Source organism: Anoplopoma fimbria, chromosome 6, assembly GCF_027596085.1.
Source record: "Anoplopoma fimbria isolate UVic2021 breed Golden Eagle Sablefish chromosome 6, Afim_UVic_2022, whole genome shotgun sequence".
In the NCBI taxonomy this organism is placed as follows: domain Eukaryota; kingdom Metazoa; phylum Chordata; class Actinopteri; order Perciformes; family Anoplopomatidae; genus Anoplopoma; species Anoplopoma fimbria.
Window position 1 is genome coordinate 21,641,743 of NC_072454.1, and position 69,175 is coordinate 21,710,917.

General features: G+C 40.4%; 2 protein-coding genes across 3 annotated transcripts in view; both read left to right on the forward strand.

Moving 5' to 3' along the window:
* The window catches only part of fgf8a (fibroblast growth factor 8a), a 5,540-nt gene extending 4,303 nt beyond the window's left edge, over positions 1 to 1,237 (forward strand). For both annotated transcript variants that reach the window (XM_054600375.1, XM_054600376.1), the window contains exon 5: positions 953 to 1,237. In XM_054600375.1, coding sequence (XP_054456350.1) covers positions 953 to 1,237 — 285 coding nt within the window. The remainder of the gene's footprint in view (positions 1 to 952) is intronic.
* A 17,050-nt stretch (positions 1,238 to 18,287) lies between these two features.
* fbxw4 (F-box and WD repeat domain containing 4) lies at positions 18,288 to 60,499 on the forward strand. The gene is made up of 9 exons (XM_054600269.1): positions 18,288 to 18,643; positions 19,516 to 19,611; positions 20,332 to 20,517; positions 20,701 to 20,833; positions 21,465 to 21,550; positions 44,166 to 44,231; positions 55,257 to 55,397; positions 59,543 to 59,684; positions 60,230 to 60,499. Exons 1-9 carry the CDS (start codon positions 18,459 to 18,461, stop codon positions 60,362 to 60,364), a joined length of 1,170 nt encoding a protein of 389 aa, XP_054456244.1. The 5' UTR covers positions 18,288 to 18,458; the 3' UTR covers positions 60,365 to 60,499.
* Positions 60,500 to 69,175: the final 8,676 nt, after the last annotated feature.

Here is a 69,175-nt window from a genome sequence, read left to right on the forward strand (position 1 = left end):
CAGAGCTGCCAGCCCCCACCCCGCTCACAAACACACACAACACACACACACACATACACTAACCCCTCCACCCACCCAGCACCCTGCCTCGAACACCATCTGCCCCGAGCTACCGGCCCAGTCACAGCCTGCCCCATCCACGGTGTTTGTGTGTGTGTGTGTGTGTGTGTGTGTGTGTGTGTGTGTGTGTGTGTGTGTGTGTGTGTGTGTGTGTGTGTGTGTGTGTGTGAGTGAGTCGAAGAGAGAGAATGAACATAGAGTGTCTTTTTTCGGGCGACTATTTTTAACACGAGGCTTGTTACAGTAGGCCGGAACCCCGCGTCCAAGTCCACGCTGTTTCAGCTGACCCTTACTGTACAATTTCCACTCACCCACCAGAGCTCAACCTCAGCCACTCCCCCAGCTGTTTTATTCATGCATCTCGTCCGTCCCGTCCTCCCACCCCCCCCCCACGAGCTGCACATGGGGGTCTCGTGAGGCCCTTCACTAAACGTATGCAGTGGGCCGGGGAAAGGTGTGTGTTGGGATCCATCGATTGTCATTGAGTTCAACCTTGGTTAAATTTAAACCACAAATGCAACAGGAGATCAAACGGGGGGGGGTGAAAGTGACACTTTGGGGTGGGGTGGCCGACTGAGGCTTTACGGCTGGAGGATCCAGCTACTGACCCGCAAAGGGCCGCTGGATGTTTGCTGTAGGGGGGAAGAAGAGTCATCGCTTACTGTCATCCCCTCTCTCTGATCTGTAATGACTGTAGCATATGCCACATGCACAAGGGGGAGGGCTGTGTAAGAGTGTGTGTGTGTGTGTGTGTGTGTGTGTGTGTGTGTGTGTGTGTGTGTGTGAGAGAGAGTGTGTGCTGCACATTGAAGCCTTTTCTACATGCCATATTTTTCCCCATCTGTAAATCTCCCCACTAACTGGGCCTTTCATGTGTGTTTTTCCCGCTCAGAATAACGGACACGGCCGCGACTGCATCTTCACGGAGATCGTGCTGGAGAACAACTACACGGCGCTGCGCAACGCCCGCTACGAGAACTGGTACATGGCGTTCACGCGGCGCGGGCGGCCGCGCAAGGGCTCGCGGACGCGCCAGCACCAGCGAGAGGTCCACTTCATGAAGCGGCTGCCAAAGGGGCAGCAGCCCGCACAGACCAGCCACCAACGCCCGTTCGACTTCGTCCACTACCCCTTCAGTCAAAGGACTAAGCGTACGCGCTACTCGGCGGAGCGCTAAGGACGCCGGGAGATGGAGGAGAGAGAGAGAGAGAGAGAGAGGGAGAGAGAGACTGACGGGACAGACCGAATTACCCAGCAGCCGGCACACTCCTCTGCTCTCACCCCCCACACCCTAAAAAAAACAACTCTAAAGACATTTTTATACTGAGCATTACTATATCTTAATATGTAGGTTGTTTTTCTATTTTTCTCAAAGTAAAAAAAAAAAAAAAAAAACTGTACATAGATGAAAACATGAGGAATCTATTTTTGTACTCCAGACTTAGTACTGACCTGTAAAAAAAAAAAAAAAAAAAAAAAAAATAGTTTGAGGCAACACTTTCCATGACCATGTCTATAACGCAATATAAACATGTTATTACCTGCTTATATATGAGATTATAGTTATAAGCACCTATTATCACTGTTGTAATCTATTATAATATGATTATCAAAGTGGCCATTGTTTGCTTTATGTAAAGTGAGAATTAATTTTACATTTTGAGTGTTTAATGATATTTTTTTCCTTTACTTAAATCAAACCACTTAGACCACTTAGAGTAACTATAAAATACAAAAAAAATACAAAATATTATTATGTATTGTAAAAAAATATTATAATGTATTATAAGAAATGTTATAATGTATTACAACATTGGGCATTACAATACATTAGAAATTAGAAAAAAGTAATAATGACATATTATAATACTTCACCTTATAAGTCATTATACATGCTTTATAATGATTCTGATTATTGTTATGAAGCATTATGAATACTTATTAGGGCTTACGACTATAAATGTTCTGTGCTTTAAGCAGATTATAACACATTATTGTAACAGGTCTTTTTTTCTAATGCATTATAGATATATTTGTCATAGAACGTGTTGCCAGGTTTGTTTTCAGACGCACGTGACTAATTGTCTGACTTATCGGGACATCTTAGTTCAGTGTGCGTTGTGTTTTTTTGTATTTTTATTTCATTATGACCAGTGGAGTCTATTTTTTTTTTTTTGTTGGACTCTCGCCTGCTGCTCAAGGAGACTTGAAGGGCCCTGATTCACCGCACTGCCAGGAACACAACGCTGCAGTGTTCGGAGCATCCCGACTGTACCTTTTCTCACACGGCGGAACGTTGTGGCAGCTATCCGTTTGATAATCGCAGATTTCCCGCCGTGACCGTGCTTCTGACGTGTACAAAATGCAGTGTGTGAGGAACCCCCCCTTACACACACCCCCAAAAAAAACCTCTCGTGTTCTCGTTGCCCCCTGAATGTCTGTTTTTTTTTTATACATATATAAATATATTTTTATTTGAGGATGTGTAAAATAATTTTAAGGATGGAATATTTATTTAAAATGTGTAATAAATGTACATTAAAATACTGATATTAAACTCTTGTTTGGTACACGCTTGCTTTGGACCCATTTATGAAAAAAAAAAACGAAAAGTCACAGCATTAATAGATGTTTAAGGTATATAAAAGTTACACAACGTTCGTACCAGCAACATCTGAAACCGACAGCGACTTAGTGATTTAATACAACATGTTTAATGATGTTGTCCTGTCCATTTTTGTGCACAAATCAATCATTCAAAGGCACAAAAACAGTTTATTTGTTCATTGTGTGTGTTTTCAGTTGGGCTCTACAAAATCGTGTTTTCGGTGTTTCCCTTTTTTATAATGTCTCAATGTGCTTTTCCTGACAAAGAGGCTAAAAAACTGTTTGCAAGAAGTACATATTTATAGTATGTACTTTCCAATTTCAATTCCAGTTCTTGACTATTTCTTGATAAATACCATCCATCCACACAGAACACACAGGTCGGCGGATGCAGAGTGCTGCAAAAAATAAGCCTGAAACCCAGAATTGAGTCAGCATTTTTGTACTTTGGTTTCCCTCATCTCTAAATTATTATTATTTTTTTTTTTTATTGGGTTAATTGTTCAATTAATCAAATAAGGTATATACATATAAAATAATAAATCAATAAAAAACCCTCTTAGAATTTTGAGGCCTTTACGTGTCTTAAAAAAAGCATCACACAGACTTGTCTGCCTTCACAGCCTATTTGTGTATATTTGCACTCAAGCGGTGTAGTTGATATATAGCCTAACAACAGTTTTTTTTTTTTTTTTAAATCTGCTGATTGCATTCTCGCTTCATAAATCCCATTGGCTTTTTTCAAGTGGACTAGTGCAATGCTAACCCCTGCAGAACTCTATGTCTGTTGAGCGCGGGGTTTTGGTCTCTGTACAGTCAGGTGAAATGGTGCAAAACTTGGCAATGTAACTGTAATGACAAAAGCCTACGTCAGGCAGCAGCACACAGTCACTGCTCCAATTGTTGTTGGACAAGAAATAGTTCCAACATCTAACTTATTTATTTTACATTTCTGTTTGTGGAGGAATTGAACAAATAAGCAGCCCATTCGCCGGGGAGACATCTTGGTACTACGCCTTTCTGCAAACCACAGATGTTGAGAAATGTCATCGTTCAAAGTATCCCGTGGTTTTCAAAAATGTACAATGCCATCATTTTTTTATGCCGACTAGGTTGAAAAGACATTCTCTATTCAGAGAGCTGCTGGTGGGTGTATTTCTGAACACAGAGCCAGGCTAGCTGATTCCCCCTGCTTCAAGTCTTATGCTAAGCTAGGCTAACCATGCTTTCACCTTGACTCCAGCTCTGTTTCTTAACAAAAAGACTATGAGAAAATGACTCTACTAACTTTATTTATTCCCTCAGTAAACATTGTTAACATGAGTTTGTGGTCTCAATTGCCAGTTTCAGGTCTCTTCAGTACAGCATGATCCATTTAGAGGTCAAATAGACCATAAAGCAGGGTATTCTTTATGGCGTTGCTACCTTGTGATTGACAGGTTCGCTACCACGGCGATGTCTAAGAACTTTAACCACTTCACAATGTGTTTTCAGTTTAGGAAAGTAATTGTTACATAAAAAAGACATACAAATGTCTTATTCAGCCTTTGGTTGTGCGCTACCCTCTCGTGTTTAGTTGCAAAATCCAAGATGGCAACAGCCAAAATGCAACCGCTTAGGCTTCAAAACAGCAGTCCAAACAGCAGTCCACAAACCAATGGATGACTTAATCTACTTCTGATTTACGGCCTACGATGCAAGCCAATAGCGGGTGAGCTATTAGTAATGCTAACTATGCTAACCTCGGTTGCTAAATACTTCTGTGTACATGCGACCCCTGCCAATCTGACAGCGCTCCGGTTGTAGTCTTTTTGCCAAATCCACACCGCTGATGATTCATTAAGTGTTTACATAATGTCAGCTTGTTTGTTAGTCAGCTGTATGTGGTCAGCTATCCATCACTGTCTTCTTGGTGGCGCCACAGAAGCACTAGTAATATATGTTAGTGATGAGGTGTTAACAGGTCTTCACATTTGTGGATACTGTACCGGAAGTAACCATTATATAATATATATATGTATATAAATACAAATACAACAATAAGTGGTTAGCTAGATATTTGTCAAAACATTAGAGGTTAATGGAACTTAATTTGTATCCTGGTGCTCACAGTACAGAAGTAGGGCCTTCACGTTATCAGATGCTCACTATAAAGTTATCGGGGCCTAAAGTAAATTCATGATAACAATATTATCGCGATATCTATAGAAAATGAAAAAAAATAAGAATGCCATCAATCAAATGTATCTTTTGTTTACTGTGTGTTTTTCTTCTTTTTTTGGCAAAATGAATTAAACTCAAAATAGAGAGCAGGGAGTTGGAGAAAGAGGGTCTGTAGCCATAACTGTTTATATAAAATGATTTAAGAGGTGCTGGGTTATTAACATACTACATTATGTGTATTTTAAACCTGATATTAATATTTCATTATTAAATATCATAGTTATTGTGAATACCAGTATTTTGTGTCATCACTTTATTGAAGTATGACATTAATCAAATTTTATTTTCATTAGGGAACTCATAAATTAAGCATTCATTACCACAGCTGGAGTAGGCCACAATATCATGGGGGCCCCTGTTTGATCTACTGCAGACGGTCTTACATTAATTAAAAAGGTGTAGTATACTGATTTAGATGAAGGCCTAATTCTAGTGCTGAGCTTTGGGGGTTTTGGAGCTGAAATAGGTTTGCAGAATTTGGTAGGGAGACAGTTTTAAAATGGTCTCTTGTGGATTTTTAAAGGATAAAAAAAAAGTTTTTTCAATGCACTGGTCATTTTTGATATTTTGGGATATTTCCTTCCATTTCATCCAAAATACACATTCAATAGGTTTTTGAATTCATCAAAAGTTAGCATTAGATCACGCCTAAATTGCATATTTGAAAATACCATTTTCAGATAAATATTAATTGTCTTAGTGTAACTATTCTAATGGGGAAGTTTAATGTTGATATCTATTAATACTTTTTTTTGTTACCCTATTCACATTCGTTGTGTCTTCAAAATGTATCTTAAATGGCTTTATTCAAATTCTGAAAAGTTTTTACAGAGGGGTTTGTTCATATATAAATCATATGCTGATTTATAAAACATTTTATTCCCAAAAACATGGCGAAAATAACTTTTTTTAATGGCAGTTGACAGGATTTTCCAACTTTCGGACTGATAAAAAGCGACATCCAAAATGTCCTCTGTAGAAGACATTTGACTCTAAAATGTCAACAAAATGAAACATGAATTTTGAACCTGGCTTTATCCAAAGATTCAGATTTCTGAATCTTGAATTTAAAAAAAAAATAGCACATATTTAATGAAAGAATTCCTCATTTTCACATTTAAACATCCTTTCTAAGGAAGCATGTAATGCAAAAAATAATTGTCTTATCAAAGTAATCATCTTGGGAAGTTTTCATGGAACTTCAAACTGAACAGGAGGGAAACACTGTGGCCTTTTGGTTTTTCCTTCCCATATGAAACCTGACCAGGGAAAGCTAACAGGCAGGGTATTCTTGGTCTGATCCCAACAGGGATAACAAGGTCACCACGTCACCCCCACAACCCCCCCACCCCTCCTTCCTTTTTAGCAGATAGCAGCATGTCAGTGTCAGAGCGCTTTGCTGTTGTGGGGATGATACCGCCTGTGTTTGTTTTTAGGCTTTAGCTTCCATCGGGTTCTGTAACTCTCGCTATCTCCTCTGTTATTCTTTCATCTCCCGCCTTTTAACACCCCAGCGTATAATCTGATTGGACAACCAGGCACTAATGTGTGTGTTTGTGTGTGTGTGTATGCAGGTTATGTTGCTGTGTGACACAGAGATAGATCACTATATGAATTTGCTGGTCTATGAGTGTGATATTGGCCTTGTATTGGACCAGGTAAGCACCATCTACCTCTGATATGACAATGAGATGCACTTTAATTGCTAATACATTTATTTGTTATTGATAAAACTCTGTTTAATCTGAACGATATAAAACCTCTACTGCATCCCTGTGTGTGTGTGTGTGTGTGTGTGTGTGTGTGTGTGTGTGTGTGTGTGTGTGTGTGTGTGTGTGTGTGTGTGTGTGTGTGTGTGTGTGTTTGTAAGAGAGGGTCTGTTTCTCTGTGTTTGTCTGTGTGTTTGTTTGCCAGCAGGAGGGCAAATACTTCAGCACTGCTTGACTTGAAAGTTGGCCCTTTACATTTGTTGCAGATCGTTCTTTCTCCTCTCTCACACTGTCACACTGGTGTTGTGAGGATCCAGGGACTAGCAACGTGTGCTATCAATTTTTATGAACATGTTCCCACAATAATAATAAATATGCAAACTAAAAAAAAAAGGTTTTGGAACTATCTTACTCGGATCAGTTTAGGTGAATGTAGCAGTTTTTAAAATAAAAAGCAGTGTGCACTGTAGTTAATCGGTTTCAGTGTAACTGTAATGATAACCGCGATACAATGACTAAGCTCTTTTGATAGTATGCAATTGTTTGTGTGGATGCTGTGACTGATTCCAAAGCGTATTATTTTTCTATTCTAAGATAAATACGACTTCAACGTGGTTTCAATCGCATTTGCACACCCAATCTGAAAGTTTCGGCCGTCGTTAAAGTTTTCAAAACAAGTTTTTAATTTTCAGCATTTCTTTGGCTTCTGTCACAGTTTTGTGACCACTCAGAGCCACTGTCCATGCAAACATCTTCTTTCAGTTTTGTCTCATATTGCCAAATTTCGCAAAGAATAGAAAAATAATACGCTTTGGAATCAGTCACAGTATCCACACATACAATTGCATACTATCAAAAGAGCTTAGTCATTGTATCACGGTTATCATTACAGTTACACTGAATGTAAAGCATGTAAAGGTGATAATGGCTGCAACTAACGGTTATTGGTTATTTTCATTAAGTAGTTGGTTGATTATTTCTAGATTTATTGATGAATTGTTTGTCTATAAAATGGAAGAAAATGGTAAAAAGAGAGAAAAAAAGGCCATGATTATTTCCCCAAGCCCAAGGTGATGTCTTCATAAATCCTGTTTTGTCTGACAAACACATCTAAAACCCAAAGAGATTTAGTTTGCCATCACAAAAGACTAAAAAAAACATTATAACTCATTTGTTGTCATGGAAATCCAATTTCATCCCATTTCTAAAAAGTGATCTTTGTCATGATACAATCCCTTTTGTGACCTAGCACTTCTGGACGAGTTCCTTCACTAGTTAATCCAGACCTATCAAAGGCAGTCCGACCCAAAGCACTGAATTAAATGGTCTTGACAATACATGACATTAATCTGCTTAACTCCTTCCACATTGGATTACCAGAGGGATTTGTCCCTCAGGACTTCCCATAGAAGCTCACCGACACCAAATCAATCAATTAAAGCCAGTGCTTAGTGATAACTCAATGATGCAGCCTGATAATGAGGGGAAAATACTGGTAAACAGCAGTTTTCATTTAAAAAAAACAAAAAACAACAGTATGCAGATGACTCCACTATTTTCTTCTCAAATCCAGGATTTAAGGAGCCTCTGGAAGGCCAGTAGACTTTGTGTATATTGATTCAATTAGAGTTCCAGTCTGCCCCCTCTCTATTACAGCCCCCACCACGGCCTCCAGTGTCTGTAAAGTCAGAGTGAACCTCGGCGAACCTTAGTGATCTAGCTTGTGGGAAAAATCACACCTTCTGTGTCGCCAATGCTGCCATGCAAATGTGGAGCAATTCCAGTGCCAAAAACGGGGGGGTTATGTCGCTTTCATCCATTTTATTGAGCCGCAACCATCATCCTTAACCCCGGATAAACAAACAGAGCTACCTTCTTCATTTGCTTAGGGAGCAATTTAACCCCTGCCTCGACCCCCCCTGTGGAGGCCGTAGAATAGCAGGGGTGACCGGAGAACGCGACCCTGCCTCCCTAAGCAGCCTCGGAAAAGCCACAAGCCGACACAGAAGCTGCCCCCATCAAAAAGCACTTACAACCTCCAGCCACCTCGTATACGCTCGGAAACATTCAGGAAGATCAGGATTTTTCCCAGGGAGCAAACCGCTCTTGTTGACCCTCTGGGCAGACTTCCATGAGCTGTAGATGGTCATAAAACAATAGTTTTTTAGGACATTTGGAACCACATTTGCCCCTTAAAAACAAAATTATTATTATTTTCATCTTCGTCAGAATTTCATCCATCTGATCTTACTTTCCTTAGATCTGAAAATATGACCAACTGAATCAGCGTAACTGAAAACTTTTTTTAAATATTGGACAATGTGCGAACCATACTTTTTTTTTTTCAATATACAGGGGAGAACTCAAAACCACATAAATACAGATAGATTGTTTTAAAATAAAAATATCTAAATTTTATAAATGACTTGCTTTAAACATTTGGTGCCGAACCTTTCTCTCCCTATTTTTGATTCAGTGATTGTTTTCCTTCTCTTTTTGTTGTCCTGTATTTTTTAGTTTCATTGCTGTACAATTACCATCAAAAACATTCACAAAGTGTAATGACTTTTATAAAGATGTATGTATGCATTGTTTGGTAATGCTTGATTTACAAATTCTTTGCTCAATTGTAAAAAAAATAAAATCTGTATATACTCTGCGATCTGTTAAAAGGTTTTCTTGTGCAATCTTTTTAATATGCTATCTGAGTTTCATTACAGTACATTTTTAATAGCTCAGTTTGGACACCTTAAAAAAATAAACGACACATAATGTCGTTATTTAAACGTTATTGTTTTTTTCTTTTGTTTTCAACCAGAAATGTTATGCTGGAAGAGTGGAAAAGGCCTTGAAACAACAATAGTTTAGTGGATAGTCACACTTTTTTTTTGTATTTCTAATATTCCTGATTACACCCCTTAGTACGTCATACGCATTACAGCCTGCACTCAATACATATCAACGTATCATACCAGGCTCTGGTGTTTTGACAGTTGGAGAGACAGACATGTCATACAGAGACATAAAGCTCACTAGGGATGGTCTTTTATGGTTCCTCTGTATTTATTTCCACTCACACATTTAAATATATGGAACTACATGATATTACCATAAATGACACAACAATTTGGAAACTGGAAAACAAAAAGAACAAATTTAATGTGCAAATAATTTGATATTCGATGGAATTGTCTTTTTAATTAGAGAGCAACTTAACACTCTTTTACTTTTTTTTTAAATGTGATAAAAAAACACCTTGTATCTGACTAGCGACAAGAGATTTCATACTGTACCAAGCCTGCTAACCGACACTCATCTGAAGATGTGCGGGAGCGCCGAGGGCAGAAGCAGTAAGGTGGATGGATTCTCTATCAAAAATGACAGGCGGCCCATTAAATCCAGGCCCCCCATTCAGCCGCGCTAACAAAAGCCACCAGTCCGACCAGGCTGGATAATTGAAACGCAAACAACTGATCAAAGTGAAGCTCCAGCTCGACAGTTTCATTGTTTGTGTACGGGCCTTATGCGGGACCTGTTGACTTTTCCAATTGGAGCTGTAAACTTTTGTTTGTCCATGCATTTCCAAGACTGATTGTCAGTCTGATCTGAACAATTACCAGCTAAATGTGTTTGCCAGCTCAGGCAGAGCCCCCCCACACCCCTCCCTCTTTGCTGCCCTAAAAAGATCAAAAGGGAAGACCCCCCCCCAACCCTCCCTCCCTTCCATAGCCCCCTTCAAACACCCCCCACCGCAACCCCCCAAACGTCCCCTCTACTCCCCGTAACCCTCCTCCCAACCTCTTCATTTCCTTTTAGCCATGACAGTTCAGCTGGAAAGCCAACCATAAATGATTTTTTTCGACGGCCCGGTGTTTGGGACATGGCCTTTTTAGAGAGAGCACGGCTTTCAACAAGGGGACATGTCTTTTAAGAAAGGAAAAAAAAAGTAAAAAGGAAGAAAGAAAGAAAGAGAAACGATCTGCATATTTCAATTATGTGCGGTTGTGCTCAGCTGATCAAAGAGCTGCGGGGATGCCACTCCTAACTGCAGGCTTGAGGACCCTCATGATGTGAATGAGCACAAATTGATGCTACTGATGCTAAACGGTTAAGCGCCTCACAAAATGTCATAAGGTCAATCAACTTTTGGTAGTCATTTGACCGTGACACAACCTTGGCGGTTTTAGTGGCTAAACAGCCCCCAGGGCCGCGCTGGGCTGGATTCCACTTTCATTCTGTTGCTCAGTGTCCGTATAAATCACCATATGAGGTGAGGAGGGGAGGCCTGTGCACATGTGGGCTGGGAGAGACATTTTGAGCAAACAAAAACTAGCTGAAATGATTCACTGAATGATCATACGCGGAAAAACACCACACAATAGAATTTGGTGAAATCAATGAGCCTGACTAATTATTGTTGTTAGTGAGCAAGAGGAAGACAGTGAGTGCAGTTGAAAGCTTTGGAAAAAGACAAGATCCAAAAAAATGTTTTTCTTGTTTAGGGTCTTTTCTAATATTTTGTTTTCCCCGCTCACTTAAAAATAATACAAAATAAACAACCTTTTAATTTGGCTGAACTGACCCTTTAATACTTATTTATTTTACAGACCCCTGTTAGAATTTGAAATTATGAGTTCAATGATTGTTGTTGCTGGGCTACTAGGGAGCTCATTCAATTATTTGTATGTGGGTTTTAAACTCTCCTGAAAGCCGTTTCTTTTCAACTTTGAAGAAAAGTTTGAAGTTAGTTATTTTTTTTTAATAAATAAAGCTAGCCATGTCAGAATGCCCACCTCTGTTTAGTCATTTTTACTATATTTTCCTGTTATTCCAGTCATCAACAACTTCTGTTGAGACACCTGCTATCAATGGCGGGCAAATTCATATACCGTATTTTCCGCACTATAGGGCGCACTGGATTATAAGGCGCACTGTCAATGAATGGTCTATTTTCGATCTTTTTTCATATATAAGGCGCACCGGACTATAAGGCGCATTAAGCGAAACAAAACAGTCAGTCAGTCAAACTTTATTAAACGTGTTCACAATAACTCTCAACATTGTTCAAACGTTAATGAGTGTATTCACAATAACTCCCAACCTTGTTCAGTTGTAACACCTAAAAAAAACAGTCTGAAACCGCTAAATCAAACGTTAGCGTATTCACAATAACTCTCAAAATTGTTCAGTTATAACACGTAAAATACAACACAATACACTCACTTTTTCAGTTCATTCCTCGTTCACAAATCCCTCAAATTCTTCATCTTCAGTGTCCGAGTTTAACAGTTGGGCGATTACGGCATCCAGCATGCCCGGATCCCTCTCGTCATTATCCGAGTCAGAGTCAGTGTCGTTGCTGTTACCTGGCAGTTCAGTGATGATTCCGGCCTTCGTGAAAGCTCGGACCACAGTTGAGACTGATACCTTAGCCCAGGCATCCACGATCCATTGGCAGATAGTAGCGTAAGTCGCCCGGCGCTGTCTCCCTGTCTTGGTGAATGTGTGTTCGCCGTCTGTCATCCACTGCTCCCACGCAGCTCGCAGTTTAACTTTGAACGCCCTGTTGACACCAATATCTAGCGGCTGGAGTTCTTTAGTTAATCCACCCGGAATGATGGCAAGCTCCGAATTAGTTTGCGTCACTTTGTTTTTGACAGCATCGGTGAGATGGGCGCGCATGGAGTCGCAGATCAATAGGGACGGAGATTTGTGGAAAAAGCCATCCGGTCTCTTGACGTAAATTTCTCTCAGCCACTCACTCATCTTTTCCTCGTCCATCCAGCCCTTCGGGTTAGCTTTGATGATGACGCCGGCTGGAAACTTTTCTTTTGGCAAAGTCTTCCTCTTGAAAATGACCATGGGTGAAAGTTTCTGGCCATTAGCCTGGCAACCGAGAACTACAGTGAAGGATGACTTCTCGTTCCCTGTGGTGCGTATAGACACCGTTCTGGTCCCTGTTTTCTCCACGGTGCGGTTCACGGGGATATCAAAGGTGAGGGGAACCTCGTCCATGTTGGTGATGTGCTCTGGCCGTATCTTCTTTTCAGTGATCTTCTTTTTGCAGAATGCGCGGAAAGTGGCCAGCTTTTCTTGGTAATCTTTTGGCAGTTGCTGCGAGACGGTAGTTCGTGTGCGGATGGAGAGATTACGTCTTTTCATAAAACGAAAGCACCAAGAAGGAACGCCTCGAAAGTCATTGATGTCCATGTCCCGTGCTAACGCTGTTGCCTTCAGCCGAATAGAGACTGTAGAGACGCTTCTACCTGCTGCTCTCTGTTCAATAACCCACTGTTCAATTTTGTCCTCTAACTGTGGCCATCTCGCTTTGTTCCCTCGGAAACTCTGTGTGGTCTTCTTTACTTGGCGCAGGTCATCTTCTTGCTTCCTCCACTTCCGTACCATTGATTCATTAACGTTGAACTCTCTCGCAGCTGCTCTATTCCCATGTTCTACTGCGTGACTGATAGCCTTGAGTTTGAAGTCCGCGTCGTAAGCGTGTCTCTTGACAGGAGCCATGTTGGGTCCTTATACACACACACTGTAATATGATGGTGAAGCACAGTATGTATTACTCCGCGACGCTCCTGACTACGGTAGCCGTAATGCTGCTGCGGTGCGGCTTTGTACTTTACCAAAGTCGTACTAAAACATGTTGACAGAGCGCCGTGTACCACACAAAATCGCTTCGAGGTCAGTAAGCACAACCAGAATTAATCCATATATAAGGCGCTCCGGATTATAAGGCGCACTGTCGTTTTTTGAGAAAATTAAAGGCTTTTAAGTGCGCCTTATAGTGCGGAAAATACGGTATATTTAAAAAAAGAAATTCAACATTATTTTTTCGTCCATTTTTTTGACGAGGGGACAATATGTACACAATTTGTTTGTTCTTTCATCGGACATAGCTTGGCATTACTTAGCCTTAAATGTGGCCCAACCATATTATAATTGATTTAAAAGACATACCTAATACTTAGCCTGAAATGGGGCCATAGCATATCATTAAATTACATGTGTTGATTTTAACATGTATTATTTTAAATGAATCTAAATGAATGAGTTACATTTAAACTCTGGCCTTCTAAGCTTTGAATGAACTGTCCCTGCATTGTGAAGTTCCTTTAAAAGACTGCACTGAACTAAAATTTTGACATGTAAGCCTGCAGATGAACAGTTTCAAATATGTTGGTAGTTGCAGGCAATCAGGAGACACTCATAAACACCAGTGATTATTTGGTTTTAGCCAGGTTTAATCCGTCCCTCAGATTAAATCAACCCGCCAATATCCACCTGTGGACGTTCTATATTTTCTACTAATGAAAGTTGGCGACCCTACACAATTATTTGGCAGGAAATAAAAACCACAAGCAGTGATTGTGTGCAACCCGAAAGAGGCTGCAGAGAAAGCTTCCCGGGCCAGGAGAAAACGAAGCTGCCGCCAGCTGGTGCCGCTGTTGAGGGAAATTGGTCTGTAACAAAAGTTTTTCACCAAACTTGGGAGTCTATTATGTGAATCACATTTCATTTATATTAAATGATGTTATCAAAAACTGGTGGTGGCAGCTTGGGTGGCAAGGTGTGTACCCCTTGGAATCACCCCAGCCTGCTATTCCCCACCTGCCCTGCGGTTGCCCTCAATGTGTTCCCAACATTCCCAGTCACCCGATCCCCTCAGTCACCAGCACACCTGTTGCCCCATTCCCTCATTATCTCCCCCTGCATATACAGTATATCAGACCTCTTTGCCCCAGCCACTTCATCTCGGCCTGTCCAGTAAAAGGAGGGGCTCAACAATTGGCAAGAGGTTGCTGGTGAGCCTTACTTGTAACTCTGAATTTCCCCACTCTGCCTCTACTCCGAGACGAGTTGATTCAGCCTGGTCAACATCTGGCTGCCTCCTTGTTCACGACTTTGGAAGGGACGGAAATGGGCCGAGCAGTCGGGTTAAGGTATGGAGCACCGACAAGGAGGCCAGCGTTGTGGATGATCACCAGTGGGACCATGGTGGTCGAGTAACCATCTTAAACATTGAAGTTTTTCATCTGATAAACTCCTCACAGTTACTTATCATTCTTGGTCAACATCAACAACACTCACATAGTCCACTGGTAGTATTCTGGGTTGGAGTAGGTTCTGTCATTCTACCTGCCTCACATTTGACATCACCATTAAGAGCATGGGGGTAAGTGAAAGGCAGCCTTTATCACTCTCTAGGGGACAAGTATTCTGTCATGCCATTTGGCTTAATTTATGGGTCGGCTGTTTTCAAGGGCTTTGGTCAAATGACGTCTTGCAGAACATGTTGAACTGTCAACAACTACTCGGACCACATTTTCACCTTCATCCAGAACATAGGTGGTGCCAGGAAGGGTTTTGGAGGTGCAGTAGACACCCCGAGGGTAGCCATAGCACCCCTATAGCACCGGCAAAAAATGATTCGGTTTTATTTATCATTTTCAATTATTAATGCCTTAGAACACCTATTTTTCACTAACTGCGATTTGAGTGTGTGTGTGTGGGGTAATGTAATAGAAATTAAACGGTGGCAACTTGTACATTATTGGGAAACTGTAAATTTCAGAGCACCCTCACTGAAAAGTGCAGCAACGTCATAGCACCAGCACAAGAAAAATCTCTGGCGCGTACAGGGGTAGTTACACATCCGAACAGTCTCCTTTCAGGACTTCATTGTTTCTGCTGGGATCATCCTAATGGATTCTGCCAAGGTCAGCACCGTCAACATGGTCTACACCCAACAACCGCAAGCAGCAGCTTTCTAACTTCTATTAACAATCCATCCTTAACTACAGTTGTGTTGCCACCCCTTTACTTTCCAATAACTCTTGTGGCTTCTCTTCTCAGTGGTCTCCCCTGGCCTAGAAAGCTTTCCAGACTCAGCGTTCATCCTGATCCTCCCAGATCCCAAATGAACCAGGCTGATGGTTCTGATGTGGGGATAGGAGCTGTGTTGTCCCAGGGATTGAAAAACCAACCAACTTCTCACACATTTTCCCCGGCAGAGCAGAATTAAAACATTGGCAATGGAGGGGCTCCTGGTGCTTAAATTGGCATTGGAGTCGAGACATTTGATGGAGATGGATGAGCAACTCTTTCTGGTGTAGACTGACCACAAGTACTGTCCCGCCGACCCGTTTACCCAAAGTATCTACTTGGAGTTTGCCGCTGGTGGGTGAGGACTAATAAAATAAAGGTATGTCCCTGAGGCAGATGGATAGAGAAGATCAAAAGGTGTAGATATTTTTAGGCAGGAGAGATTACTGCTAAAATGAAAGAGCCTGTATGGTTATTATGGATATGGAAATTACATAAAAATGATAATGAAATTATTATGTGAATGGGTTTTTGTTGGGTCTTATTTAGCTAAACATTAATTGTTGTTTAACATTGTAAAACATTTTGTTTCATTTTTATTTTCAGGGCATATACTCATTTTTCTGTGAATATGAATAGAAAAACAGATGGAAGAAATCTTCAATGCAGTCTGTATTGTGAGTATGAGTCTGGAGGTGGTATCAAGACTGAATGGTGACATCCGAAAATGTTGTAATTGTCAGCAAATCCCATTTAAGGACCAATACCACCAATGTTTTATTCCATCTTCAACTGTGAAGTTTTTAACTTCAGTTACTCAACCAAGAGGAAATAGTCCATCTGTAGGGGACTATTTCTGTGGATTAATCCACATTTGGTGCTCTAGTGAGTATTTGTGGCAGTGGGACATTGAATGTGAGATTGAGTCCAAATGAACTACTGTTTGTGGTAATGAAGGAACTTGTCCCCCTGTTCAGCAGTGTGGCTCATTTATGAACAAATGAGATCTTTGGCACAATGAATCAGAATCAGAATCAGCTTTATTGGCCATGTATGCGTACGCCAGGTTACTTACGCTCACTAATAAACAGAAACAGACAAATAAACAAAGAAAAACAAGGAGGTCCAAGAAGAAAAAGGATAAACATTAACTATTTTGAACACAGAAATATAAAAATGCAAAAGTTTATATATGAACATAAAAACACAAAAAACAGCGACAATGAAGTGTAGATAAAAGTGCAAATATGCAGAGTGAAGATGATATATCGGGCTTTGATACACACACAATACTAGTACTAGTAGATCCGTTCATGGGTTACATTCATTTGGCTCTGCACAAGAATGACAAAAGTAAAATATAGAATATCACCATACATATCAATTCAAGAATGTGGAACCTGCCTTATGATGAGCTGCAAACAGGACAGTGATTGTGTGCAATGGGAGTTGGTCACACAGCTACTCTGGCCTAAAAAAAAAAGGAAGCACCACCTAGGAGCTGCATTTATGCCAGGTGTTGTTATGGATTATGGGCAAGGGGAAACCTCCGGTTCCTCCGAGTGAAGCTAAGGCAGAAGTGTCTTAAAACTTGCATTCTCTCTACTGACCAGCAGGGGGTGACTCCCCTCGTTAAAAAAAATTGTATAGAATTCTATGAGAAAATAACCCTACTTCTCTCTTGATTTCTTACCTCAGTAAACATTGTAAACATGAGTTTATGGTCTCAATCTCTAGTTTCAAGTCTTCTTCAATACAGCATGATGTTCATTTAGTAAATTATGGTCCATTTAGAGTCAAATAGATCATAAAGCAGAGTATGCTTTAGAGTGAGCTTACTGTGCCGTATTCTCCGTCACAACATCACTCCTCCGCATTCCAAATATGGTAACTTCTGTTAATTTGTTGCAAAAAAAAACAACAACATGGCAAATCCAAGATGACAACTGCAAAATCGCTGAACTGGAGGCTTCAAAACGGCAGTCCATAAAAACAGCTTTGGAACTCCCTCCCTGAGCATCTCAATTTGTTTAAATCACTTCTGGACATAACTTTTAATGAACAGCCGTTTCCCTGCTTTTAAGGAGGTATCATTCAACAAATTAGTGCAGATTTGTCCACTTTGCCAATTGCAAATTTTGGCTTTGTTTCAATGTGTTTTTTGTAACTTTTGAAGTTTTGACAATATCTTAATTTCTCGTCTCCGGCCTCATTTTTCTTGCATGTTTCATTGTTTCATTTTATTGGTTTGTTGTCAGTGCTGAACATGAAAAGTAAAGTTCTATATAGTTTTATATAATGTATTATTTCCACATACAATACTGAAGTGAGATAAATATCAAATAGTTCATATAAATAAACGAAATTATTTCAAGAAATAAACCCACTATGAATTCACACAACATCACACGGTACAGAACTCAGATATTGTGGTATTTGAAACCTGTGCAATACATTGCACATTGCACTGTGCAATAATGGTTAAAAAAGTTAAAAGTAGTTGAAATAGTTGTTGTTTTTTTCTCTGTCTGTAAATATAGTATTTCAGTTATTGTTGTTTTTTCTACTGTTTTTTTTATTGCTTATTTATAATACTTGTTTTATTTTATTTTTATTTTTCATTTTTTATTTTATTTATTTTTTATCTTATTTTTATTTTTATTTTTAGCTTGTCTTCTTCTACTATGTCTCTTGTGTGCACTTTACCGCTGCGGGACTAATAAAGGATTATCTTATCTTATCTTATCTTATCTTATCTTATCTTATTTGGACAGACAAAAGTTGGACACTTCTCCAGTGACGCTGCACCGCACGTCATCACGTCCAGCTAAGTAGCGTAGTCGTCATCAGCTATCATTACTGGAATGACTTCCTGTTTTCTCTGTCAGGCTCTCCACAGTCCTGCTGCTCTCTAAACATGAACTATTTTGACTACTGCCTTCGCAACCCGTTTTTACAAAGTAGCACTAGGTGTGGGTCGACGTACGGCTGGGACCCTGACACAGAGTGCGCGTCCCTGTCACCATGCTGCTGTCCCAGCTGCCGGAAGAGGTTCTCTACCATATCTTGTCTCATTTGGACTACAAATCCCTCAGTCGCCTCTCTCAAGTTTGTAAAACTATTTACCACTTTGTGAACCGGGACGCCGTGTGGAGGAAGATTGCCAAAGAATTCCTAAACACTGGAATCACTCGGAACGGCACGGACATGTAAGACAACAGTCGCACACTGATGACAAACCTGTTGTGTATTTTTAGCTTAGCGTTAGCCTGGGCTAACATTTACTGTATGTCTGCCATTGGTCAGTTTACCTTCCTGAATGGCAGCAATGTTTTCACACTGTGGCATGTGCTAGAATTCAGTCTGAACATGTTGTGGAGTAACTGAGCACACCAGTCCTATGTATATATAATATTAATGTAATATATATATATATCTCATTTAACTTTGATCAGGAATTAAGTCATTCACGTCCCACACCCATGACCATATAGCCTCAGCTTAATGATAAACCTCTATTTGCCACTAACTTTGTGTTAAAATGATCTAGCTCATTCCTGTTGCAAATATGCAAAATATGAGTCCAAAACTGAGATCATAGACTCAGTGGGGACCTGTGGCACATGAGGTAGAGCGCTTGTCCCGTAACCACAAGGTTGGTGGTTCAAGCCCCTCTACCGGCAACATGCCGAGGTGTCCTTGAGCAAGACACCTAACCCCAAGTTGCTCCCCGGGCGCTTCATTGCAGCCCACTGCTCCTCCGGGATGGGTTAAATGCAGAGAAATAATTTCCCCGTTGTGGGACTAATAAAGGCTTAATTATTATTATTATTATTATCAAGATCAGGTAATAAAGTAGGAACCACCCTGAGGTCCTTCTCTTGTCTTCTGGTATTTTTTCTTTAGTCCTACATATTATCAAAACATTATTTTCAGTGATGTTAGCACAAACCAGTAGACAGACAGTAAGCCTGGAGCTTACCGGCCCCTGGAGTTTTGGGGCCCTGGGGTAGTTTTTCCACATCCGCAAATCCACAGCGGTGTAAAGGATGGTCATGTTAAACTATCCCTCTCATTGCAGATATCCCTCCATCCAACTGAAGGAGAGGGTGAAGGTAGCTCAGAACTGGTACGACGGGGTCTGCAAAAGGGCAGTTACTCTCAAATGGAAAACAAAGTGAGTGAGTGTTTTGCCTATAAACTGTTTAAAAGCTGAAATGCTTTGACCTTATTGTTCTCCATTTAATTCAATTCAATTCAGTTTATTTTGTATAGCCCAGAATCACAAATTACAAATTTGCCTCAGAGGGCTTTACAATCTGTGCACATGCGACATCCTCTGTCCTTCCCTCACATCCTCTGTCCTTAGACCCTCACCTCCTCTGCACAGGCACAAAAACTCCCCTAAAAACCCCTTTAACAGGGAGAAAAAAGGAAGAAACCTCTGGGAGAACGACAGAGGAGGGATCCTTCTCCCAGGATGGACAGAATGCAATAGATGTCATGTGTACAGAATGAACAGCATAACAGTTCTTAGATACAACACATTCAATGTATATGACATAAATGATTCATATAATAAGACTACTTATAATAACAGCAGCAATTATTACAGTAGAATTATAGCCATGAAAATAGGGATAGTAACCATTTAACCTAGACAATATTCAGTGTAACAAATGAGACAATGTATTTAAATTGAGAATTCAGAGCTTGTGTACTACACACGATGTGTTTTACAGGAGGATAAGACCTCTGGGGCCAGGTTAGCTTTATATAAAGCTAGGCTAACCACGTCCTGACTCTGGCCCCATAAAGAACACACAGACATGAGATTGATATCCATCTTCTTATCTAACTCTTGTGCTTTTCTCTCAAATTCTGATCTTGTCTTCAGACTATTACCATGGTTGCAGCTGGATGGGGACGTACTGTTTCTGTCTCAGGCGGCCGACATCGGAGCGTACCGTCTGCGCCCAGTCTCTGGGAGGCTCCAGCGTAACCCGTTTGAAATCTACTCGGGCCACAAGGGCGATGTCTGTCGCTTCGTCCTGACGGACTCTCACCTGATCAGCGGCGGAAGGTTACCACATGTTCTATTTGTTCTTCCCTTTTGAGTTTTAACACTTATACAGTGGTATAAGGGCTTCAACCCATGCTGTTAGTTGACTTGCATATTTTTCTCAATGAGGGCGTAAATCCTCCTGATAGTTTGGCTAGATATGATATCAGACAAATGCTAAAAAAATCTCTCCTCTTTTCTCAGTGATGGTAAGATCCTGGTTCACAGCAGGAGGAGGGACATGTCCGTGGAGTTATCAGGTCACAACCAGGAAGTCAACTGCCTGGACTCTAAAGATGGACTCATCATCAGTGGATCCAGAGACCGAACAACCCGGGTCAGAACAATCGCTTATCCTTTCGATTTATCAATATAATGCAGAGTGCCATGATGGGTAGAGTCCACATTTTTTATCACAAATGGGATGACTGTAGGACGTACACTTTATTGGATGGAAGCATAACTCTACAGTTCTCCAGAACATTTAACTTCAGATTCAATTCACCACATGCTTCATGATAATTCAGCAGTAAAGACCCTTTAAGAGCTAATGTTATGATAATGTTGCAGTGTTAGCTGGAGGCAAGAGTTGTAAGACAAACTGTGATTCAAGACTATGGCCGTTTCTCAAAAACTTCTCTGTACTTGTGTCCTCGTGAACTTGTGCGAAAGTTACACATGGAATATGTCTTCTTGCTTTGTTGTAGGGCACCAGAATTGAATGTTTGAGTATGGCTCCAACTTTATTGCGTACCTTTGCGATGACAAACTGTCATTCAAGACTATGTTCCTAATAGTTTTTAGACTACATTGCTAATAGTTTAGCTAGTTTATGCCCTGTACGATACACATACAAGGAATTTGGGTTTGGTGACAATAAACATCAGTAATAGCAATAGTAAAAGATGCATTTGTCTGTTTTTGCATACATTATTAAATGTGCTTACTGGGGACTTCTGTTTCTCTAGATTTGGACTCTGACCTCCAGCTGCCCCAGAGACACCATCCCCATGTATGACAGAGTGTGGTCCGTTGCTATTAGTCCCACATTGAGGTAAGCATTTGCTTAGAATCACTCACACGAGTTTGGTTAACAGGAGCCAGAAATAAAAAGATGTTAGTCTGGTATGCTATGAAGAGGAGCAGACAGAGCGGCAGAATGCGAATATAATGATACTTCATAACTGCTGGTCACTGCTGGTCATTCACTGACAATTGATTTGCAAGGATCATAATATGTCATAGTTCCCAGAGCTTAAATACATTATCACCTTTGTATCATGCCTTACAATCACTGTTATGATGTATTCTAATGGGATTATTCTATGTGGTCATTTGGTGCTTTAAGTGATGTGAAAAGAATTCCCTTAGGTAGCGTCCGATATTCAATACAGGCTGATATAAGTCGGCAGTGGTCATTGTTTGCTCTCAGTCAAGTAAAAAATATATAATTAAATCTATGCAAGAACACACAAAACGTTGTACAAGCAATTTATTAGTTTTATCTGGTCACATACAGCGGGTAAAATAAGTATTGAACACGTCACCATCTTTCTCAGTAAATATATTTCTAAAGGTGCTATTGACATGAAATTTTCACCAGATGTCGGTAACAACCCAAGTAATCCATACATACAAAGGAAACAAAACAAATAAGTTCAGAAATGAAGTTACGTGTAATAAAATGGAATGACACAGGGAAAAAGTAGCTTACTGAAATTTATTTAATACTTCGTACAAAAGCCTTTGTTAGTAATGACAGCTTCAAGACGCCTCCTGTACGGAGAAACTAGTTGCATGCATTGCTTCATTCTTCCACACAAACAGTCTTCAAATCTTGAAGGTTCCGTGGGCCTCTTCTATGAACTCTGATCTTTAGTTCTTTCCATAGATTTCCTATTGGATTCAAGTCAGGTTCAAGCAGCTTTATTTTCAATCTCTGAAACCAATTGAGAGTTTCCTTGGCTGTGTGTTTGGGATCATTGTCTTGCTGAAATGTCCACCCTCGGTTCATCTTCATCATCCTGGTAGATGGCAGCAGATTTTTATCAAGAATGTCTTGGTACATTTTTCCATTCATCCTTCCTTCAATTATATGAAGTTTGCCGAAAAACAGCCCCACACCATGATGTTCCCACCTCCAAACTTCACTGTTGGTATGGTGTTTTTGGGGTGATGTGCAGTGCCATTTGACCTCCAAACATGGTGTGTATTATGGCATCCAAAGAGTTCCATTTTGGTCTCATCTGACCAGACTATATTCTCCCAGTATTTCACAGGCTTGTCTAAATGTTGTGCAGCAAACTTTAAACGAGCTTCAACATGCTTTTTCTTCAGCAATGGAGTCTTGCGTGGTGAGCGTGCATACAGGCCACGGCGGTTGAGTGCATTACTTATTGTTTTCTTTGAAACAATTGTACCTGCTAATTCCAGGTCTTTCTGAAGCTCTCCACAAGTGGTCCTTGGCTCTTGGACAACTCATCTGATAATTATTTTCACTCCTCTGTCAGAAACTTGCGAGGAGCTCCTGGTTGTGGCCGGTTTATGGTGAAATTATGTTCTTTCCACTTCCGGATTATGGCCCCAACAGTGCTCACTGGAACATTCAGAAGTTTAGAAATCCTTCTGTAACCAATGCCATCAGTATGTTTTGCAACAATAAGGTTGCGAAGGTCTTGAGAGAGCTCTTTGCTTTTACCCATCATGAGATGTTTCTTGTGTGACACCTTGGTAATGAAACACCTTTTTATAGGCCATCAGTTGGGACTGAACCAGCTGATATTCATTTGCACTGACAAGGGGCAGGATTGCTTTCTAATTACTGATAGATTTCAGCTGGTGTCTTGGCTTTTCATAACTTTTTGCACCTCCCTTTCTTCATGTGTTCAATACTTTTTCCCTGTGTCATTCCATTTTATGACACATAACTTAATTTCTGAACGTATTTGTTTGGTTTTCTTTGTATGTATGGATTACTTGGGTTGTTACCGACATCTGGTGACAATTTCATGTCAATAGCACCTTTAGAAATATATTTACTGAGAAAAATGGTGACGTGTTCAATACTTATTTTACCCGCTGTACATGGTGACAACATAAAATAAGTAGTCCAATTTGACACAACTGGAAAGAAATACACAAATTCCCTCTCCCTCCCTCGTACTTAAGTTTTGTTAAGAAGTCGCTTTTGTTGATCAGACCTTGACATAAAAGTAAAATATACAGCTACAAGTAAAGTAGAATTGTTTCAGGTATAATCTATATTTTTTGGGTTAGGAGTTTGTTTTGGGGGAAACATTCCATTAATGAAATGTAAATGTACCATCAGTCAGTTGAGTCAAATTGTACCACTTATTTTGATATTGCTATACAAACAAATACATTATTTTCACACATTTTTTGTGTTCTTGCATTTATTTAATGATTTAAAAAAAAAAAATGATCACGCATTATAACTATGGGGAATATAATACACTTTGATCATGCCAAACAAAATGACAGTGAATGGCCAGCAGTAATGAAATAATAGCATACATCCCTTACAAGTCATTATAAAATGCTTTATAATTGGTAAAGATTATTGTGTTAAAGCATAATGAATATTTAGAACTATAATTATACGGGGGCTTAAAGCATCTTATAATGCATTATAAACACATTAATAGTGTATTATAGATATGGAGAAAGTGTTACTGCAGTATTTTCTCTCCAATCAAACTGAATAGATTTTGACCGAAATATTTATATTGTATCATATTTTGGTAAATGTAGTCTTCGTTCCTTTTATTATCTGCAAAAGGGCACAAAGTGTGTGACATGGCACCTTATTACTACCCTTGAACATTGATTCAAGTACACATTGTTTCCGTACGTTAATTTGCTTCTTGAGCTTTCTCTTCCTCGCATTGCATGCGCTCTCATTTTTGATTTATTGCTAACTCTCGTTTGTAACGCGGCATTTCTGACCATTTCTTGTCCAAGTTATGGAAATATAATGGGGGTGCTGTGGCGTAGTGGAGAGCAAGGTAGTTCTCTAATCAGAGGGTCGGTGGTTCGATACCCGGCTTCGGCAGTCGATGTGTCCTTGGGCAAGACACTTAACCCCAAGTTGCTCCCGAAGGCTTGCCATCGGTGTGGACTGGATGTTGCATGAATGTTAGTTAGAGTCTGATGGTGGCACCTTGCATGGTAGCCTGTCATCAGTGTGTGAATGGGTGAATGATATGTAATATACTACTGATTGTAAGTCGCTTTGGATAAAAGCGTCTGCTAAATGACTGTAATGTAATGTAATAATGTACACTTAATAGAATATAGTAAAAGTTCCCATGGCAGTGTCAGCACATAACCAGTGTGAGAGGTTAAAATATCCATAGAGGTACAGACTAAAATGGGCTTGAGGGAGCAGAACGTAGCTCTTTGTAGTGGTGCTTTCGAGGTGCCCTTTGATTTCTCAGCCGCGTTTACACCCCCGGACAATAAACACACAGCGTTGACAACACGCAGGCAGGCAGATGCAGAGCGCTGTAACAGTATCCTGACTTCACCCACCTGCCGGTCCAGCAGGTGATCTTCCATCTGGCTGCAGAGTGGAAACATCACAGGTCACGCCAAATGATCGTCCGCTCTGCATACAGCTTCTGATAACTTCTGTGTTGTATCAGATGCACTACACAGCCATTCATAACCTCGACCTCTACGCCTGTACCTTCCTCTCGGCTGTAAAGTACACAGTACTTCCTTCATTGGCAATGCTTTGTAGAGTCATTTAAAATGGACAAACTCTTCAGTACTGAGCCTGTTTTGGAGCACATATAACCCATTTAAGTAAAGACCTTTACCTCTAAACCTAAATGGAATTTGAATCCTTGAAACCTAAACACTGTCTAGTAATAGTTTGGTCCTTAAGCCTTATAATTAATACTAGAAGCTAAAAAAAATGTCCTAACTTTCAGTCAAAAATTTGAACCGTCGCACACAAGGAAATAGATCCAGTGTGTCAGCATACATGCATGGTGGCCTCGTCCGTCTGATCCGGGCCTCGCAGCGTCTCTTAGATCTGAGAGGAGCGGGCAGATTATCCACATCATTAATTTCTCCAATTTGCTGGCTGAAATAGCAGGCCGTGCCTCAGCCCTGCCGCCCCCTCACAACGGGAACTACCTCTCACTGACTAACGGCCTGGTTAATTACAATTTCTCCTGGAAACCAGGTGTCAACTCACTGATAAACCTGTTAAACTGACTTCAGCCCTGCACCACAAAGTAAGTCACCCCTCTTGGTTTACAGCCCAGTCAGTTAGGATACGACGGAAAACACAATTATGATGCGGAAATGACACGTTTAATGTAGAACTGAAACCGGCTTTACACTGTGAATGTGTATTTTAAACATTCTAAGAATTTCATACAATATCAGTTTCCACACTGAACTACCGCAGAGTGGGCCCTGCTGAAGCAAAGAGGTCTCATTTACAAAACAGTGTGGAGGATCCCTTCTAAAAGTGTACATGTATATACTCAGAATTATGATCTGTTCAACCCAGCTTGGATGCAACATCCTTTTCTGTAGGAATACCAATCCTACATGTTCTGTCCTGATGCGCACACATAGTTTTGAATTAGTTTTGATGTGTACTGTTTGTTTGTTTCCTCCTGTAGGCTTTCAGGGAGGCCAGGTCGAGCTGTTCTCATTTTGAGCTTCAGATCTCCTTGTCTGCCTCTGTACTTTGTGATATTTGCGCTGTTTTTAAGACAATCGTTGGATTTGATAATGACTGGCATCAATTGGTGGGGCGTCAAATAGCGGTAATTAGACACAGTATATCATCCACCAACTGGAAAAAAAATCTGTTTGTGTAGAACTGTTAATCTCAATCTCACACTGCTCACACACATCTCAGCCCACCTCTGTTTCCATCCCTGTGTTCCTGTTGATCCACTGGATATCATCTCAAGGTCTGTGAGTGAGGATTATTGTGACTGTGGTGAAATGTCAAGGCCAGTGCTGGACGGCCGCCCCCGTCCGCGCTGCCTCGGAAAAGATATCGATCCTATCTCTTGGCTTTGGACCTTGGCTTTCTCCCCCTCCAAAACCCATTCAGATTGCTTTTCTCAATCATATTTATTTTTCCACACCATATTGTGTCCTCACACTCTACGCCCACTGATGGAGCTATTATTGGACAGGTGACGAGGCACCACAGGGGCAAAATAGGGTCAGATTTTGCTCACACAAATCTGTGTTTCCTTCAACACGTTCTCGACACAGCTCAACACATACTGATGTTTGGTCAGGACTTTTGGCGTCACTTTCTAACGCACTGGGTACCCCAGAGAGTCAGACTATGAGGCTCCTCTACGGTCACAGTAAATACGTGGTTTACGTTGTGAATTCAAATGCCTGCTTAGGTTTATTTAGGCCACAAGATCACTTAACTAGGTTCAGGAAAACTTGAAAAAAGTACGTTATCTAAGTAAAATATAAACAATGTAACTTGAGTATGATAAACATGTTACTTCAAAATAACTCAAGAACATTTTGGGACAAGAACAGCGGTCTCCTGGTTGAAAGTCCTGTGTTTGTCTGACCCATACATCTTCACTTTTTCAAGCTCATTGTAGGTTTCTTAAATCTTTATACTACCTTTACACTCATGGAGCGTTTTCACTGAGCGTCTAATAATGATGCGGATGGGGTTACGTTGTAGTTACTGGAAAGCCCGTCATACTAAAACGCTAAAGGGTGGTCTGTGTTTACACATTGTCTTGTTACATTGAGTAAAATGTGCATTTCCACAGCGCCAATTCAATTAGTAGCCTAGACAAACAGGGTCACATCATACTCACCATACATCTCGCTTTCTCTTTTTTTTACCACAAATACTATAATCATCCGCTTAATATTTTAGTTTCACTTCGACTTTTCTACATCTTCAGTGATGTTGCAGGAGTCATCTTTTGTTTCACGTCTTTATAAATAAAAGGCGAAAATCAGAACAGCAGAGTTGTGAGTGTAACGCGACTGGAATTAAGAGCTGTGGAAATGGACATTAAACAGGATTTACCACGTCAGCTTTATAGTACAGTTGCCATTATTTGGAAACCGCTATAAATTGGGAATTATTGATAGATTCTGTTAGTAATGATACTCCTGCTTGTGTCGACTCTACCAGTCGCTCTATCCTCCCTGTCTCCCTCTCTCTGCTGTCTCTCCCCTGCCGTATACCTGGTGTTTGCGGGTCCAGGCAATAGGAAGTGGGGCAGGTGGTTAGCTAATAGTTGACTGAGGTGTTTCCTGCAGACCCTGCTGTCATTCAAACAAGACCCAACAGGTCGAAGTGTGGGCCGGGGAGCTGCAGATGTGTGGCGGCGGGTCCAGCTCTCACACCCGAGTCACGGACGATTAGGTTTTCTTGGACAAGGCTGGCTTTGAGCTCGGCACTCTGCTGGGCACTCGTCCAGCTCAGAGTTGTCTTCTGTGGACATGAGTTTAAGATTGGTTTGGGAACTCTCATTGGCTCTTCCAGATAGTCTGCATCCATGGTGCTGCTGCTAAATATTAACCCTTTTGCCAAGTCCTGTGAAATAAGAAAAGGTCCCCCAACAGTTGTGTTATCGCTGTTTACGCACGGCTGCATTTATTGAAAAATCTAGAGTTTCCAATTCATCTTCAGTGCGTTGATCGTCATAACATAATTTATCATACATTTTTTTTTCTTTTAAAAGGGTGGGTTTATGCTCGCCACAGTGTTCCCATCGCAAGCTCAGAATGACATCATCACATAACTTGCATCTAGCTTGAAGGCTCTACAAGTTGAGCCCAGCCAGTAGGTCATCTGGTTTGCAGAAACTGAGGTGTGCTGTGCATGTCCAGAAAGTAATGGAGCACAAACAAAAGGGCTCTCTGCTGCTGAACTGTAAATGCTGGTAGAAGAGACACTTCTGGAACAGCAAGTGTGTGTTCATCTTCCAAGATGAAGGCTGTATGTGAGGAAGTATTTGTTAAATATACTTTTTTTCAGTTTTCAGCTCCATTAAAAGATCAGTGATTGAGAGAGTTTTGAAAAAATCTGTGTTGATTTTCGGTAGAACATTAAAACTCTTATAGGAAATAAGGTTTGTTTGGTACCTGAAAATTGCTGTAACTCTGTAGTAAATATCCCCATTTGTTGACTCCAAAGTAGTTCCTTTTGAAGAATACTAAAGCCTTGAAAGCTGTTACACAAGGTGCCACATATAGCAAGTATTGGGATGAAGGTAGCTATGTTGCAGGTACCATGAATAATCTGTATAGAAGAAGTGGATTTTTTTTGTTTTTTTGGTTGTTGACACGTTGGCTTATAGCAACCAGAAGTGATAACGCGAGGGTGCAAAGTACATTGGTAGTCACGCCGAGGTAGACCCGCCCTAAAGCATACCCTGCTTTATGGTCTATTTGACTCTAAATGGACCATAATTAACTAAATGAACATCATGCTGTATTGAAGAAGACTTGAAACTGGAGATTGAGACCATAAACTCATGTTTACTGAGGGAATAAATCAAGTGAGAAGTAGAGTCATTTTCTAGTAGACATCCATATATTCGGACATCCTTTTGCAACTGGAGGAGTGAGCCATTAGAAATAATGCAAGTAAAAGGCTCTTCTGCATTGACTTCACTATTCAAACCAGGAGGTTACCGCCTGTTTCCTTGTGTGAAAATGTACAATTACAGCCCTGCAAAAAGGGAAACTCTAACACCCTTGTCACAATAAGAAAGCCAGTGCGTTAACATTAATAGTGCCCCGTGCAGATTTCCTGCCAGACTAGGCAAATATCGTGATTTGGAGCTTGGTTGGGGTTTGTCGTTTTGGGGAGGGGGGTACGCTACACTGACCACTAGTGTAGAGAGGGGGGCGGCTGCTGGGCAGAAGCCAGTGAAGGGAGAAGCTACCCTGAAGAGAGGTGAGAACAGGGGGTGGGGGGGGGGGGTTACAATTGTTTTGTCGAGAATTCCTCAAGCACAACTACAAAGATGTCGCAGGGGCCAAAAGCGCTTTTGAAAGTCTCCAAAAGGAGAAAATGATTGTTGGATAAACCGTCCCCGATTCGCCACTTTCTCACCACCGCCCGGGGGAAGGACGACCTCTGACCTCTGGTATCAAAGTACAGGGTGACGCCACAGCAGCCACCCAGCCAGCCAGCCAGCCAGCCAGCCAGCCAGAGCCGGCCCTCTCCACGACTGCGCCCCCACCGCCGCCACCGCCGCTGCTACCACCACCACCACCACCACCACCACCACCACCACCACCACCACCCGGCCTCACACACTCCAATTTCACCCCCACTGCTCTGCCCCACTCAACCGCAAGAAAAAGGCCCCGAAATTCACGTCTCTCTCTTTGGTCTCTCCCGAGCCGTCCCTGTGGCTCAGGAGTCAAGAATTCAATTAGTTAAAAAAAGAGAAGAAAAGAGCGAGGCTGCAACAATGCAGCGATAAGGGGGCAGAATGTGCGTTCCCACACGCTAAATACAGGGCGCTTTCCCTGGGGCCCACAGAGCCAGAGGACCCGCACCGCAGGAGGCGAGAATAATCACAGCTCCCTCTGAACCCCCTCATTACACACTCTCTCTCACACACACACACACACACACACACACACACACACACACACACACACACACACACACACACACACACACACACACACACACACACACACACACATGCACCTTACATTCCTCACACACACAGATAGCTTCATGCGGACACGTATTACAGGCAGACATTCCCTTGAAGAGAGACACACCTTGCAGACTCCCCACACTTACTGCACACATAAACACACGCTGAGAGAAACTTCCAGCACGCAAGTTCACACACACACACACACACACACACACACACACACACACACACACACACACACACACACACACACACACACACACACACACACACACACACACACACACACACACACACACTTCGGCACATAAAGACCTCTCATTACGTGCTGGCCTCATACAGGTGTTCTCAGGGCTCAGGTTTACCAGGGAAGAGTGTTTTCAAGCCAGACACACTCACGCCTCATGTTAGACACGATAAAAAACACAAACAACTGTCCGAGTCTGGGACAAATTAACAGTGAATGATAGAGATGTAGTTTTGTCTTGAAGTGTACATGTATAGCATATCGTACAAAAATAAACAAGACAGATGAGTTCTCAGCTTGGTAAACTTCTGTAATGACCCAGTAAAGCCCACTGTTGGGCTTTTGTTTCTGTTTATTTAAGGAACAAGTAGGATTTTACTAAAAAAGCAATGTGTAGACTCATTAAAAAGTAGTAGTAATCCCTCTCAATTATCATTTAGGGCTAGGGATGCATTGGTATTGGATATCAGGCTGATACTGGCTCAAAGAGCTGGACCGGGTATGGATGACAATGAAGCCGATCTATTCAATTCAATTCAATGGTTTGTACACTATGTATAACATATACTGGAATTTGGATTCCTGCTCAGGTTTTGCATGATTTTTTGCTGCATTAAAATCACAATGCCTATTAATTTGCTTGCGACCAACTTTAACTGTTGTGTTTAAATAAACGCAACACACAAATCCTACTCATTGTGCCTTAAGAGTTAGTTTGGTTACACTAGTTTTGCTTTTTTTAATAAATTGAATAGGACTTTGGTAGATCTGAAACTATCAATCATTATCAATTAATCTGTTGGTGAGTTTGTTTTTTGTATATTTTGTCCACAAGATAGGACTGTGTGAAATGGTTGAAAACAATATCCCTAATAGGGCTGAAACAATTTCAGATCAAAATCAGATCTTTGAGATAACACATTTTAATAAACAGTTAATCGTTTCAGTTATTCACAAACATTTTATCACTGTAAATCTAAAATGATTGGCCTACTGAGTGATGGTAGTAAAAAAACGAACTTTGAAAGGTCATTTAAATACATTTTGGACACTGTGATTCAGTGATTAATCACAACAATAATGGACAGATTAAGTAAAAACAAACAATAACTACAGCTCTAATCACAATATTAACAAGAATATTTTCCAAAACTCGATATATGAAACAATTTGGTAACAGTATGCAAAATCATTGAAAATAAACAAATTGATTCTCAAACATGTTCCGCTCTCATTTATTACATGCAACATACACTATAATGTAGTTGTAGGCAGAGAGAAGTGTTTATTAAAATAATACATATAACACATAGTGGAGGCTGCTCTATGAACAGATAAATAATTACATTATAGTAATTAAAATGTCTTTTTAGGAGCAGTTTTAGTTGTTAACAAATGCTCTACCTTAGTTTAGACTCCGTATACTATCATAATATAAAGCGTGTTATGAACACATTTGTTATTGTTTATACACTGCTTATGTATGCTTAAATAAAGTAAAGTGTTACCTTACTTTATTATAGGTTATTTGGAATCGTTGTGTTATTATTTTACAATCTAAATAGTTTATTTCTCCTCATAGTGGAGAATTTAATGGTGTTTTCACTTAATAAATAGCGTAAATCATAATTGAATTATCCGATTTGTTGTAAATTCATTTTCAGACTAATTGTGTATTCAATGAATCCTTTCAGTTGTTCATTAGTGAATGAAGGTTTACAGGTTCATACTAAAAAATGGAATTTATTCATAATACTTTTCCATTTCTTTAGTATATTTAGTAAGCCAGTTTTTAACATTTGGAATTATTCAGAGAAATCCCTGTTCCCAAAGTGTTAAAGTATACGTGTGTGTGTTGATGCGGGCAGCGCGGAGCCCTAACAGCGTGGGAGTGAGCGCTGCGTACCAGCAGCAGTGTTATTCATACAGCACATTATCCTAATGAGCGTCACTCCCACCACATTTTGAGCAGCAGAAAGCTCTGTGATCACTGAAGCTCCTCTTCTAGTGGATCCCAATATAAAAGTTGTCGGTCGCGCTCCTCGCTGACCCCGGCCATACAAACACTTGTCACAGAGACCTCCTTTCACTGACTCGCACCAGAATGTCACCCAGTGATTGTGACTTTAACTCGCTGTGGTTTTCTCATTTGTTTCTCAACAAATCCATTCATGGAGTTTCTCGTTCAAAAGAAGTCCAAATAGTTTTGCTGTGCTCCGGTCCTCGTAGATGTATCTCAGTGTGGTGAAGGGTGTTTCCTCCTGATGAAGGCCTTTGGTCATTTCTAAGTATCCATTAATTAGTAAACATTAATCCATCAATCAATCAAAGTATCCATGAATCCGTCAAATAGTTAATGACTTTAATTTAATTATTTATTTATTTCTCAGTAGGTTAATGAACTTTTTTTTTTTTTTTTTACCTCTTATTCTCTGATACACAAGAGTCAAGAAGCATTAAAGTTGTGTACTATATATATATATATAAACACTATATGTATGTATGTATGTATGTATGTATGTATGTATGTATGTATATGTATGTCTATATATGTATATGTATGTCTATATATGTATAAGTATGTGTATATATATGTTTATGTATGTATATATGTATGTGTATATATGTATGTATATATATGTATGTATTTATATATATCTAAATGGATGTATATGTATATATTATATATATATGTATGTATATGTACATATATATGTATGTATATGTACATATTTATATATATATCGATATGGATGTATATGTACATATTTATATATGTGTATATATGTATATTTATATATATATATATATATTTGTTAATATATAAACATATATATGTATATGATTTGAAATTATTAAAACATTTTAATTTCTTAAAGGTAGGGCAAGCCATTTTTTTTTTTATATATATATATATATGGTTTCAAAGTCAATGATTATATTTTCATATGCCACAATGCAGTCAATGAAGTCGTGAGGATTACACTGTGACCAGTCTCAGTAATAATTCTCTAATATCAACGCGCCATTTTGTCAAGACAAACTCACATCACAGAATTAATTCATGACTCATCCCAAAGAAAAAACAAGATATGTATAGTTACGTCATGCTACATTTACAGTACCGTATCCTGTAAATGTAGCTTGTGGCAACAGTAAGAACTTGTATTTCCACAGTGTTTACGGAGATGGCTAGCTAACATTAACGTGTTGTTGTGTCTGGTGTGTGTGTGTGTGTGTGTGTGTGTGTGTGTGTGTGTGTGTGTGTGTGTGTGTGTGTGTGTGTGTGTGTGTGTGTGTGTGTGTGTGTGTGTGTGTGTGTGTGTGTGTGTGTGTGTGTGTGTGTGTTGGCCCTGTTGTTCGGGGTCCCAGTCTGTTCCAGCCGGGTGAACAGAGCCGAGGGGCCGGCTGAGGAATGTCCTGGTGACCCTACACACAGGAGACACAAACAGAAGCCAAAAGGGCCAGGGGGGGGGGTTAGGGGATGGGATGGGACAACAGTGTCCAGGCATAGATGTGTGTGTGTGTGTGCGTGTGTCCATGCATAACAGTGTGAATTTGTGAGAGAAAGTGCATGTTTGTGTGCATGCATATGTTTGCCCATGCATATCGGCGTGTAAGAAAGGGCTAGAGGGGGCAAGGGAGAGGAGTCTGGGAGTGAAAGAATGAAAGAGAGAGAGAGAGTGTGTGTGTGTGTGTGTGTGTGTGTGTGTGTGTGTGTGTGTGTGTCAGTCAGCGGGGGTCAGCACTTGCACCCTTTGGCCATTGTCTCCCTCCCTGACCGATATAAAAGCATCATAACCCTTTGAGCTCAGACATATTTAGAAAGCAGATAAAAGCACTTTTTACAAACTAGATACACGTCGGGCACAAAGCCCGGGGTCAAGCGCAACAAATTAACAACCCTCTTTCTGACGGGAGGTGAGGGGTTTGGGGGGGGACTGACGGGGCAAAGCTAAACCGCCCCTGGACTCCATAGCCAAATGCCTCCACATTCCCAGCGCGGGGATGTGGGCTGTTCTCCTGCATTCATGTGTAATTGGTCCTCGGGGCAGAGGCTGAGATAAATGCTGACTTACTTTTTTTTTGTGTTTGCATTATGTCCTCTTAATAGAAGACTTGTTTGGAATTCCCTAATTCCAAACAAAAGTCAAGACGGCCATTGTGGAAGAATTTAAATTGTTTGTCACTCAGGGCCATACCTGCCAGGTTGCACACATTGAAGTCCAAAACTTTTAAATTGTTGTCATCATTCATTCATCATCGCAGCTACGCCCCCGTCAACACGATAATGAATAGGTTTCTCTTTTTTTCCCCTCTCCAACAGGGTTCCACTTCACGTTGACACAATTAGTTCATTTGTTTGACTAGTAATCTATCAATTAAAAAAAAAAGATTTATAGTCATTAATAGTTAATAGAGTAAATGTTTTCGGATTTTGGCCTGTTCTTACACATCAAGTGTCAAATTGTTACATTTCATATATTAAATGATAAACCAATCAATTGGAAAACGGCGTAATCAGGCCTTATGTGTCACGTTCTTCTCTACTATAATTTCAATTATATGTGTCTCAATAGAGCCGAACACACGATGCTGGTGTTCTCCTTGATGTTTTCCTGTTCTGTTAACAAATCACTGCCTCATTATAAAATGTCAATCAATAGTCATAAACTCTACCTACTAAGCAGTGCTATGGAATGCATTTCTTTGCCACGTGTGCTTTAAGTCTTATTCACTGTAGATCCTCAAAAAACAAGAGAGAACAGTGAATCCGTCAGCATGTTAGCATGTCGTTCACTCACGAGCCTGTAAGCGCTTTGTAACTGGTACTGAGAACTTCATCTTCACTTTATTAATATCACAGTAAAGGGATTAAGTGCCCTCTAATATGCCCTTCCAGTGAAGAAAATCTGCTGACTTGCCCTCTAGGATGCCTTTCCAGTGGAGAAAATGTGGGACTGTCCGGTCACCTTGGCAACGACGTTGGTGCGTCCCTGCGTGACCCCTATCAAGGATGCCGTTTGAGTGGAGAAAATGTGACGAAACTGCTCTCTAGAATGCCCTTCCAGTGGAGGGATTGTAATGCAGTGCCTTTTAGGATGCCCTTCCAGTGGAGACAATTTTATGAAGTGCTCTCTAGGATGCCTTCAAGTGGAGAACATATGACGAGTGCCGTCTAGGATGTCCTTCCAGTGAAGAAAATTGGCTGACTTGCCCTCTAGGATGCCCTTCCAGTGGAGAAAAAGTGATGAAGGACCCTGGTGCCATTTTTACATTTTCTTGCCCGTCCCACATAGTTGGCACTGTCTGGGGGTGTTCGATCTGTAACCTTTCTTGACTCCGACTGTGGCTGTTTAATATCGCTATATTGCACATACCTACTTAACAATCCACTTTTTATTAGCAGCTTAAACTCCTACACACTTGTTGATCAATACATGTATGGAGGGACTCCATATTGTTTTGGGTGTGCTGAGCTGGGATCAGTGAATGGGGAGAGTCTGGACAGCAGCAGCAGTGTGTTGGTGGTGGTCTTGGGAAAGCGGGGCGCTCCCTGTGCGGTCGGCGTGTTGATTTGGAGCTAACAATGTTGGTACTGTTGGACTCAACTCCCAGCAGGAGCTCTCACACTTTGTATGCGTCTGTGTGTGTGTGTGTGTGTGATTGCTGCCGAGTGTGTGTTTGCGCACATGACAGTGCTGTGAACGTGTGTAGATGTGTCTCTCCCTCCCTTCATTTCTGTGATTTGTGCTTCTGTGTGTGTGTGTGTGTGTGTCTGTGTGTGTGTGTGTGTGTGTGTGTGTGTGTCTGTGTGTGTGTGTGTGTGTGTGTGTGTGTGTGTGTGTGTGTGTGTGTGAGGCTGGGTTCCCACTGAGGACTCCGTCGGTTTGTGTGACCCTGCCACACAGGCCCTTAGATAATACAGCCAGCTGATGAGGTTACCCAAACGGCAGCAGCCCAGCATGCTGCTAATGATGAGAGGAGGACCGAGGGGGAGGAACACATCGGGGACCCTGTTTGGTCAGAGATATGACCGTGTGTGCGCGTTTGTGTGTGTTTAGGGGGACACTTGCCCCACATTAGGCGAGAGAGGCTCTGACCTTAGCAGCTATAATATCAGTGCAAGCTCTGACCCCAGATCAGGCCTGGTTGGCCCTTCAGCGGGGCGAGAGAGCTTGGGGGAGACGAGGGGGAGAACATTGTATGGCCGGTGTCCTCTGTCCTGCCTCTGCCAGCGCCGCGACCCAGTGAGGGGTGAGTAATGTGAGTAATGGAGAGTAATAGGGTCCAGATAGTGAGTGTGACCGTAACCCTATTGTATCCTGTGTCAGCGGGGTCAGAGGTCACCCACCGTGCATACTGGTCCCGGCCCCACCCGACCCATTTGGGCCATAAATGAGTTTACCCAACACTAATCACAGAGGGCCTGCCGATGGGCCGCACTGCTTAATGGGCCTGACAGCTGCCTGTATGCCGCACTTAGACGTCCTCACCCCCCACCCCCAACCATGGCCTGCCACCCCTTCAACCCCCAAAATATATCCCACTCCTAACCTCTCCCCTTGGCAGTGTATGTTTCGATGCCAACAGCGTCATGTTTGCTACAGTATGGACCGCTGCATAGTCTTTTTACGACCGTTTAGAAAAGTGATTTGGGAGCCCTTTTGGATGAATTTTATTTGAATATCAATGTTTTATTAAGGGTATTTGATAAAAGTGTTGATCCAATATGGTATACTACTTTTTACTCCTTAAAGGTATCGAACGGAACACAGTCCAGTCGACATCACCAAACCATTTTGAGGGCCTAGGTTTTTCTTAAATTGTTGGGACAGAATTAATGATGTGGTTCTTGCATGGCGGTTCTTAAGTAAAGCAACGCACTATTATTAAATTGGTTATTGTGTTGGGGAGCCTCGGTGGCGTTGGGGTTTTAGGCAATGGCGTTAAACTAAAGTATCCCTGCTTTGGGTCTGGCCTGGGACCTTTCTTGCCTCTGGTTTCCCGTCTCTCTCTCTCTTTTACCTTGTTTACTGTTAGTTCTACTGTACACCGAAATACTTAACTGCAGAATACTAGAGCGCTGCAGGTATTATGTCTTTTTAAAGGCCAACCAAGGAAGTTAGCATTAGCTCTGTGGCAATCAAACATTTATGATATTTTACGCGTTTTGTTCAGTGAGATTATCCTCAAAAATGAACACCATTTTGCAATCGCCGAAGTCAAAGGCTAACGTTACAGCTATAAATGAACCTCTAATTTAGCAACTTGTTAGCAAACCCGTAACAGCTTAATGAGTGTGATATCTACTGACGTATTTTATGTCGTAGAATTTTTTTTTTTTTTTTAAATTGCTTCGGCTTGTGTTAATCACAGAACTTATTTCAGGCATATTTAAAAAATAAACCAACATTAAAAAAAAGACATTGACTTTGAGAAGAGGGAACCGGAAGTTCAAAAATGCTAACTCGTATTCCGGGGTCAGGACTCATTTCTGAAAATTTGTCCAGTACTTGAGATTTCTGGGAAGTTGCTTTCAGTCATTTAAACTGCACTTTTAACTATAAGTTAGCATGCAGTTTTGAGTTTGTGTTAAGCTAATGTTACCATGTTTTTGGTAAATGCCTTACAAAAAGACACAGCATACTGCAAAAAATGCATGTCTGTTTGTGCAACAAAAAAAGGCAGTACACCACGACTTTCCACCTGATCAGGGCCTCAAAGTGTTTAAATATTTCTCTCTATGATATGTTAGTGCTTATCTCTGTCGGCCAATCATGAATCAAAGAAGTGTCACATTGTCAGATACGTATGCTGGCCCACCCTGTAGGCAAATAAAAGCAGACTGCTGGTAAGAGAAGCTACATTTCACATTCTGATGAGGTCAATTATCATCATCACTCCTGGTTCTCTAAACAAAATGCAAAAAAAAAAAAAAAAAATCACTACTGTATAATCCTTCATTTAGGATGAGAAAGAGAATGTGACAACATGACAGCAGTCACTGGTTGTGTTGTTTGAACGAAGGCTAAGACTCGGGTCGCATTCTGACAGTGTTCCTGACCTATGGCTCTACCACAGCTGGAGCTAATAGCTTCCGTCCCTTCACTGTGGTTAACAGGCAGGGATTTAACCTTGGGGTCAACATAAATGTGCTTTCTGCTGTGAATATACAGAATATTCAGTCCCTGAACAAAATATCTGGAATCTTTTGTTATACATATCTTCATAAGGTCATCGGTCTATCTGCAAACTGCAAAATGACTTGTTAGCAATGTCACACCCTCAAGAGTAACAATCCTCATAAGTTTATGATCTCTGTTCAGGAGATACAGTGGATATAAAAAGTCTACACACCCTTGTTAAAATGGCAGGTTTTTGTGATGTAAAAAAGAGAGACAAAGATAGAGACAAAGATAAATCATGTCCGAACTTTTTCCACCTTTAATGTGACCTATAACGTGAACAATTCAATTGAAAAACAAACAAATCTTTTAGGGGGAAAAATAAAAAAACTTACAATAACCTGGTTGCATAAATCACCTTTTGATTTTATTACAGCACTCAGTCTTTTTGGGTAGGAGTCTATTAGCATGGCACATCTTGACTTGGCAATATTTGCCCACTCTTCTTTGCAAAAGCGCTCCAAATCTGTCAGATTGCGAGGGCATCTCCTGTGCACAGCCCTCTGCAGATCACCCCACAGATGCCATTCCAAAACTGTAATCTTCTTCTGGTGAAAGCCATGCTTTTGTTGATCTGGATGTATGCTTTGGGTCGTTGTCATGCTGAAAGGTGAAATTCCTCTTCATCTTCAGCTTTCTAAACGGAAGCCTGAAGGTTTTGTGCCAAAATTGACTGGTATTTGGAACTGTTCATAATTCCCTCCACCTTGACTAAGGCCCCGGTTCCAGCTGAAGAAAAACAGCCCCAAAGCATGATGCTGCCACCGCCATGCTTCACTGTGGGTATGGTGTTCTTTGGGGTGATGTGCAGTGTTGTTTTTGCGCCAAACATACCTTTTGGAATTATGGCCAAAAAGTTCAACCTTGTTCAAACACATTTTCCCCACATGCTTTTGGGAGACTTCATGTATGTTTTTGCAAAATTTAGCCGGGCTTGGATGTTTTTCTTGGTAAGAAAAGGCTTCCGTCTTGCCACCCCACCCCATAGCCCAAACATATGAAGAATACGGGAGATTGTTGTCACATGTAGTACACAGCCAGTACTTGCCAGAAATTCCTGCAGCTCCTTTAATGTTGCTGTAGGCCTCTTGGAAGCCTCCCTGACCAGTTTTCTTCTCGTCTTTTCATCAATTTTCGAGGGACGTCCAGTTCTTGGTAATGTCACTGTTGTGCCATATTTTCTCCACTTGATGATGACTGTCTTCACTGTGTTCCATGGTATATCTAATGCCTTGGAAATTATTTTGTACCCTTCTCCTGACTGATACCTTTCAACAATGAGGTACCTCTGATGCTTTGGAAGCTCTCTGCGGACCATGGCTTTTGCTGTAAGATGCAACTAAGAAAAATGTCAGGAAAATCCTACTAGAACAGCTGAACTTTATTTGGGATTAATCAGAGTCACTTTAAATAATGGCAGGTGTGTACTGACTACTATTTAACATGAGTTTGAATGTGATTGGTTAATTCTGAACACAGCCACATCCCCAGTTATAAGAGGGTGTGCACACTTATGCAACCACATTATTTTATTTTTTTATTTTTTATTTTTCCCCCTAAAAGATTTCAGTTTGTTTTTCAATTGAATTGTTCACGTTATAGGTCACATTAATGGTGGAAAAAGTTCTGACATGATTTATCTTGGTCTCATTTTTTTTTTTTACATCACAAAAACCTGGCATTTTAACAGGGTTGTGTAGACTTTTTATATCCACTGTACGTATGCATATTTTAGTCATTTTTACATGCCAATGAAATAACAAAAAAGACACTTAGATTACTTCTCCTCTAAAGCTGGTTTAGAAAACAGTTTAGAAAGAGTATAGCAGCGTTAAATTAAAGAAATTATAATTCTCATTATTGATTCATTGTTTTCTCATTTATCAAGTAAAAACACCAAAACATTTGGCATTCTTGTCCCTATCAAATTTGAGCAGCTGTTGCTGTTCTTAGTTTAATGTATTTTTAAAATTAAAATTTTGGGTTTGGCCAGCTCTTTAGAAAACTAATTTACCTAATACATCAGTTCATTCATTTACAGAATGGTCAATTTGGTTTCTGGTTTATTTATAATGAAATAGTCCTGTTAATTCATAATTAACGTAGTTACAGCATTAACCCTCTGAACCCCAAAAACCCCAAAATACATGTTTTCTTTAGACAATTTTCCAGACTACACCGTTTATCATAGCCAGAAGCTGAAAATAACTGTCGTAATTGTCAGATCTTCAACTTTCCAACGGTCCTTGAACACTTGAACACTTCCATCAAAAAACGCAACCGACACTTAAAATTGTGATATTTCATCAAAAGAAAATGAATCTACAACATTTTTGCCCCAAATAAACCGTTTACTCTAAACAGATCCTATCAAATTCATTAAATTCTGCGCTCCTCAGCAGTCACGTGTAATAAATTCAGTGAAACTTCGATTAAACCGCAGTCTACTAGAGATTGTAAAAAATGTGAATAGCCTAATATATATATATAGTTTGTGGAGCCTCCTTTTTTTCCAACATTGCTAATACTTGTGCCAACTTGAAATAAAGTTGGCCATATGGATTTCATTTTTTGCTTTTAATCATCAAACTTACTTATTTTTTTCTTCTTTTATAGGATTAATGGCATTGTAACTTTGTCATACGACACAACAGACATTTTTTTTTTGTTGAGTTCTCTCTATTCTAGCCATGGTTGTTCTGTTTCCATAGAGGTGCAGGACTTTTATATTGCAGTGAAAATCATGAACTACAGAGAAAAAAAATGTGACAGGAGCGAATAAGGCCCCAAAACTGCTTCAGAGGGTTAATCTGTCCTTGTTTGTTATGGTAAAGAATAAGTGGAGAATGTATGAATTTTAAGTGCCACAGTCTTTGAATTGATGCCCATAACTTCAGAGAACTCCTTTTGGCTTACCAGAACTTTGGGACAAAATATTGTCATGGTAGCATCCTGGTGACGTGTTACTAAGTCCTAGCTTCACTTGGAATTCAACAGATATGACTTTACGTAGCTATCCCCCTTCTCCACCTGCTTCATCCAAAGAAATGGAGTTTAGTTTTTCCCTCTGCCTCCGTCTCCTCCATCTACAGTATTCATCATCCAGCCAACAGCACTTGTCGGTAACTATCTCTGTGTGTAAAAGGTGGGCCCTCCCCCCTGTCCGTCAACCCCGTAGGAGGGCGCTAAGCCCTGAGACTCGGGCCCGGCCCAACAGAAGCCCCCCTACCACCAGCACCCCTGGCCACCACCCCACCCTCTACATAGCTTCTAACACCCCAACACACCCCGTCAGCCCCACTCCCACAGCGCTCCTCCCCTCTCCTTTCACTGCTCCCCCACCTCTCCACATGCGTGGTATTCACCGTGCATACCTAGGCTGCTAATTCCAACCTGCCACTCCAATCAAAGGATCACGACTGTTGTGGTTTTCTCCTCTTTTCTTCTGCTGGGAAACAATGTTTGGCAGATGGAGGCAGGGACGATTGTGTGTGTGTGTGTGATTGTGTGTGTGTGTGTGTGTGTGTGTGTGTGTGTGTGTGTGTGTGTGTGTGTGTGTGTGTGTGTGTGTGTGTGTGTGTGTGTGTGTGTGTGTGTGTGTGTGTGTGTGTGTGTGTGTGTGTGTGTGTTGCTATGTGACAAGGAAGGAGAATCATTCTTTGTGTTAAACCCAAGAGTGGTAGACAAGTCCTACATGGCAGTGTGTGTGTTCTGTCTCCTCTGCATGCCAACTGCAACCACTAAAGTGCACTTTTATGGGAAAAGTTGACAAAAGCGACAGATGTGACCAAAATGGTCTTCCTCTTACATAATGATGTAAAAATCACCTTTTTTCCCCCCTTTTTTTTTTTTTTTTTTTACAACTTTAACCGTTGTTAAACTAAGTCAATAAATGTAGTCAAGACCGCTTAAACCAAGACCAAGCCATGACGAAGACCAGAGTATACCGAGACCTAGACAAGACCAAGACTTTGAGGTGTTGAGACCAACTCAAGACCAAGTCCAGTGCGAGTTCCACACTGCATGACACACTCAGCATAAATTGTGGAATATGTAAACCAGAAGCACCCCTCAAATTGATCTGAAAGATGCACATTCCCATAAAAACACCCACAGAAAACAAATGAAGTTTCTATGAGCAATCACAGAAAAATCTGACAATGCACAGGCAGTTTAGTGATATTACATTACATTACATTACAGTCATTTAGCAGACGCTTTTATCCAAAGCGACTTACAATAAGTGTATTCAACATAGGTATTCAAGAGAACTACTAGTCACCAGAAGTCATAAGTGCATCTCCTTTCTTAAACAAGCATCTAAAAGCATAAACCAGAGCAAAAGTATAGTGCAGAGGCAAATTACTACGAAAACAATAAGATAAGATAAGATAAGATAAGATAATCCTTTATTAGTGCGGGGAAATTTGCAGACTTACAACAGCGTAGAGTAAAGTGCACACAAGAGACATAGTAGAAGAAGACAAGCTAAAAATAAAAAATAAAAAATGAAAAATAAAAATAAAATAAAACAAGTATTATAAATAAGCAATAAAAAAAATAAAAAACAGTAGAAAAAACAACAATAACTGAAATATTATATTTACAGACAGAGAAAAAAACAATAATTGCAACAGACTAATACGAATACAATAAGTGCAACAAACTAATACGAATACAATAAGTGCAACAAACTAATACGAATACAATAAGTGCTACGAGGAAGGCTCAGGGTAGTACTTCATGAAGAGGTGAGTTTTGATATATCCCCGCAGTTGTGTTCTTGAAATAAAATCCAGAGTCCTCTTTTTCAGAGACCAAGATTTAACTGGGTAATAATGCGTCCAATTCCGAGACCAATCTTTAGTACTACAACACCAATCGGTGGGAAAGGGGGAAATTTAAAAAAGTGTGACTTTAAAAGCAGGCATGAATACATTCAGCAGGCTGATATATAAAGTATGAAACTGTTAGTGGTCAACAGTGTTGGGTATTGTTACTTTATAAAGTAAGTTATTACATTACGTTATTGACATTAAAGTACTACTTGGAGGCTAGGCATCAAGCAAATTTTGTTCTCGACGGAGTTATTATTATATATATTTTTTGCACTAAATGATAAATCAATTCATCAAAATATAATTGACAAATTAATAAAAGATGAAAATAATGCAAATAATGCATCCCTAGCATGCACTGGTGAAAGATACAAACTTCTGAAAACAAGACTTAAGGTAAACAGTTGGCCCAGAGGGTCAAATATACAGTCCACGATATATTGGTCATCAGATGTAGCGGTTATTGACTGATATCACTGATTTATCACTTTGTTTAGGGGACACTCTACATTCACAACTCTGATATATTTGTAGCCAATCTTATGAATGTCATCCTATTCAGTTAGTATGGGCTAACTGAAATACGAATGATAACATTTTACAATGTTTTCATTAACACTTTTTCCAGAGTTAGATCTCGGCTGGTTTAGGTGGTTTGTGTGAGACTATTCATTCTCTGCCTGTCTCCCCTTCTCTCTGTCTCTCTGTCTCTCTCTCTATACAGATCCTTTGTAACGGGCACTGCATGCTGCGAGAACTTCTCCCCTCTTCGCGTCTGGGATGTTGAACGGTAAGTCGAGAAGCTGCTCTGAAATGCTACAGCATTGCTGTAACTTGTAACACGTCAGATGTTTAATCATCCCTCATACGTCTCCTGCTGAATGATACATGCATCAGTATAAAAACTATGATCGTGAACCATGGTTGTTGTGGGTTGCTCAGCCAAGGCCTTTTAGGAGCCTCATGAGGAACCCTTTGTCGGTTCTAGATGAAACCCTTGGAATACAAATAGGTTCTCGGTAGAACCCATTAGGTAGGTTCTTGTTTGCACCTTTCAAAGGTGGAAAGGTTCCATCTGGAACCCCTTTATGTTGGGTTGTCGGTAGAACCACCTGAAAGGGTTCCAGGTTAAACCTTTATAAAAAGTCCTTCCAGGGCCCCAAAAGGGTTGTCATATGGGGACAAGCTGAAGAACCCTGTATGGTTCTAGTTAGCGGCTTTATTTTTAAGAGTGATGAATGAACGGTGGTTAGAGGCAGTTAATATTATAGTTTAAAGACTAACCCAGCCTCCTCTTGCAGAACTTTGCTGGTTTGATCCAACATCATTCAACCGATATTGTATCTATATCCATATTATATCTCAATATACAGTATATTATTTATACACAAGTAAGTTGTTTGTTTATTTTGATCATTGCTTAGATATTGCTTTTTTTTTAATCAAACACCTTTAATCGGCAAAAATAATTCGGGAAATCAGGTCCATTCTAAGTACAACCAAGGTGTAAATAGCAATAGAGCTTTTGTGTCAGTCTAAAAATGTATCATCTTTGACATTAGTAGCATGCACATGCATGAGTTGAGATATTTGAATGTGGGTCATTTTATCATAGACATTATAAATATCAATTTAAATTGAATGTAAACACAGTTTTGTCTAATGACAGAGGGATAGAACATTTCGCAGAGTCGGGCTATTTCAGTTTGTACGCGTACACAACTGTGCATTAAACACAGTCCCTAACAAAACCTATGCTCTTTCTTTCACTGCCTCACCTTGCTGGCTTCCTTGTAGACTAGCCCGCCCTCCTCTTCCTCCTCCTCTTCCTCCACTCTAGTCGTGCCATTTCAACCAAACCTTGTCTCAGTAGAGACACGCTCATAATAGTCATCATCATCATTAGTAAATCCTTTTGCACACATGCATTTGTGTCTTCATACAGAAAAGGTGCTCTACTGAGTCCAGTGCATTATGGGTTAAACACAATGTGATTATGGAGAAGCTGAGCTCCTAATTTGCCAGATTAATGTTCCCACATGGCTTCTGTTGATGTGACTTTTAACAAACGTACAATATGACTGCATCAGAGCTCTTACGCGGCGACAGCGTGGCCCCTTGAAGCGCAGGTTTCCACACACCATGGGACGCGCTATTCTTGAGCGAGGAGCAGCTCAAAATGAGGGGGGCCTCTTGAAAAATTCCTGTCTCTGAAAAGCGAGGCTTAAACCTGATACATCCCCTCCGAGGCCGCTGTAATTCCCAGCTTTACCTGGGCCAATTAAAACGGTCCGACGCGACACAACACAAAAAAAGCTGCTTCCTGCGCCCCAAATGTCCTGGAAATCCGAGGAGGGGAGAGGACGGGAGACACGGGGAGAAGGGGAAGGAAGGAAGGGATGGGCGGGCAGGTTGTGCTGGAGGTTGCAGGTGGTGGTCGGGGGAATTGACATGGTCACAAGGTGTAGCGGACCTAGAAAATGCATGTGTCCCTCAAAAGTCAAAGTGATTTATTTCTTTGTTCACATAATCTTCAGGAACTATACAATAATTCATGCTTCTTTATCAGCTAATACTTGGAAGATAACATTTATTGTTGTCTGATAATGAAGAAAGAAAGCCTTATATGTGTTATACGGATACTAATGTTGCGTCAGTGCATTAGTATCGGACGCCACGGGTTACTGACCAAGCTCCAGTATTTGCCGAGTTGGACGTTAGATTAGGTTTACAACTTTGTCTGAATACAAAGAAGGTGACTTTTTTTTAACAGACAGATGATTTTATGTCTAAAAAAAGGACGTTATTCAGGCTGTTCTTATACAGTGTTTGTAGCTATACCTACGAAAATGAATGAGCTGTAATTTTCAGATATCCTGCGTCAACAATTCCTAATCCTGAACCAGGCAAAATAAAGATCGCGAGAATCCGATCTTTTCTTAAACCTTTCAAGATCTTTTCCTAAATCTTTCACAATCTTTCCTGAAACATAACTACGTATTTCACAATCTTTTCCTTAAACCTCACTAAATATTTGGGGATTTCTTTCCCAAACATACCTAAGTAATTTGTTTCCTAAACCTCACTTAAGTATTTCACGATCTTTTCTTAAACCTAATTGAGTTGTATCCTGTTATACAGAAGTTTATTTTGAAAAGACTTTATGCATGTATCAAACGGATATGAACACGTGTTGCTGGACTTTCTTAGTAAAAAAAAACGCAAAAAGAATGAAGAGCAAGTTAGGACATGATCCTTAGTTTTATGTTAGCAATGAGCTGGAGCCTTTCTATCTGCCAGCCTGTCAGAAGAGCGGTACAGGAGCCATTCTAAGTCTGTGACAAATCAAAGAATGTCGGTAACCAAAGGAGTTTCCCTCTCGTCTAAGCTTTCTTTTAAAAAGGTATTGCTCATGAATGGCAGGTGGACAGGTTGGTTGTGGTCTTTGCTGCTGTCGTCCTTGAAAACAAGCACCCTGAGGGTGTCTCCTCACACAGACATAGCAGGTGTGTGGGTGTACAGTCAGATGGGTGCAGGGTGAGGGTGATCAGGGCCCATTGTTCATGTTTACTCTTATCATATATGTCGAAAGCACTTAAAACTGTTCAAGAGTTGCATAATGTAAGGGATGTGGAGAATCAGTTGACCCAATATCACCTCTGTAGAACCGGTTTCTATTCTACAGTCAGTATAATGTTTAGCTATTAGTTATCTCAATACCTTCAGAAGTACATCTTTCATCTTTACTGCTTAAGACTGAAGAAGTTAAATAGGGGTTTTCTAAGGATGATGCCTCTATACCAAATTTACAAAATGGTCCATTTTCACCATTGGGCTTGGCCTATCCATTCAGGCCAAATGTGTCAGTTCATAACATGATTACTACACCATGCTGACCCGAGGGCACCCTTAAGCGTCTGTATGAGAAACACCAGACTTTCAACTGACTCCAATGTAAACCCATCCACGTCAGTATTGGAGGGCCCGAGCAACTGGCGTAGTATGAAGAGCAAGGAAGAGGTGGGGTCGGATGGACGACTCAAACAAACACAGACTTTCACCCAGGAGACCGCTATTTGTGTCCCGCATGAAACTATGTTAAGGTTGACTTATTTAACCTTGCTTTTGTTACGTAACTTATGTTCTTATCTAACGCATATGTAAGGTACAAGTGTACTTATTTTATCCAAAACCACAATCTTTTCCAAAACTTAACCAAGTATTTTTGTTGTGTAAGTAAACCTAAACACTAAGCAAACCTAAACCAAAAAAATCTGACTTTCACCCAGGGGACCACTGTTGATGCCCCGTGTGAAACCAAGTCAATTCTGACTTATTTTTCCTTACTTTTATTACATATCTTACGTACTTAACTAACCATGTTATTTTCTAATGTGTATGTTAAGTAGAAGCATACTTATTTCAACCAAAACCACAATATTTTCCAAAACTTAACCAAGTAGTTTTGTTGCGTAATCAAACTTAAAAACTAAGCAAATCTATTTTAGGAGATCATTTCTAGGAGCCGCTGTATGCAAACAAATGCAGACTTTCACCCAGGAGACCACTATAGGTATCCCATGTGAAACCAAGTCAATTATTACTTATTTTACCTTACTTTTATTATGTATTTTATTTTTAACCCAACCCAAGATTGGGTTGTTTTCTACGTTACTAGACCTCAAAACTAAGTAAACAGACGTTTTGAAGTTTATTTTGAAAAGACTCATTAATGTGCTGTTGCAACAGCCTACTTTTGGCCCTTTTTCTAGATGTTTTCTCAAACTGTAAGTTGATTTAGAATATTATTTTATTGTTAAGAAATTGTAAATGGAGAATACTCCAAAATGTGACATGTTGTAAGGAATAATAACATGTAGACAAACTGGCTTCAGCCACTGCAGAAAGCTACTCCTCCCATGCCATGACACAGCACCGTCTGCCCCTACACACCCACCAGCATCAGCCTCCACCCTGTGCATTAGCGCAACACCATGTTCCTTTGATCCGACAGCCACCTGAGCCAAAACACTGTTACACCTGCACTGCCGAACAACAGCCGGCAAAAACAGCTGCTGCTGCCGCCGCTGCCAGATCACAGCAAAGAGACCACAAGCTTCCAGGAAGGATTCCAGCAGTCACTTCCTGTCTCTGTGGAAAATAGTGGCAGCATCGTCTCACTGCCAGGAGTCAAATCACATCAAAGACATTTTATTTTTATTTTGGATGTGCTGTTATAAAAGTTGCAATTGGGGCTCAGTGATAAGCAGAAGTCAAACATGCTGTGCAATAAGTAGTTTTTACTCTGATTTTGCGATTTGAAAGTTTAAATCTGAGATTCTTTTTTTTTTTTTAACCAACTGTAAAAAGTAAACTGCTAGAAGAACAACTTTAGTAAGGTTTAAGCTCCTTTAAGGTAAGCTCCTTAACAACAAGCAACTTTGATCAGTTTTTCTTAGAAATAAGTTCCAACACAGGCCTGGGTTTAAAAATAAATAAAAAGTTAAAATGATAATCACAATCACAGTTTAGTTCAGAAAAATTGCAGTTATATATTTTTCCTCAAGTTGTCCAGCTATTGTCCACTTTCCTTTGGTTGGCACCGATTGGCTAACTGCAGGTTGAAAAGCTTCCATTGAGCTCTTTGGCTTTAATTTAATTTAACACTTTCTCTTTTTCTCTCCGTTGCAATCAATTCTCTCTTTTTTTCACTATTTTTTGTCATCTCGGTGGGACAAAGAGCTCTTCTGATCAGCCGTACAGAGGGGGGATCCCACAGAAGTAGCGCCAGTGGAGCAGCACCCCGACTTTTTCACACCGTCTTCGCTCATGGCTAAACACAGAGGGGGTGAAGACGGCATCAAAGAGCAAGGACCCTGACCGTCGCTCCCCGACTCCCAAGAGTCCCCTCTGTTCCTTCAGAAAAAAAGGAGCCCTTTTTTTTTTTTTTTTTTTCACACTACAAATGGCCAGGCTAGGATTCCTCACATTCCTGACACTGAAAAGAGTGAAATGTCTGCGTCGGGGTGGACGCTCTGTTATACAAATTGCAGCGGGCATTGTCTTTGTGGCGGCGCGCGCGTATGCAACATTTTTTTTTTAAAAAGGTGGTCGTTGTAGAAGGGCCCCTCCCTCTCTCCGCCAGGGAAGCTTGCATTCCTGTCACAGCGAGCTCAGAGGTGCGGGGTAAATTGGACGGACGTGCAGCAGGTTGCTCCCCTCTTGTTTGTTTTAGCCAGTAAAAACCTCAGCGGGGCGTCTTTTCTCTACCTGTCTGACGGCTTTTGACAAGAAGGGCCTGTTTTCCCAAGGCGTCCCCGGGCTGCTGTTTAGAGCTCAGCCTTCACAAACACACACAACACACACACACACACACACACACACACACACACACACACACACACACACACACACACACACACACACAGCTTTTCTTTGGCCGTCTCACCACTAAAGGATAATGCCCTCAGCTTCTTCTATTTTTTCCCCTCGACATTGTCAGTTCATTAATGATTCCTTTCACAACTCGTGTGTGTGTGTGTGTGGCCCCTATAAAGCCAACCTGACTCCTGCGGAGAGACCAGACAGGCTTAAATCAGGACTTAGACCCTGTATGTCACACAGCCAGCAGCCCCCTCATAACAATCACTAAGTCAGAGCCCCCCCCTCCCCCCCAGGAGGGCCACCAGTCTGAACCATCTCACAAAGAAGCTGCAGCTCAAACTGCTTCGCTCTCTAGTAGCAAATCGATTTTAAGTCTGAAACTCAGGATTTACATTTTAATCTTTGTCATTTTAGTTTTTACATGAGGCTTTAAGGATCAGTCTGGCTCCTATTCTTTATAGTTTGCCCTCATTAATCATTACATTGTAAAACCATCAAAATTAAATAATGTAGTATTACTTATATATTTGTCTTTATCAGAGTGGTATCTGCCATATATATTTCAGCTTTTTCATCCATTGATTAGCCACTTGACCTACTGTATGTTTGTAATGTTATTCATACCTCGTGTTTATGGTGATTTATGGCTAACTTAGGGCTGATAATTTAACATCTTTTAACAGAAAAATATAACGAATAATATTACCATAATAAAGTATTTTGTTATGGTACTATTATGTCATGTATTTTAATGAGAGCAACTCAGTAAGGTACACATTTCCAAAGAAAGAAAAAGATTAAATGTCAGTTATTTTCTCGCCTAATCATTTACTGTTTTGCCACTATAACAATCCTGACTTCACTCGTCTTTCTCACCTGCTCTTGCTTCCTCTCTCTCTCTCTCTCTCTCTCTCTCTCTCTCTCTCTCTCTCTCTCCGTCCTCTTCTCTCCCTCTGTGCACTGACAATCCCAAACAAACATATTGCATTCAGCTAGAAAAGAATGTATAATCAGCAACACATCAACTGTAAATTCTGAACAATGTACCTGTGATGTTGCCCACAGTATTCATAGATCAGAGCCTGCATGTCCCAGAGGAAGTTGTGGTTATTCAGAAGGTTCATGTTTTGGCACAGGGCTAATAAGATCCGGCCCCCAGTAGTTAAATTCAATTCCAATAAGAAACCTGTATCATGTTATATTTCTCACTTTATTGACAAGCCAAATCTCATCTAAATTGGTTCACAATCAAGCGAGTTACAGTTGATTTTATAGAGAAGTCATATACATATTAAACTTTTTTAAAGAAATGCCATTTGAACCCACAATTGTATGTCCCCTGTTTCTAACAGACAAGAAGGCAACATCTAATGTTAGAGGGCTAAAAATGACTTCAGAAAATAATAGTTATTAGCCTAATTATTAATAATAATTATTAGCATTTTTTTTAGGAGTGCTGAAAAATGATGTGAAACCGCCAATGGAGCAGACTCCATTCATTAGATTGCCAGCTACTTCTTCAACTTAAAGGATAACAAGAACAAGAATACTTCTGGATGAAAAGTCCAATGTTTGACCCCCCCCCCACCATCCACTATCCACCCCTACCTCCCTACAGGCAATCTTTGATTAAAAAGGTATTTCTGTCGAACCCAGGGACTCATGTGTCCACCTCAATAACGGATCCAAAGTGATTGAGTTGTTGCAATTGCCGCCATTTCACGTATATCTTTGAGATCTGGCTGCTTATAAAATAATTTACATGCAGTATGGCGTTACTACATTTTCCCCAATATTTTGGGGTTGTCTTTTTGTTCTGGGGAGTTCATCGCCGAGGCTATGAGGACATGCTGTGTGCGGCGGCTGTGACTCAGCCAGTGGGCTGTGTTTTTAAACCTGCTCGGGGCCAGACCCAGGTACTCAACAATACTCGACCCAGACAAGCGATGAGAGAGGATGGTCAGATCAGAAACATCGCGCCGCATGCTCACTGACAGATACAGTCATTTTGACAGATTACACGCTCATGCCTCCATCCTGTAATCACACGCCGCCTCATAAAAGCCAGCGACCTACCAATTTGAGAATCCCTGCTGTTTTTGCACTGCGATGCAGCTCGTTTCGCATCGTGCTATTACTGGCTTTAAGATCCCCGTGCAGATGTCGGCTCCGTTTTATGGAAGCCCGGCTTTTATTTTTCCTTCACATTTTGGTGTTTGTAACTGTTTTTTGACTTTCAGAACATGATTGTAATCATCTTGTTTGAAGGATTTCCGAGGGTAGGGGGTTATGAATTGATGATCTCTTTTTAGTTGGAGTGGCCCGTGCTGTGATGGAGACATCATTATTTAGTTATGAATGAACGGGCTCGTATCCCTTTGGCTTGAATGGGTTTCTTTTTGTGTGGCATGTGCTAAGCTCCTGGGTTTTAGTGGTAAGGGGAAAATGAGGGGTCGCTACCCCACACAGACACTAACTCAGCCTCATCACAGACTCCCCATTGGCCCGGGCTTAGTCATGAGACCCCGGCAATGAGAAAGCTCTCACCCAATAAGGTGCCCTGTGGGGAAAGCCCTGGTCCAATAAGAAGGCCCCCCCGGGGTAAGGCTGGGGGATTACCAGCCTGAGCCCTGTGGATTGAGCTCCGGGGCGAGGGAGGGGGGGCACGAGTGGCAGCGCGGGGGCTGCCCGGTCGCCAAGGCCGGCGGCCTCCTTTAAATGGTTGCTACGGAGCAGGTATCAAACGTGCAAGAGTCGCACACAGTCACGGTCATGGAGGGTATTAAGTGGCAACAAAGAGACAGTTATTCTGCAATAATCCGCCCTGCTGAGTGCAAGTTATTCTCCAATAATCAAGAGGCGAGGAGCAGGCGGGACGGGGCTGTGATCACAAGAGCATGGTGCTGCACGGAGCTTGACTTGAGCGCGCACACACACACACACACACAAAACACACACACACGGAGGTCACACCACATCAACCCAGGCACACAAACTTTATTTATCACTTGTACGTATCCACAGTCCCACACTTACTAACCCAGACTCGGCTTGGTCAGTGTGGATTCCAAGTTAACACATTTTTGTTGAAAATGTAGCTAAAAAACAATCAACACAGCAATTATAATATTAGTAACTACAAGACTCTTGCAGATCTCAGTAAAGGCCAATCCACTCCAAAATGTAACAGGGTCTTTCGTGATCCATGCTACAACCTTCCTTTCATGGAAATCAGGTCAGTAGTTTTTTCTGTAAACCTGCAGACAAACAGACAAAATATTTGAACCGAAAACATAATCCTTGGTATAGGTAATATTGATAACAAAGTGATAAATTATTATGCCATATATAATAGTATATGTATACAGTACCAGTCAAAAGTTTGGACACACCTTCTCATTCAACTACTTTGAAGAATCTAAAATATAAAACATATTCTGGTTTGTTGAGCATTTGTTTGTTTACCACATAATTCCATATGTGTTCCTTCATAGTTTGGATGTCTTCAATATTAATCTACAATGTAGAAAAAAATAGAAATAAAGAAAAACCATTGAATGAGAAGGTGTGTCCAAACTTTTGACTGGTACTGTATATATATATATATATATATATATATATATATATATATATATATATATATATATATATATATATATATATGATGGCATTTATATTTACAAGTATTTTCCGCCCAGTTCATGGTAGGATAAAACAATTTAACAATGATTTTTTTGAGATTAGGAGGATTTGACAGTTCAGTGTAAAAGGTGAGACTTTATGCATTTGTATCAATGTGATACAGTTTCTTGGTTTGTCAATTTAATTCACTGGATAAGGTCAAAACAGACATTCCCATTTCATGCATGAATAGTGTTGTTGGTTTCTGGAAAATTACACAAACAGTGATGAAAGGATATTAAATTGCACTGTCTTAATAGGAGTTTATGATTGCCCAGGTGTACAATTTTCTATAATGCAAAAAATAAATTGTGGAATGAAGTTGCTAAAAGGTACACAAATAAGTGATTTCCAACCAACTTTTTATGTTTTGATTTACCCCGACACTAATTGGATTGATAGCTAGATGACATTCAGGCATGTATTCACTGGACGTCTGGGGTCTGCCGGGGTAGTCCAATGTCACCCATTCCGTTTGTGATTATCCCGGAAAGGATAGGAAGGCGCAGCCCGTGGAAGGACAGAATTGCTCCTTGCTCTTTGCTGACAATGTGGTTCTGTTGGCTCAATCAGTCTTCGACCTTCAGTACGCACTCGGGCCTGTTTGCGTTCGGGATGAGAGTCGGTACTGACATGGACGAAATGGACAATTGTGTCTTCTGGCTTGGATGTCTGGCTTATCTCAGGGTCTTGTTCACGAGAGAGAGTAAGTGTTAGCATAAAACAAGCAGATTGATGAGGGGTCAGCACTAATGAGGACGTCGTACAGGTCCACTGTGGTAAAAGAGCCAGTAGGGAATCTACGTTTGGTAGGCGACCTCTGGGTGTAGACCCAGAATAAGATGGGAGGAATTCATATCTTGTCTTGCTGGGGGTTCTGGCCCAGCTGCCACCATGACCGTGCCCAAGATGGGCGAAAAATGGAATGGTAGATGGATGTACCATACGTGTTCAGGGGCTATACCATGCCTTTATTATATTCGTCACAGTAAATGTGTGTCTATTCTTTGTAGGTACTGTGTAATACTGAATGCAGTTAAAGTGGCTTCACTAGATGTGTGTTTCTGTAAAGCAGAGCACTGAGCTTGTGAGAACGTTTCTGTGCTGTATTCACTCCCAAACAATCTCAAAATATCAGCTAAAGTTAATTGATTTAACCAATTAAATCAGTAACTGTCTATGAATTATTTTTGGGCTGGGAGAGTCATAAGCATTTTTTCCCATCCAACCAAGGTTACACTTTATGGTTTCCTCAAAAGATTAGCATTGACTAAACAAACGTTTTAATAGTGTTGGATTTCAATTAAACCTGATTTATTTTTTAGTTTAGAGTTCACAATTTAAGTTTAGTTTCATATTTATTCTCAATATAATCTACCCAGGATTTTCCTTATTGTCAGTGTTTTGGTTCTTTTAGAAAAAAATAAAGAAATACTTTAATGAAATCTCAAGTTAAGAGGTAAAAAATTAAATTTAAAGTTTACATTTGTACTACCTTGTCATTTCAAGTTTAACTGTTAAAATAAATCTTATAAAGGTAGTTTTAGGTTGAATATAATTCATTTAAAATAAAGCAAAACTAGAAATTGGTATTTTCTTTTTATTATTATTATTTATTACACTCTCCATTTTTTACAAAATCCTTGTCACATTTTTCTTTTAATTTCTTAATTTGCATATCCAAATGTATGCATATGTGATTCCCAGATTTCATTTCTCCTTCCTTTTCATCTTCCTCCACCCCCACCAGGTCGGAGTGTGTTAGCAGTCTGGGCCTGGAGTTCCGTCGCGGTGCCGGTGTGTTGGACATGGTGTTTGAGTCTCCGTTCCAGCTCTTCACCTGCGGCTACGATACCTTCATCCGACTGTGGGACCTCCGACTAAGCCCAGGGTATGCCACCATGGTGGTCTCAGTCTCACTGAGACCCTGTAGGATCTGTTTGGCAAATAGTGACACCTACAGTGCATCCACTGTACAGTGCTTCAGACCTTTACCACTCCACGCCTGACACCATTGAGGACCCCTATTATGAGAATTAGGGGGTCTATGAACATTAATTTTTTAAGAGGTTTGGGATTGCAATTGAAGTTAGCACTTGAAGCAGTTGAAGTGTCAGATGAAGTGTAAGCAATCATAAGGGGTTGAAGTGTAATTACTGGAAGCATTTGAAATGTTAGTTTCTACTTTAAGCCCAGTAGGCAGTTGCATCGTCAGTTTGTATGGAAACCATGCAAATAATGGGAGTTGAGGAGAAGGAGCTGAAAGCAGGTTAACTGTCTGCTGATATGTAAGCCATGAAAGTGTTAAAAGAAAATTTGACCAAAGTCGAATTGCAGAAAATAAAAGCAGTTGACTTTAGCGAGCAGCAAAGGAAAATCACCAGCGCCAGAATAAAGATGCAACGATTTATCAGCCAGCCTTTAGGCCATGACCTTAGTCAGTCTCATACATCCAATTTTTTAGCCAGTCAGATTAACAAACATGTGCCGCATGATAGTTTTATATTCTGTGCGCACAGTGAAACAAACAGTTACGTCACAGGCTCACACTATAAATCCAAAATAAGGTGCAGGAATAACCTCAAAAGCAAGGTTTTGACAACTCCGTGCAGTTAAAAAAAAATAAAGGAAGTTGTTTAATAGTCACATTTTTATTATGAACATACAACTGAATTTCAACTTTTCATGAATGAAAAGATCGTTGTTTTTATAGTTCATAGAAAAAAAGAAAATTTGCAAAAATCATCAGTTCGGCTTGTCCAGCCTTGTTTGAGCTGTTTAGCCAAATTTACAGCATCCTACGTTGCTTTGTAGTCCACCAGCAACCCCTTCCAATATATGAATATATATATGTACATATATATGTGTATATATATATTCAAATGATCAGAATTAACAGGAAAATGCATAGATTTCTGTCAATAAGTTAACAAAGACTCAACACGTTTACTGCACGAGGACAGATCATGCTAACTGTCGTAAGTATTCAAACTTTAAAGGTCCAATCATTTATTTTGGACAGCAGGGGTTATAGGTTCAGGTTGGATATTTTCGGGGGGGGGGGGGATCAGTCAAGTAAGACAAATCAGATCTGATTGGCAGATCGCTCTGGGGACTTCACAAGGGGTTGGGTCGGGGCGAAGGTTGGCAGAGGGGGGTCCCTCTTTAGATATCAATAATTCATGCGCCCAAACCGAACTGGCCTCAAAAAAAGGGTCATCCAGGAGGTTCAGGTTGTCTGGAAGTTGGGGGCTCACCACCAAAGAGAAATGCATTATGACAGATAAAAAACAAATGGTTCCCATGGTGCTAAATACATCTAATGAAGGATTGTTTTCCTCTCCTTTTTATGAACAAGTCACATTTAGTTCGATAAAATCACAATATATGTCAATTTATATTGTCATATCTATGTATTTTACTATGTTGTGATAGAGCGCTTTAACTTTCTATAGATAAACTAACCAGACTGGGTTGTCTGTCTTTGGTTAATCTTGCAATAATTTAATACTTAATCACAGTATTGTAAACATAAAATTGACATAAATCAGTGCTTTATATGAATATATAGCGACACGCAAAAAAACATAGATCTGATCGTGAAAACGTTTAAATTTTCTGAAGTTATAAACCATATCACCCAACCATAACGGTATATAAAATAGCATAATAGGTCTTTGGTGATGAAAATCAGATCTAGTGTCACTTAATTGATAAGTGAAGTTACATTTTCACCAATTATTACCTTTAATAAATTGAACACGGCTCAATGAAGAAGAGAAAAAGCTGAAATGATTTTGCATGTTCAAATGAGGTTCAATGGAATCCAGATATGGAGGAGTGATGTTTCAACAAAGCTTAGTAAGGCTGGGAAATATTTAAAAATGATCATTCATCAACTTTCAGCTCACTAATAATTATGTGACTATATGATGCCATCATGTTATCCTTCTACTAATGACTGATGTCTATATGAATTATTCCAGCAATGCTTTGATTGAGATTTTGATTTCTACATAAAGAGTTTTTCTCTTCATATTTCAGACAATCGCGTGTCACCCAGCCCTAATTCATTAGGATATTTTCACATTTCACACAGTTTGAGTTAAGTGCTTGTTTCACCTTCACGATGCAATGACAATGGGTGACCTCCCCGTGTTCTAGAATTAGACCGTGCATTTGTACGTGTGTGTGTGTGTGTGTGTGTGTGTGTGTGTGTGTGTGTGTGTGTGTGTGTGTGTGTGTGTGTGTGTCTGTGTGTGTGTGTCTGTGTGTCCAGACGTCTCTGCTGCCCCATTGTCTGCCCCTGGTGTCTCTCCATCACTTATTGATGAGGCTGCACTAATGGAGGATCGATGTCTATTGGCAGAAAATACTTATCCCCAAAATACTTCCCCTCTCTTAACCACCGCCACCACAACCCCGCTCTGCTGCTCACTCAGCCAGCCCCACCCACACACACACACACACACACACACACACACACACACACACACACACACACACACACACACACACACACACACACACACACACACACACACAGCTTCACCTCCTTGTTAACAACAGTATAGAGTTTTTCCTGTAAACAACATTGAGTTTCAGCTTTGTTTCCAAGCATTCACAACATCCACACAGAGAAGCAAATGTTTAAAACTTTGGTTTTTCATTGATCTCAGCTTGAAGATTTTAGATCTCTACATTTTTTACATTTTACTTTTTTTTTTTTATTTCCCAGGTTTATGAGTTGGAACTGTGACACTTTAAGTTGGATCAGCTGGTTTCCCTTTATTTCATGGATTCAACATAAACAGTGCTGCTGTGTAACTATAAATGAATAGAAAGGTTCCTTGAAACAGCTTTTGCAATTTAGCCTTCATAGGGAAATTGGAGACAGTGTTCAATTGTTAAACTATCAAATGATTAATTCCAATTGTGTACTAGCGTAACCTTGGCGATTGTCCACGTGTATACGGGTGTTGTTTTCAAACTGGGGGTTTTCCTCCTTTGTCCTCACTCTAAAAATGGTCAGAGAGGTGGCTCGTCTGTTAAACAGAGGTGTCTGTATCTGTATTATGGGAGCGTTGGATAATGTAGCAGTGACCTCTGTAGCCTATTCTGTCGCCTTTGTGACTCAATATAGTGGAAGGGTAAGTGTGCATATACACTCTGGAATTACAATCCAAAACCTCATTTTATTCCTGTCTTCGAAAATCTTCACCCCTGCCCTGAGTTTTACAAAAGCTCAGTGTTCAGTGACCTCAAAGGCTGTTTGGGTTCAGGTGAAAAGCCAAAATGCAAAGAAAAGCTAAGTTTACAAAAACCCAACCGTGTCCATTTGGACTAGGCCCTAGTTTACAAAAATAAATGAGTAATAAATTAATATTTCCTTCAGTTTAAATGGAAATTCAATAATGGAAATTCTTTTGAAATCAACAACTGTCTAAAATCAAACCAAAACTAAATTTAATAACTGTCTCAGAAGTTTGTCTCTATTTTTCCCCCGAATTACATCATTAACGACTGGCGACTACAAAGGATTTCAAATATTAAATCTGCTGACGTTATTTCACTTAAATTAATCTTCATTGTCCAATACATTTAATTTACTTACTTTGTGTATTTACATTTTTATTTGCATTATAATCACCTTAATAAAGCATTATAAGGTGATTATAATAATTACTCTAAATACATTTTACAAGGTTTTGTGTGTGTGTTCTTCTTGCATAGATTTATTGACATTTACAACAATGACTATAACATATAATCACATTATGATGCATTGTGTCAGTGATTATAATGTATTACAACTATGGGAATTATACACTTTTTTATTATTAAAAAATTATACACAAAAAAGACCTCAATGCCTCTGGTCAAAAATATAATAAGTTTCTCTTCAGTATGTCTACAGGAAACCCAGTTGCCTTCAACTTAAAAATATCTCTGCAAGTTAAAAACATTTTAGACTCGGACACTATGCGGCGCTTCATCTCAAAGCGTGTGTAAACTCTTCCAATCCTTCCCAAACAGGAAGTGTGTGATGGAGTGGGAGGAGCCTGATGACAGCGCGCTGTACTGCATCCAGACAGACGGGAATCACATGATAGCCAGCGGCTCTTCGTACTACGGCGTCGTACGACTCTGGGACAAACGGCAGACCCAAAGCCTGAAGGTATGTCGCCTACATCACATCCTCAATGAGTAATTCAATTCAATTCAATTTCAATTCAGTTTATTTTGTATAGCCCAGAATCACAAATTACAAATTTGCCTCAGAGGGCTTTACAATCTGTGCACATGCGACATCCTCTGTCCTTCCCTCACATCGGCACAGGAAAAACTCCCCTAAAAAACCCCTTTAACAGGGAGAAAAAAGGAAGAAACCTCTGGGAGAACGACAGAGGAGGGATCCTTCTCCCAGGATGGACAGAATGCAATAGATGTCATGTGTACAGAATGAGCAGCATAACAGAGATACAACACATTCAATGTATATGACATAAATGATTCATATAATAAGACTACTTATAATAACAGCAGCAATTATTACAGTAGAATTATAGCCATGAAAATAGGGATAGTAATGTGACTAATAATAATAATCGAAGTAGCAGTGGGTGTCAGTCGGCTCACAGCAGGAGGCACGACTATATGAGTATAGATGTTTAACACGATACTCCAAACTGATGTGACTTCATGATCTGGTTCTGTGTGCAGTTCTTCCAGCTGAGCTCATACCCGGTGAGCAGCCCGGTGTACTGCCTGAGGTTCAGCAGCTCTCACCTACACGCAGCCCTGGCCACCTCCCTGCACTCACTGGACTTCAGACAGAGCCCCGTCCACATCAGATGATACACACACACACACACACACACTGCTCAAAGGAATCTGTTCAATAAAGCTGTCTATTTTCACACAAAAAAAACGTTTTGAAAGGAACTGCTTTTTCTGATCCAGAAATGTATTTTTTCAATATTTTGGTTTTTGAAGTACTGAGCTTTTTCTACATGTTACAGTGATATAATATTCAATAAATTTGATGGACTCATAATAGAGAAGAATGGTCAAAGCAGCAAAAGGCTGAGATAGTCAGATTTTTAGCCCCTGGTATGCATTTAGGCTCCAAGAACCCTTACTACTACATTTCCCATAATACAAACTCGATAGCATCTTTCATTGTTGAAAGGCTTCAACTTCTGCTGTAAAAAGTTAATTGTCATCAACTAACTATAACCACTTTCATGGTTCATCCCAAAAAGTAGAGACCATGATGAACGCAAGTTTACCACAATGTTGATTGATATACCAAAAAATGTATTTAGAAAAAAACCCTTACTAAATTTTCACTCTTTGTTTCATTGCAGCCAGAAATGTATTTTTTTTTTGACAGAAAATATTGTGGAACTTTTTGCAAATTTATTAAAAAAGAAAAAACAGTGATGAAATATCACATGGTCATAAGTCTTTCAGACCCTTTGCTGTGACACTCATATTTTTGCTGTCATTTCTTCTGATCCTCCTTGAGATGGTTCAGCTGGTCTTTAAACTGATTGGCTCATCCTTCAACTTCTGCTGTATTAAACTGATATAATATGTCATACAGCAACAGTTTGAACAGATGGACTCATTAATAGGCAGACAGTTGCAGCACTCAAAACAATTCCATCATCACTCAAATACAGGAAAAGATGACAAAATAGCAACAGTCAAACAAACAAACATAATTCAGTCCTTGAGTTTTAACATAAATAAAAATAGGATTTAATTTGCTTGAAGCTTCACAGGTATAACAGAATGGGAGATGGGAGTATATTCCACAAAGAAATGGACCTATAGAAGGATGTCCTCCTCATTGCATTACTCCTACAGTGTGGGAGCACAACTAGCCCTGCTGTTGCAGATCTAGTACCGTATGAATGAGCATCAGAGCAAAAAACAATTTCATTAAAAAGAGCTCTAGGAACATGAGTGGAAATTACATTCTTAATAAATATCAAGGACCTAATGGATAACCTATCAAGAGCTTTAGGCCACTTGAGATCAGAATCATCTGATCTACATTTGATCTGTAAGATGATCTAGGTCTAGTAGTTCTCTTGAATACCTATGTTGAATACATGATAAAAGCGTCTGCTAAATGACTGTAATGTGTTATTTACTGAGAAACATGTGACATGTTTCCACTTATTTTAATATATCTATATACACTCTATAGATAGCATGTATATCTACACGCCCATATATATCGGAAAGTATGACCCCTTAAAATTTTTCACTCTTTGTTTCATTGCAGAAAAAAAAAGTTCTTTTTTCGCATTAATGTACACTCAGAACCCATCTTGACAGAAAAAAACAGAAATGTAGAAATTTTTGCAAATTTATTAAAAAAGAAAAACTGAAATATCACATGGTCATAAGTATTCAGACCCTTTGCTGTGACACTCATATTTAACTCACATGCTGTCCATTTCTTCTGATCCTCCTTGAGATGGTTCTACTCCTTCATTGGAGTCCAGCTGTGTTTAATTAAACTGATTGGACTTGATTAGGAAAGGCACACACCTGTCTATATAAGACCTTACAGCTCACAGTGCATGTCAGAACAAATGAGAATCATGAGGTCGAAGGAACTGCCCAAGGAGCTCAGAGACAGAATTGTGGCAAGGCACAGATCTGGCCAAGGTTACAAAAGAATTTCTGCAGCACTCAAGGTTCCTAAGAGCACAGTGGCCTCCATAATCCTTAAATGGAAGAAGTATGGGATGACCAGAACTCTTCCTAGACCTGGCCGTCCAGCCAAACTGAGCAATCGTGGGAGAAGAGCCTTGGTGAGAGAGGTAAAGAAGAACCCAAAGATCACTGTGGCTGAGCTCCAGAGATGCAGTAGGGAGATGGGAGAAAGTTCCACAAAGTCAACTATCACTGCAGCCCTCCACCAGTCGGGGCTTTATGGCAGAGTGGCCCGACGGAAGCCTCTCCTCAGTGCAAGACATATGAAAGCCCGCATAGAGTTTGCCAAAAAACACATGGAGGACTCCCAAACTATGAGAAATAAGATTCTCTGGTCTGATGAGACCAAGATTGAACTTTTGGCGTTAATTCTAAGCGGTATGTGTGGAGAAAACCAGGCACTGCTCATCACCTGCCCAATACAATCCCAACAGTGAAACATGGTGGTGGCAGCATCATGCTATGGGGGTGTTTTTCAGCTGCAGGGACAGGACGACTGGTTGCAATTGAAGGAAAGATGAATGCGGCCAAGTACAGAGATATCCTGGAAGAAAACCTCCTCCAGAGTGCTCAGGACCTCAGACTGGGCCGAAGGTTCACCTTCCAACAAGACAATGACCCGAAGCACACAGCTAAAATAACAAAGGAGTGGCTTCGGAACAAGTCTGTGACCATTCTTGACTGGCCCAGCCAGAGCCCTGACCTAAACCCAATTGAGCATCTCTGGAGAGACCTGAAAATGGCTGTCCACCAACGTTCACCATCCAACCTGACAGAACTGGAGAGGATCTGCAAGGAAGAATGGCAGAGGATCCCCAAATCCAGGTGTGAGAAACTTGTTGCATCATTCCCAAGAAGACTCATGGCTGTACTAGCTCAAAAGGGTGCTTCTACTCAATACTGAGCAAAGGGTCTGAATACTTATGACCATGTGATATTTCAGTTTTTTTTTTTAATAAATTTGCAAAAATTTCTACATTTCTGTTTTTTTCTGTCAAGATGGGTTGCTGAGTGTACATTAATGCGAAAAAAAAAATGAACTTTTTCGATTTTAGCAAATGGCTGCAATGAAACAAAGGGTGAAAAATTTAAAGGGGTCTGAATACTTTCCGTACCCACTGTACATATATATGTATATATATATATATATATATATATATATATATATATATATATATACATATACATATAGATAGATAGATAGATAGATAGATAGATAGATAGACTAGCTTGTGTTCCATTCATCTGTTTTTGTGAAAAATTTAAACATGATCCTGGAGTTTATTTCCATAATCAAGATGATAATGTATCCATGTGACCCATGGGACAAATATCCATGTGATGTTTGAATAGCAACAATCTGTGTTGATAAACCAAAACGCACTGAAATGGATCTGGACAGGACTCATTTGTCGGACGTGGAGAAGCATGCTGCTGCCTGCTGGGGAAGAAGGGCTAATCCATTAGCTTGAGGCACTGTGAGCACAAACGCTCAACACATAAAAAAAATCATGTGCGCACACTGTCTGCAGAGCCAGAGAATAAGTCCCAGTGAGTAAAAACACAGCTCAGCCCTTTCCTCCCAAACACTTTGGAGTGGCTGCTTGGATCCACCCTGAAGCTGTTTGAAGGGATTAAGGCACATTAGCCTCCTGACAAAAAAACCCCATCTCATCACTGTGGAAACACACTGTTTGGGTTTACATACATTTGACCCCTGCACCTGAGATCACACACCGGAGGGGGATCAGAGCGTTTGACCCCCCCACCCTAAATCCACCTTGTACAATGGGAGGATCCATTTGATGGACGGGGATCAAATCTACGTCATCGCACATCTGCGATTATCAAACCACATGTACAGTGCACCTGGAACAGCTGGAGTTTGTGTGTGAGTGTGTGTGGGTGTGTGGGTGGTCAGTTGAAGGAGTCAGTGGAAAGGAATGAAGGCTCAAACTGCTCAGGACTGCAGAGTAGATTTATCTAAAGTGGCGGCAGCAGTTTCATTTCCTGTGATAACAGTAGCAGTCTTTTGGCCATCACTATTTTGGTCTTTAGCAACCAGAAGTGACACGAAAATATGGACCCAAGTACAACCAAATACTGAATAAGACATTTTGAGTCGACCAAAAAGCTTACAATTAACTTGCATTAGAATCACCTTTATGGACCAGGCGGCAACCTGTGGTTTTGAAGAGTGAAGCCAATGCGAAAGTGTCTTAAAACTTGCATTCTCTCTATTGTCCCTAAATCTATTGATTTTATAGAAGTCTATGAGAAAATGACTCTACTTCTCTCCTGATTTATTCCCTCAGTAAACATTGTAAACATGAGTTTATGGTCTCAATCTCTAGTTTAAAGCCTTCTTCAATCCAGCATGATGTTCATTTAGTAAATGATGCTCCATTTAGAGTCAAATAGACCATCAAGCAGAGTATGCTTTAGGGCGGGGCTAACTTCTGATTGGCAGGTTGCTACAGCTACCAGAGACGTACGTGGCGTCTCCACGTCACTCCTCTGCAGTACAAATAGGGTCACTTTGGTTCACTGGTTGCATAAGGATTCAAGGGTCATTTATTGTCATCATGCAACACAGGAATGCACAACAGAATTCTGTTGTAGCTCATTAGTAACACAACAAACACATGACAAACAAAACAAAACAAACAGTGGTACATTCTTGTAGTGTGTTTTTTGAATTTGCATCATAAGGAATGTAAACAGCAAGCAAATAAAACAATTCTCTGGGCAGATAATATAGCTGACATGTTCACATTAAAAATTCAACATTGTCCATCATCTTTGACTGTGTTTGAGCACCAACTATTCTGAGGTAAACACAGAATCCACCTCCACTCGTCCCGTAGTCCTGCGCTCCGACCTGCTGTCCGCCTGTCAAGTACAGCTTGATCAGGGATGAACAATGGAGCCAGTTACCGGCATGTGCTTCTTGAATAAATGTAGTTTGGTGTAGCTCACTGGTTTTCATGTCCAACAAAGGATTATTAGCATCATCTGAGCTCATTTTCACTTTGACCGAATAAAATGTTGGTTTGTTTCCATCCTGTCTTGATTATCTGTTCCATTGGACTTGTAGCAATCATTATTTTCCCAAATCTCAGAGAGTAAAATGGTATCATAACTGATAAAACAGGACGAAATAATGGATGAAACTATGAGAATAACAAGAAGTTGTAGAAACAAGACCCTTTAAATTTGTGTAATCACATCGAAGATGTCTGACTGTTAGAAACATACAGTAGAACTATTTACAGGGCTGTGTATGAGTTTGTGCTGGTTTGTTGCTGCAGCAGCCACACATGTCCCGGACTGTCCACACACTGTGAGTCTGGGCAGCGGCCATCCCCGCTGGCCATTAATGGCATATATTAGATCATATGTCGTCCATTAGCTAATATGCCAGGGCCACATAGGAGGAGTGGCCAGGGTGCGTACAGACATTGCACACCCATGCAGGAGATGTGACCCCTAGGGATTCCTGACACTTGAATTAATCATAGAGGGTGGGGACGGGGGCCGCCTCCACAACAACACGCTACACAACAGATTTCTTTGGTGGAGGATTTTGTTAAACCTGATCAGTAGATTACTTGGTACTTTGCCAGGGCCAGTAATATGAGGAAAAACAACGTCTACTGTACACTGTCTAATAATGCTTATGATAGCAGTAGTAACGGTAGTGGTGTGGCAGAGACCGACTGCAGTCACTGAATGGTTCTTAACATTTGATACGGTAACGAATGGTGAAAATACAGCTGTGTACTGGTGGCCTATTGGTTAACACGGTTATTGCAATGTCCCTGGTTCAGATCTCTGTCACCTCTCTAGCACTTAGCACTCTAATCTGTCCTGTTGTCCGTGTCAAATGTCTCTAAGTGTATGTTCTTTGATGGTTATATGTTGATTCTGTTATGTTTTTTGATCGAAAGGACCAGACTGTAGCACTGTGCTAATCCCTCCATCCATTCATCCAACAAACCAAAAAAACAACCAATGAAAAAGCAAAATCAGGGGCTTGTGAAGTATTAAAAACAGTATCTCACTGTATGTTTTATGATGGTTTTATGTTGTCTCTGTTATTTTTAAATCTAAAGGACCAGCCTGTAACACTTCGCTTATCCATCCATCCATCCATCCATCCATCCAACCAACCAATAAACCAATCAAGGGAAAAGCAACAACAGGGGCTTGTGAAGTATAAAAAGAAACATTATTTATTCTTACACAGAAATTCTGCAGGTCTGCTTTCCCACACCCTTGACTACAATAGAGAGCCAAAGTCGGCCGTTTTTGACCATTTCTGCAAACCACGGACACATTGAATGTGGATGTTTCTGCATAAAAATAAAAAAAATCATAAACATGTTTCATATCAGCCTTGTATCATGCTTGCAGAAACCACACAATGCCTCGTGGTTAAAGTTGTTAAAGTTGGGTTAGGTTTAGGCTACTTGGTTCAGGTTAGAAAAAAGGTCATGGTTTGTGTTCAACTAAAAACAGAACAACGTAAGTCCACGTTTAGTTTTGGTTTCACCAGGACATGAACATTGATCTCCTGTGTGAAAGTCCCTCCGACCCGCCCAAAGTGTACTTTCTCACTTGTACTCATTATTATACCACGGTACTACCAATAACAGCCACTTACTACGTCAATTGCCCTGACCCAATCCAAAAATAAAAGAACACATTTGAGGTTTGCAAAAACATTCAATGCCTGTCAACTTGGCAGCCGAAGTGTAACCAGTAAGAAAACTTAATTTAAAATTCAGCTGACATTTGTAATACAGCAAATAACAAGATTTTTTTTTTTGTTTATTCAATATTTCAGTTCTAGCTGCCTTTAACGAACATCACTTGCCTTTAAGTTAAGTTGTTTACTCTGCAGCAATCTCAACTTCTAGAATAGGTATGTTCTCTCTATAGTAGATGTTTGGGTCCAGTGGATAAACGGGCCTGGCATTGAGCGGTGTGTTTTCTTGTCTGCACATGTCTTTCCTCCTCTGTAGTGTCACTCAGGGTTTGAGAGCTTAGACCGCCGCCTTGCCCTCTCATCCCTGATACCTGTGTGTCGGGTGACATCATCCATGTCAGAAGGTGCTGCTACATCATGAAGCACAAAGCTGCTGTCGAGCGTCTGCCCCATAAAAAAACATGCCTCACCGTTCACCCACACACTTCAAACGAGTCTTTGTTTTTTAAAGCAGCTGCATCTGCTCTGCCTCTCTTTAGTTTCTCTCTTTCATGGAATATTGTCGAGCACACTATGCTAACCTTGTACCATCTTCTTTTTAGTTTAGTGGCAGCCATGAGTCTAAAATATAATTGCACATTTAATGTGTTAGTTTCTGATTGGTCTTTTTACTGCAGAATAAATGTAATTATACTGAGAATCTGCAGAAACGACAATATGAATGTGATTTCCAGCCTACTGGGTTGACACAAACATATACATGTCCACAGACAGGACAGTCTGTGGCCCAGCAAAGTATCCAACCAATTAAAACCACCCACCTGTTGAGGCTGCTGCTACTGTTGTGGTCCTTGATCATTTTTTTGTAGGCAATCCCGGAAATGCTAACCACGGAGCCGGGACCTCTTAGCTGGCCCAGTTCCTGCAGTGGAAATAATCTGGTAGATGCTGAATCTCATCAGAGATCCACAAAAAGGTTGTCAATTGGAGAAAAGTAACACCTTGGGGAAACACACACATGTCCTGACTCCTAAGGAAACGGAATGCATTCACTTGAGAAAATAAATTGGCCTATTTTTCTGAATTACCAAGATTATAATCTTAAAGTTTTCATGGAAAAAACTACTTTGCCAGGAGGAGAGCGGACGGCTCCGGAGGCATACCTTCAGTTAGCTGTAGCAACATGGGTTCAGCCAATCGTGAACCCTAGCACTGGAGTCAAAGCGGACTGGTGGCCACTGCGGCTCTGGGTCTAACCTGTGTAACCTTGCTGATCCGGCGGATAGTCGGTGTGGTCCGGATCAGACCACCGGCGTGAAGTGAAGATCCCCCCCCCCCCCCAGACAGAAACCTTGAGGTCCCTGCTATACCACAAACAAAATCTACAGGATTTACAGATTGTCAGATTGATCAATGAGTTTTTCCAAGGGTTACTCAGTGGAAGCAGCAACAGGGAGATGTTTGGCGGCCATACTGACGCTTAAATCCAACCGGGGTCCTTTACAGCTAATATAAAACATGTGAATCCAGGTTGCCATTAACTGACTACAGGTACACAAAAAGGAAGGACAGCACTGTATGCTCATTTTATCTTATTGAACATTTGCTATTTACATCTATAAAATCCTATTTTATCCTTTACAGAGAATTGTAATGATACGCATTATGCCAGTAACGCCATTTGCTGAGATCTTGTTTCAGGTGATAACAATTTAATCTGCCAAAAACTGTTCAAAGAATGGTTTTACATTTTACTAAAACCCTCTATTTGTTTCTTTCCAAGAGTGAGATGTTCACTGAGATAGCTGAACAACATGTCGAATGAGAAACAACACAAAGCTGCATTCAACTTCCCAAAATTTTGCAGTTACAGAATGGATACCATCGTGCCTGTACAGAGACAAAACAAAGTCTTTGCCTACTGACTTTATGCAACAAAGACGTTGCACAGAAGTGCTGGGCGGAGGAATGAACTGTTTTATACCAAGAAATAGTTCCAACATAACTAACTCCAAAACTACAAACTGTGGTTTGCATATCTGTTTGTGTGTTAAACAGTTAATCAATGAGCTTAAGAGCTGTTGGAATGTGTTCTTTAGCTTACTATAATATCATATAAACTTTTTGACATGTTATACTATTACTTTTTTATGACTTTTTCGACATACTATACTATGACTTTTATAATACTTTTTTAGACATACTACACTTTGAGTTTTGGG

Bases quoted from the DNA above. Each gene is read 5' to 3' on its own strand.
- fbxw4 (XM_054600269.1), top strand. From the start codon at position 18,459: ATGCTGCTGTCCCAGCTGCCGGAAGAGGTTCTCTACCATATCTTGTCT. The intron at 18,644-19,515 runs GTAAGACAACAG...CTCTCATTGCAG, and splicing joins ACTCGGAACGGCACGGACAT to ATATCCCTCCATCCAACTGA. The intron at 20,518-20,700 runs GTTACCACATGT...CTCTTTTCTCAG, and splicing joins CACCTGATCAGCGGCGGAAG to TGATGGTAAGATCCTGGTTC.